Source organism: Tachypleus tridentatus, chromosome 4 (assembly GCF_004210375.1).
Source record: "Tachypleus tridentatus isolate NWPU-2018 chromosome 4, ASM421037v1, whole genome shotgun sequence".
In the NCBI taxonomy this organism is placed as follows: domain Eukaryota; kingdom Metazoa; phylum Arthropoda; class Merostomata; order Xiphosura; family Limulidae; genus Tachypleus; species Tachypleus tridentatus.
Genome location: NC_134828.1, coordinates 21150991 through 21214908, shown reverse-complemented (window position 1 = coordinate 21214908; position 63918 = coordinate 21150991). Strand labels below are relative to the sequence as shown.

Here is a 63918-nt window from a genome sequence, read left to right as displayed (position 1 = left end):
TTTGTATATCAATTACACTTTATACTAGCTCCGCCTGGACATGTGCATTTGAACTTTCTGCTGTCATGAAACCAGTAAATCCTTAATGGATTACTCATTCGAAGAAATATTCTAATAACAACTAAAAAAAATTGCTCCCTTCTAGACAAATCTTTGAATTCATCTACCAAAATGGAGAATAGCTTTGCATTTGCTACTTTTCCTTGTTTCATCCAAAATGATATTCTGATATAATTTCAAGTAACGAATTTTGTAATGTGTGATGATTATACTTCTGCATTAGCTTGTTCTTCTGCCAGCTTGGATCGTAGCATTTCTGAATATTTTTTTTGCCATAGATCTAATACTGTTATGAGATTGACTTCATTAACCTCATAATTTGTCTTCAATGTCTCCTTTGTTGCAGTGTTTCGGACCACTGTTAGTCTGACCGTATCCGCTACAGTTTTGATGTATTAACGATTTGTACTCATCGTTTCTTTTATGCTGTTTATGTATTAGATGTGATACTGTATTTTTCGCCGTTTTACTTTTTGTATGCAGCATATCTGCCTTTACAGTCAACGTGTCACTCTGATTTATTGTGGTTAAGTTTTAGGTTATTCTTATATGAATCACCTGTACACTTTTTCCAGCTCTTAAAGCTGTCTTATACAAAGGCACTCTCTTCAATTGTTTGTCGAAAATGTGTCGTTATCAGATCTCTAAAATTGAGATGGAAAAACAGCTGACAGTCTAACACTGCATTTTGGTTGGATGTGTACTTCATCTGATCTAAGTGGCTGTTCATAGTTCAAATATATTAAAGGAGCATCATTGAAGCATATGAGAAAATTAACTAGATTTTAATGTTTGCAGACCATTAAATTTTTAATAATATTTATTACGACATACACATCAAGAGAAATATATCTGAAGCAGTTTGACAAAACAGAACACCTGTTTTGCGTGTACTCTGTACAGATATCTGTACTCTGCTCTCCATAGATATCAAAACCCGGTTTTTCGTGTTGAAATTCCGCAGACTTAGCGTTCTGATACGGCAGGGCAGAGATAAATTATGTATAGCTGTATCATTTCTACATTATTTTTTGCGTTACTTTTGTTACTGCCATCCCTACGTTATTTTACATTTGTTTTTTTATCACTTGTTTTGAAACATTTTCCCACTGACTGAAAGTCAGTGTAGTCTTTAAAACGTGGAATAAAATTTAATATCATGCCTACTGATTTTGTTACTCCTTCACTTAATACATAGTATAGGGATTAGCCTCTAAAACGCCATGGCCAAGCGCGTAAGGCGTGCGACTCGTAATTCGCGGGTTCGCGCCCGCGTCGCGCTAAATATGCTCGCCCTCCCAGTTGTGGGGTGTGTGACGGTCAATCCCACTATTCGTTGGTAAAAAAGTAGCCCAAGAGTTGGCGGTGGGTGGTGATGACTAGCTGCCTTCCTCTAGTCTTACACTGCTAAATTAGGGACGGCTAGCACAGATAGCCCTCGAGTAGCTTTGTGCGAAATTCCAAAACAAACCCTAAAAAACGCAACAATTGCATAGTGTTCGAAGCATTGAGCATGTTGCAGTCATCTGATGTTCATTTGTTATTGACTGGTAATTCCTGTTTCACCCTGCACTTAAGTTTTTGAAGTAACACCAGATTTCCGTAAGAAAACTAATTTCAAGGCGTAATGAAAATATTTTACACTAAAATTAGCCCGGATAGCCAAGCGTGTTTAGGCCTTCGACTCGTAATCCGAGGGTCGCGGGTTCGGATCCCGGTCGCACCAAACATGCTCGCCCTTTCAGCCGTGGGGACGATATAATGTCTCGGTCAATCCCACTATTCTTTGGTAAAGGAGTAGCCGCTGGGTGGTGATGACTAGCCGCCTTCTACGTGTGTGTAGAGAGAGGGGGAGATAATCTTGATTTGGGGCCGACTGACTCACCCACCATGGAGTCTTACAAGCTGACATGCTACACTGTCATATTTAAAAAAATGCAGCAACACTGGGATATAATGATCTCTACACGCAAACTCAAATTCTAGACATAACGTCCTCAACATCCATCAAAGACAATTGACATCGACAGTCAGTAGACCAACCAACTGATTTTTAGGAAGTCACTTCATAACTTTCCGTCTGAACGAATTAAAGTTTTAAGTGGTGTGTTGCAGTGACCCAGTTATTCTACTATCAGGACCCTTTTAAGCTATATGTAACTAATAATTAACTCTAAATAATTTGCTTACTACGCTATTTGAGCTGTACAGGTAATAATTATGTGAAGAGTGAATAAAATTAAAATATTAGATATTTTTTCTAATGACACTGATATAAGTGTGAGTGTTACCTCTAGAACAGTACAATACGTATGGCCTCAGTCGATGTTTTGTTGTCCCAAACCCACTGCTTAGATGGAATCACCAAACGAAAACGCTAGAAGGCTTGAGGAGATTGTCCTTACAAATGCACCCAAATTCAAATCATTTAACAAAAGTTTGTGACAGCTTCTTTAGTCGTGAATAGGAAGTGGTATCAATATATAACATGTTCAGTGAAGTAAGTACTACACATCTCAGCCAGTGATGTTACATAGCATCCTGACAGATAACAAGTACAACATAATCTTGTTCATCGTCTCAGCTTTCAAAGACGAGACCTGTTGGACAGAGTTTCATAATCCAGACAAACTAAGATCCCAGACATGCAGAATGTGAGGGAATAAGAAATAGGAGGAAAATCACTCTCAATCATGTCTCGACCAGCTAGATGTCCAGATACAAACATTTTAAGAGGCTGTATAGGCTAATATGAAACTGGAAAGTTCAAGCAGCAACCTGGGAATTTAGCTGATTTATGTGGTATAACAGTTTGAAGTAACAATTAACAAAGATACATTAATGGACTTATGTTATCGTAAGAACAAAATGTACTGATAGGTTTAAAACAAATATAAAATTACTACATTATAGAACGTATCTACTTTTATTTGTATTTATTGTAAGAGTGACAAGCTGGACATTTAAATGCAACTATTCATTCTTTTACTCATCAGTGTGAATCACCTGCACATTTCCAAATTATTTCCACTGTTGTATGTCCCACAAGCAGTATAACAGTATACATAGTTATAAAATTTATTATTATCACTTCATGGATAGGTTTTTAGCACATTTTTTCTCAACATCATTAATATGGAATCTGCAATTCAAATGCAAAAAAGGAAAAAAACGTTCTCACTACACAAAACTACTTTAAAACATGAATTGCAATATATTTCTTAATATCTCTCTTTTTTTCTTTGTTACAATCCACAGCCAAGAATTGACAAATCGTGAGATATATTTCAAATATGTATGATGTCTTTTTGGCTTCTGCTGGCTTTCATTGAGTCTCAGTTGCCAGCTTGTTAGCATAACGAAGGAAATTGTAAAGAAGTTTATGCCAAAGTCCAGGGCTAGTTAGATAAGCCGGATGGTTTCCTCTGGGGATCTCAACTCCTTGACTTATGGCTAACAAGCATAACAGAGCGGAATTTTTCCCACGATCATACTCTCCAAACACCACCAACGTAGTGGAGTCTAAAATATGATAAAAAAACTATTGATAATTTTCTAGAAGACTAACAAAGAACACTAGATGTGTGTATAGAGAGAGGGGGAGATAATCTTTATTTCCAGAAGACTAACAATAAACACTAGACGTGTGTGCAAAGAGAGGGGGGATAATCTTTATTTCCAGAAGACTAACAATAAAAACTAGACGTGTGTGTAGAGAGAGGGGGAGATAATCTTGATTTCCATATCTTCTTTTACATGTTTATTAGATGCTACATTCTACTTTCAGATAGACATGGTTTACATGAAGAAGAAATAGTAACATTTTGATGACAGATCTAAAAGTTTATTATTTTTATTTATTACTCGCTACAAAATATATTAAATAATTAGATACCCTCCTCTCATGGCTAAGCTGGAAGTCTCACAACTTGAAAAAATAAAATTCGGGTTTTGATACTTGCGATGAATGATACTTTGAACACAATAACATACAAAAAATATTAAAATATATAGGAGAATAGCTTTACTTTATCACAACTGACAAAAACTGAAATATTCAATGTTTTACCAGGTACGGAACAGCAAAAGCTCCACTCATACTAGAACTGACCACCACAGGACGTATCAAGTTCAAGGCTTTAACTACATCGTTAATGAACTCGCCGGGGTCAGAGATGCGTGCCCTCTCGCTGTTACCGAAACCTCTTACAAAAATATTCAAACATAAATGTGAGGTAAATAATATACATACAAACAAAGATCGCGCTGCGTAGACTGCAGGTTAAAGGTTACCAGGATTAAACTTTTGCATAACACATTTATGTCGAAAATAAGAAATACAATTGTAGATTTACACAATTGATAGATTGAAAAACGTTCAATTCCTAAGAAAGAACATGCTAATTAATTACATACTTAACATGATAGCATATTTCACTACACAAGAGATACACGACTGTGTTTGAAACTCTATTCACAACTGGTCAGGGTCCAAAATGGCCAGGTGGTTGTGGCGCTTGACTTGCATCTGAAGGTCGCCAGTTTAAATCCCCGTCACACCTATCATGCTCGCCCATTCAGCCGTAAATCCAATATTTATTGGTAAAGGAGTAGACCAAGAGATGGCGGTGGGTGATGTTAACTATCTACATTTCTCTAGTCTTACACTGCTAAATTAGGGACGGCTAGCGTAGATAGCCCTCGTGTAGCATTGTGTGAAATTTAAAAAACAAACAAAGAATTTAATTTATGATAAAGGTCTTGCCTACCTATCTCTTCATTCAGTGACGAACTGACACCTATATCAAAATATTGTAATCTTAAGCTGGCAATGAACTGGAGTCTATATCAAAATATTGTAATGTTAAGTTAGCAATAAACTGGAGTCTATATCAAAATATTGTAATGTTAAGTTAGTAATGAACTGACACCTACCTCTAAATGTTGTAATGTCAAGTTAGTAATGAACTGAAAGCCCACCAGGTACATCCATTGCCACAGTCTGGTAGCCCATTGAAGCCAGCACTTGTATTGTGCCCAGGTCCAGCCAGGTTTTGGAAGAAAACGCTGCTCCGTTCAGTAGAAGGATGGAGATGTGGAAATTGGAAGTGTCCTTAGGTAAAGCTTCACGGTAGAAAACTTTGACATTCTGGTTACAGTTATGAAAAAAACATGATTACAAAAAAATAAAACAATAACGGAATATAAATCACAAACACGTTTTGTTTTTTTTTCAGAAAATCGTAACAAAACGTCAAATTGATACGATTACCAACAACTGTTTTGTTTTAAATATAAATATATATATATAAATTACACACTATGTATATATTATATAGGTGGTTTATAATTTCTAACAATATTTTAGTGGTTCTAACAAATGTGAAACTTGAGGCAAAATGTTACTTCTAAAAAACATTTTCAGGTTCATTTTCAAGTAAAGTTGAAATTTCTAAGCAACAAAAGAAATTCATATTTCACGAAATGTATTACACGTACCTATCCACGCAGTAATGAATGATGAGTCGACATAATATATTCATACACAAAATACAATAATCACTTAGACGATCAGGTTTAATTCAGTTTTCAATTCACACAATAAAAATAAATGAATGTTATATTTCAAATTATTTTATTAAAGAGTTTATTGGTTTGAAGTGAAGACCAAAGGTTTGTGACGTTGTGAGTCCGCAGAGGTACCGCTGTGTCACCGAGTCATAAAACAGAACAAAATGTAAAGATCTATAATTTATTTTGACTTGACAATGAGCGTATGTTACCGAGCACAAGCTATAACATCATATAGTATCAGGATCTACATCCACTTACCACAGATATTGCATTTGCGGAAACATCATCTACATTCCATCTACCAGAAAAATTCCGTTTGGGGCAACAGCATCTACATTCCATTTACTGGAAACATTTCATTAGGAACAACAGGCTATACAACCACTTACTTCAAATATTTAATATGGAACAACAGAATCTACATCTACTTACTACTTGGTGGATTTGGAATATGAATATAATATAATTCTTCCTAATAATTCAAACATGTTGTAAAGTTATAAATAAATATAGAAGTTGATGGTTATTCAGATTTAAGATAAAACCATTGTAATATATTGTGTGTGTATTGGTACTCTTGTTTTAAAACAAGTCCAAATGGTTACCTCTCGATGTGGATTCCTTTACATGACGAGAGGAACTTGTAGGACCTTGAAGGAAGAAGAGGATTCTATTGGTTGAGAGGCGTCGGAGGCACTGAAACACACCACTTTGGTTGTAAAGTCCTGTAGCTGGGTGAACTTGTGATGCTTTCCCTAAAGTCAGTCATGTGATCCTTTGGGCAGAGGTAAACTGAGTACTGGTGTTGAACGTTCTCAACAGGTATTATGGGCAGTAAGTCTGATGCTAATGTTTGGGTATAACACTCACAAAACTATGGCATAGCGACACTGTCCTAGTTGGGTAGTGTCCATGGAGGGTGGGGTCAATGGGTAATGAATCATTCTGTATTCCTTGTGGATAATTAAAATAATGAACATCAAAATAAAATAAAATTCATGAGTAAACGATCAATTATAAGGACAAATGGCTCCCTTTTCATTCAGAAGTAACCAAAGAGGCTGATTAGCTCTTCTGAGTTTGTCAAAAGCTACAATATGAGGAGACCTCAGTTGAAATACCTTAAACACAAGATAGCACAGTCCTCATGAAATCAAAGTCCATTGGTGAGCGACTAATCACCAGGTCGTGATAAGTCTTAGTTGTAGATGAGTCTTAATCCAGTAACTAATATATCATTGGAAGTTGCAAGTGGATAATAATCCAGTAACTCATGAAATATAGACTATAGCTTATGAATTATTACTTTATAACAAGAATCAACAATATATTCAAATGAATAACATCCCAGTAACAGGTTACTAATAGACCAGTAATAGATGATTGGTTTGAATTTTGCTCAAAGCTACACAACGGCTATCTACGTTTCCATACCTAACTTAGCAGTGTGAGACTAGAGAGAAGGCAGCTTGTCATCACCACCCACCGCCAATTCTTGGGTTACTCTTTACGTGGAATTTTAAGTGGGATTGACCGTAACATTATAACGCCCCTACGGCTGAAAATGCGAACACGTTTGGTGCGACGGCGATTCAAACCCGCGACCTTTAGATTACGATTTAGAGTACCTTAACCACCTAACCATGCCGGTAACAGCTTAAACATGTATAGAGTAACTGATGAATCATCATTCAGGGACAACTGAAACATATAGGGTAACGGATGAATCATCACTTAGCGACAGCTGAAATATACAGTGTAACTGATAAATCATCAATCATTATCATTTGAAACATACAGAGTAACGGATGAATCATCACTTAGTAACAGCTGAAATATATAGAATAATGGATGAATCATCATTCAGTGGCAACTGAAACATACAGGGTAACGGATAAATCATCTCTTAGTAACAGCTGAAACATACAGAGTACCAGATGAATCATCAGTCAGTAACGGTTGAAACATATAGAGTATCAGATGAATGATAAAATAATAAATCACAAATCGTTTTGAAAATAATGAGCCAATATTTGTCTCGAGAATACTAAAATTTTATAAAATGCAAGCTTATTTGCATTATAGATAACGAATAATTGTTTTGTTTATATTTAATACAAGTTTATTTCTATCGTTTCAAAAATATACTGTTTATCTTTAGTTTGACTGATCAAGAAATGACGAGAAACAACACATACCTAGAGGAATGCGAATATAGGTTAATAGTAATGTGAAATAAAGTAAGTCTGAAGTGATGTGTGGCTATTGATGTGGGGCTTGATTGTGACTGAGGGCGAAAATAAATTTTGCCCGAAAATATCAAATAAACTTTTAAATTATATACATAAGATTTATAGTCGTTTGGAAAAACTGATGCCGGTAACTTTCACGCGGAATCTACTGCACTAATAGGTTAAAAGGTGCAACTGAAAATGTCATGTGGGGTAATATATTGTTTTGAAAGGCATAATAAATTTCCAAATATAAGAGCTATAGATATGTACGGAGCTTTTGCAGAATATTATGAGATTTTTGCTCGAAAACTGTTGGGGCGAGAATTTTGGGGCAATTTTCTCCATACCCCTCGCCTCCTACGTTTATGTGTGTAACAAATAAGATTTGCATCGAAAATATATATGCGACTCAAAACAGTGTATGTGTTTTCTTATAGCAAAGCCACATCAGGCTATCTGCTGTGTTCCCCGAGAGGAACCAAACCCCTGATTCTAACGTTGTAAATTTGAAGAATTACCGCTGTCCCAGAGAGGGACGACTCAAAACTAGCTACTCTAGAACACCATACAAAAAACAATCGAGAACTTGTCTTATGAGGATGTGGAACACTTCTCGAAATACTTTATGGAGATAAATGTTTGGAATGGCTTGTCTCATAAATAGGTAGTGCAATCATATCTCTAGGCTGGACTTCAGCCTTTGATTCTATGAGACACATGAGTGAGATGCAACTCTGAGGTAATGATACGGTCATAACAATTTGTATCAATTGTTCAACTTAGTAGAAAAAGGAGCTATCCATCAGAGTTGATAGAGGATAATTTAAATGGGTAGTGTGTACCATTTGTACACTAAAATATACCATCACATGGCTCTGGCAGATCTTCATTGACAAGTTCATTTAAGGACTATCTGGAGAACCAATGAAGGATTACTTGAGTGTGAGAGATTTACTTACTCTAATAAAGTTAGTTTCTGCTTTGATAAGGTTTAAAGTAACAACTATGAACAGAAATCAAGAGATCAAACTTACAACAGCAGCTAGTGTGGTGGTACCTTAGACAAAATGTCCTACTGATTGAGTGTGAGCTAGGCCAAAGGTTAACTAACTACCCAAACGCCTGGTGTTGCAACACAACCCATCAGTTTCCAGTGAGTAGGTGTAACTTTCATCGTTCTACTATGTTATGGTCTGTGTGGAATGAATGCTGGGTCACTTTAAAGTGAACTGTATGTGCCTTATCCTACAGAAAGGTAGACGAGACTATCAGTTTTGATCAACAACACAGCAAATACATTAGAATCAACATGAAGCAGTAGTTACTACTTTTTCAACTTCAGAAAGCTAGTTAAATCTAAGACCACTACATACTTGGGCGAAATTCATAAGACGGCTTGCACCTAAAGGTTTGTTGGCCAACTTAGCTTTTAAAGGGCTTGGTGATGATTAGTATGTTCCTGTGAGAATACAAGAGAGAGTGAGAACTGAACTGATGTTTCATGAGAAAGCCATCCATTGCTGACAAGGTCATGGATGTATAGAATGCATTAGTGTATGATATGGATGGAATCACAATACCCACGTTTATACAAGTAGTGTTTCATGACTTACTACAAATGAGGTCCAATGCATTGGTACCAAGTAATGAATTGATACAGTCATCAACATATGAAGTGTACTGTTTACTGTCCAGAAATCAAGCAACACTAGCACATACAGTAATCTGTACAAGGAATGCTGAAGTCCCAATGTAGTTCTGAAAGTATGGTTAGTTTGTTAATTCACTTTCCACTCACATATTGCACGGTGAATGAATTCGAGGTGATTGAAGCTAACAGTATTTCTCTTGTTGCCTCCATCATGTCTTATGATTATTTATATATTTGAATTTGCTGATTAAGAATTGTGCAAAAACTCTAGTTTTAACACTGTAACAGAAGCTCTGTGATTTGTTGGATAAATGTGCTAACGTATTTGAGAGATCAGATAACAACTGAGGTTAAATAAGGTAACTCAGTGTCAGGTAGATACAATTGACACGTGTCTGACTGAAAACAGATAAATAGACTTCCTTGAATATTTGGATAAACCGGTGCTGATATATAGTCAATGTTAAAGTATGGAGCACGCAGTCTTGGGCATTTACAGTTGTGATTATTAGAAAGAAAGGGTCTGTGCCAGGTTTTGTTGTAAATGTAGTGTAATTGTAAATGGGAGAAAATTGTAACTTATGTTGACAGCCTTCAACTATCATAGATATTTCAATATCTGGACAAATTATAAGGAGCATGTTGGTTCAATAGTTTAAACTTTGAATTCAGATACTATATGACAAGAACAGACCTAAAACTTCTTTATCACTCAAAATATTTTGTATAAAATTTGCATCATGCCATGCTTTTGAACTGAACTGGTGCACTTTGGAACTTGCAACTTCTGAAGTTTGGTTGCAATGGGAGACAGTTGGTACACATACATGAGATTTAAAGATATTGATTGGTCTTTAGCTGAGAAATTAAAGAAGAGTTGATGATGACATATCTGACGTATACTATGAAACTGTATACTTATTTGTATACTAACAAACACTTGTTATGGAGAAAATGTGCACGTTAATGCCAACCAAGAGATGCATTGTTGAGTTTGCAGAGTTATATCTGGTAAGATATTGTGGTACATGTGCATTTAGGAGCAGTATTATTGCAACATATTGATTCACTGTAGTACTAGTATAGTAAAATGTATGAAAACCTGATCACGTAATTCAGAGAGTAAGAGTGGCAGGTTTTAAGTTGAAACTAGTTAATGACGTACTTGTGTACATGGTGGTAGAATCGTTTGATTATATTATGAGTATAGAAGGAGTGGTCACTGACACTACAAAGACCACAGCTGTACAAGACTTATCTCAACTTATAAACAAGCAAGATACCCACAGTTTCTTTGGTCTTACGTTATACTAATGATGATTCGTGGGCAACTTTTCATAGATCACTGCAACATTATTAGTTCTCACTGAAGTTGAAATGTATTTTAGATAAAATGAGGAGAGCGAGCAAACATTCATGTTACTGAAACGTGCAGTGAAGGAGTTGTGATCTCTCAGAATGGTATATGAATCAGGTTGTTATGAAATTTAGTCGAACAGTCCTTGTTTTTTCTTTACTTATTTTTCTGTAATGCCAACTGAAGGAAGTGGTTTGTCTTTTGAGGAGTGGTGCAATTTTGTTAGTTTGGCTACAAGAGTTACATCTGGTAAGATATTTATCATAGGTTGGTTTGAATGTGCGTTGATATATGTGGTGTGGTGACAAATATTGATTAGAGAATATTAATCACTTTGATTAGAGAAACCTTACTTTATTTGAATTATGCCAGTGATTATTTATTTTGTGATATCAAAATGTACTGAATTTAACAGTTTATAGTTGGCAGTACAATAGAGTACAGTAATTATCAAACATAGCTAGAACATAGCCAATGTTGCACAAGCCAGAGGCAGGCTGTCTTAAGTTTGCGACAATGTGTAATAATTACACGTGCATATGGCAATATATAAGTATATCTGTGGTCTTTTACACATGTGTGGATATTGTACAAAGTTACCTATAACTGTTGTATAACACGAACGAATCAATACATAAAGAGGGTCTCAGTGGATAACACTAATCTTGTAACAACAAAATAACTATTCAAGTTTCCATGCTGTGACTTTTAATGCTTTATATGTATTTTCACGAAATTTAGCACACTTTTAGTAGAAATTACAACTTATGCTATTGAATAACATCACACATAACAATGGTACTACTACGTCATGTATCGTTTATTTATTTAAATTGTGTATCTAAGAATACAGAATGTAACATTCAGAAAACAGCGTCCTATAACTATTGTAATTTAACTGACTTTCTAGCTAAAGCATTCAAAGGTAAACATTCAAACTGAAGCAGAAATTAAAAGTACTTTGTACTGAGAACAATGTAACATTATACGTCATTTAATGGATTAAGATTTTGTCTTTATGTCGGTTGTTGGCAATTTGTGAAAGAGACGATGAAATAGGTGGGCGTGGCAGGTGTATCTGACTTTCTTGTTTGTGTCTCAGTAAATTAAGAAGATTGAAAGATATAAAATTAGAATTTGTTTTAGTAATATTTCTATTATGATAAGTAATTCACGTTAAATTCCATACTTCAGTGAGAGTTGATAAGTAAATTGGAGAAGTTAAAGACCCAGAGAACAAATTTCATGCAACAGTTCGCCGGTAGGACAGCAGTAATTATTCGGATTTACAACGCTAAAATCAGGGTTTGATTCACCTTGAGGGACACAGACGATAGCCAGATGTGGCTTTGCTATAAGAAAATACATATATACTTATACAAGGGAAGCTTGAGAATTTATTTATTTTAAAATTAAGAAAGTAAAATTTATATGATATTACATTTTAATTTCTTAACTACATTTCGACACCAAGTTTATTCATATGCATTGAATATAAAGTAGTGTAATTAAATTTTTGAACGTAACTCTGTAAAAGTTCATGGCATATGTACTTTTACCTATTCAGAGCAAGAATGTTAACAATTTCATCTGAATGTTAAGAATTTGAAAAATATATTTGTCATTACTTACCAGTAGAGAATTATTTGAAGATATTGTGAGAGTGTTATTTTAACTGACGCGAATGATAAAATATTTTAATATTGACATTGAAATATTCGGCAGGGACTGAATTTTGATACAAAAGATGACAGTAAAGGAAATACTCAGACTATATCAGGGGAGGTGGGAACACATTTTATGTTTTGAGTGACAATAACGGGAGATAGTTTGATTGGATCAAATCAAAATATTTATGAGTAGGTGAATCAAAATACATTTGACCTCACATTTTAATCCTGATTCTTAAAATTTAAAATCAAGCAATTAACCCTTCTGACTCTCTTGTTTTCTGAATTAGTCAATTATGTTTGTCTTTCATTCTGTTTGTACTGAATATTTTCGTTTCTATGCTTTTAAAGAAGAAACTTATAAAATAATATACTCTTTAATAAGATAAACTACCTGAAACCCTTCACAACCATTCTAAGACATCAGGTTTGACCTGGCAGACCCCGTTGATGAGGACCCAACTACTATTGAATTACCATCAATCTTTACCATGCTAATTGAGTCTACCTGTGGCTGTACCTCACAATTTAATTTCTGAAGTTTCGCAAATGTCCATAGGTATATCAAAAGACATTTACATTGGCAGTGATGAAGTTACCTCACACAAGTAGTTTTTTATCAATCATAGTGGCAACTAAGATTGAAACTCCTGACAACCCTACCAGTCATTATCACTATATTTACCTACCTGAAACTACAATGTTAGGATGAGACTGAGACATGTTTAAAAGCATGGGCCCTATACATCAGGAAAGAAGGCTAGTTGCACAAATTGTTAGAACAACTGCCCTAGCTATAGGAAGATACCTAGTTGCAGTCCTGTGAAATCAGTGTATCTGATAATATCACAATGTAAGAGCCTGCAACTTTTAATCATACGATTTGTAAACTCACACAGTCAGCATCAACTTCATCCAAAGATCCAGTAGGTGTACGTTTCATAAAAAACAGCTAAGAAAATTATAAAATATTTATGTTTGAATGTTAACCTATATTTAGACAGTAAACTGACAGAGAATACAAGTAATGCGTATAATCACACGATCTGTTCCTCGTAACACTAAATTATTGAGGGTCGTAAACTTTAAAAAGGACTCTGTACTAAAAATTGTGTATTTAATATTTTGTTTTAAATGTTTGTTTACTTGAGGAAGCTTTTCATTACATCATGATGATGCAATATCTAGAAGTTTGGTGTAGTAAGCAAAAAAGATTAATGATATAACAAGGTCAGAGAAAATTAGTTAGTCAATCAGTAAATTATTCAATTTATCACTGAGGGCAAAAGAAATAGTACACAATTCGGCAGTGAACATAAAACCTGCAGAGGGGATTCTGTGTGCAACCACCAAACCACATGGTAGAGCCCACAGAGTCACTTGATTTCAAACCATCAGTATAAATAGTAATGGAAGGATGGTTTGAAAGATATTTGGCAAATAGAAGACGGTATTTCCAATCAAGACTTCTTCAGATGACCAAAAGAAAAGCCACATTTGGAGATGGTAATAAGCCATGGTGGGATGGACTGACCAGTGGAGACAGCAACGTCATCTAAGGACAAACCAAATTCTGCCAACTGTACCTGGATATAAAGGCCAAAAGAAACAATGGCATACCATCTATTATGAACAAAACATGGACTACTGAGGAAGAAAACACAGTCGCAAGTGGAATGCTGTTGTATGAATCGAAGATTTGAAGTATACAGTAAAGATATTTGCAAACGGCAGAGGTGTAGAGAAGATTCATGAGACTCAGCGTACATACTCTGGACTGGAGAAGAACAGAAGCGTCTTGATGGTAAGCTACTCCAGGGCTTTGCGCGAAATTCAAAACAAACAAATAACCAGTTAAAACTCATAAATTTCCACAACAGTTTAACAATGACTGCAACGGGATGTTGTTGCTTTTTTTTTCGTCAAAATATAAATAAATAAACAAATAAAAACCTTTTCCTGTCTCGTGATGTTCGTTTTAAAATCAATAGCTTCTAAACTTACAACAGAGTCAAGGAGAGCGTTAAAGTTAATTTATTCTTAACTACACTGTTATATCACACGAACGTAAGAATCATTTCAACAATGATCGAAAATTATAATAATACAAATTACAGCTTTTACGGTAAGGAAGAACATATTTATAAAACAAGCACAAGGTTTAAATCACTGGTGAAATGGTTGGTCGATCTCCTACCGGGAGAGCGAAAAGTTTTCGAATTTACAACGCTAAACACAGGAATTCGATTCCTCTCGGTTGACAGAGCATCTAGCCCATTGTGATTTTGCTATAAGAAAAACACATGTACTGGTGAAATGATTCTCAAGTTTTCAAAAATGATCACACCAGTGATCGAAACGTTGTGCTTGTTTCAAGAATATTCTTCCTTACTGTAAAGGCTGTAAGGTTCAATAAGATAATATTCGTAATCAGTAAATAAGCTCAAAACAAAAGTATTAATGATCTACAACTTACTACAATAGCATGAAAGTCTTTAATAAAAACTTGTTATGAGTTACGATACAAACCACAGTAGTTACTTATAATTTTAAAATAAACAGTTTGTCGGCCTGGCATGGCCAAGCGCGTAAGGCGTGCGACTCGTAATCCGAGGGTCGCGGGTTCGTGGCCGCGTCGCGCTAAACATGCTCGCCCTCTCAGCCGTAGTGGCGTTATAATGTGACGGTCAATCCCACTATTCGTTGGTAAAAGAGTAGTTCAAGAGTTGGCGGTGGGTGGTGATGACTAGCTGCCTTCCCTCTAGTCTTACACTGCTAAATTAGGGACGGCTAGCACAGATAGCCCTCGAGTAGCTTTGTGCGAAATTCCAAAACAAAACCAGTGTACAGCACTCTAATGACATGCTGGCAAATTAAGAGTAAATAATTCCATATATTGAACTTCAAATTTTACAAACACAATTTACACTAAAACGTCAAGTTGGACTGAAATACAACTAAACCATTCTTAGCATTGATGAAATCTTTGATGCTTGAAAAAGGAAAAAGTTTAAGTTTTATAAGTCTGTAAATCCAACGAAAACTATACAAGAATCAATAAGAATTTATTTTCAACCGTTCCACTGTAAGCACGTCTTCAGATTTGAATTCTACTGATAGAAAATGTTGCACATACTTTATCATAAAGAGCATTAAAAAATTAGAAAAATAAAAGTTACAACACATCAGCAGCCCTACAAGTATTTCTATATCTTCTTGAACAATTCCCAATTGTATAACAATATATGACATGCTATAGAACTTTCCTTACTTTGGCATGAGAGTTCAACTCTGAGCAGCAATAAAGAAGAAAACAAAATCAACAAGGTTCTTCTAATTCCTTTCCTCAAACCATTAAAGAAATGAATTTTTACATGAATTACTTAAACAAATATTTACACTACTTATAAACATTTTCAAAAATAAATATTTGTTTTCCAATGGGAGTTTAATGTACATGCATTTTTAGTAGATTTGTTTAGTTTTCTCTCACTCATGCATCAAAGAAAGTATTCAAAAATATGGAATGATCTTATATTCTTTATCACGTTAAGATATGCACAGATATGTATAAATGGTCTTTTTTTAAAAGAATTTACATAACCCACTAACGCAGTTATTATTATTTCTATTTACAATGCATAATACTGCAGTGAGTCATTTATTTATTTTTGAATTTAAAACATTTGCTATTGCAAAAATTTATAGAAATACAACAAACGGGTAAATAACTCTTACTACTATACAACAAATTGTATCTTATTAAACTCATACACATAAATATAAAACAGTTATTAATATCCTTCTTCACTGGAATAGTATTTTTGTATTTATATAAGTTGTTTATGCATGTACACCATGTGTATGTATGAATGATGGCAAGGAAAAATGTTAACACTCAACAACTTTTTGTCATGACTAATATGTATAGAGAACTACCTATTAGATGAACTGTACAAAATAAAGTAAAAATCAAGTGTTTTCTATCAATGGTTAATGCATTAAAATTTAAAGTATCTGAAAATGAACTTCAACAAAACCGAGTTGTGTAATGTTAAAACTTTTATCATAGAAACATTACTATTCAGTTCAAACACTTCTCCCAGTTACAAATCAATTAAAATAAATTGGAATGGCTGGATTTAAATGCAGTTAAAAAATTTTATGGGTGAAAATATTTACATTCATCAGGGATGTAAAAATTATTCCATTTTTTCACCAGTAAAAGATGATATTGTATGGAATTTACGAATATTACAAAATAAACATTATTTAATTATGAGGTGGTATCTTAAATTGAAGCTCCCATTCTGTTAGATGAACAGCCAAGCATAACAGTGAACTTTACATTTACTGATATTGTTTGTTATTGTGTACATTAGGATGTTAGGTTCAAAGTAGAACAAAATATCCTAGTAAAATAACAGTAATTTATACCATACCTTTAAAAGTTCAGAAGCAGTGCATCTCTTACTTGCATCAACTTCTAAACATTTGTTCAGAAAATTCTTAAAAACTGGAGACAAATCTTTTTTTTGTATGATCAATGGTGTTCCAATTTTGGTAATGAGATGATATACCTGAAAAAGAGTGTGTGGCTTGATGAATAACTTAACTGTTTAAAATAATTCTGATACCAAAAAAAATTATGTATATATATCTATTAAACATTTTAACCAATACTGTTAGTGACACTGGCATTAAATAGTTTGGACAATCCTCCTTAGCTATGTCTAAATGGCTCCAAAAGTATAACTATAAGGTAGATGAACATTACTGATTGAACATGTTACTGTTTAATTATTGAGAGTTATCAGTATGGTGGTGATAGTATTACAAAACGTTGAAGAATTAAATGTTCGTTACTGTATAAACATTTGTCAAATGTTCATACTTGTTGCCATTGTTGTGCTGTTCATCATTATGTTTAATACATCTGTATGTATAAATATTATACAAAGCCTTATTTATGCCTTTATTATAGCTGTTCCCTATAGTTGCTGGAAGACATTGTGGCCAAAGTATACAATTGTGTTTTCAAGTGAAAAGAATGTGTTTTAAGAATCCTAGTATTGTGAAACAATGGTAGTTTATATGAGGAACATTAATGTAGGAACATTTGTGTTTACTAAAATAAGTTATTAATGCACCCAAATTCTTAAAATATCTTGAAATTGCTGATGAAAGACTAATTGTATCCACAGGAAGACTCAATTAGATGTATCAAACAAATTTTGTTCAAATGCTTTAACTTTCTTTGTCCAATTCAGTGGTTTTATAACATTTAAAACCTAAACAACCTGTAAAAAAAAAGAGAAACAGGAGAAATTCAAATAAAATGAAAAATGAAATTCAATCTTTTCTTACTCCTTGGCTGTAAGTATTGACTAGCAACACTTACCATGAACTCTTTCTGACCATAGTAAGGTGGTTCACCTTGAACCATCTCTATGGCTGTAATTCCCAGTGACCAAATATCTGCTTTTGGCCCATATCTGTTTCTCTTTACTACTTCTGGGGCCATCCAATTGGGAGTACCACATCTACTTCTCCTGTTATTTCGGTCTCGGGTGAGTTTGGCAGATATCCCAAAGTCGGCTGCATAGTGGAAAGAAATTTATCATTTGAGAGAAATGACTTGTAAAGAATTTCTAGGCAACCTCAAAAATTAACTTAAAGCATATTAAAACTTGTTACACTTTTATAGTCAGTTCAATATGACCAACTTAGCTAACAAAAGATTAAGGTTTTAAAAAGTCATTTAACTTTATCTAGCCAAGTATATAATATCCCTTTTATGAGAACACATGACAAGATTAACTTTGCATTATTTTTGTTCAATCTTCCCCTATCAAATCACCTACATAACAAAACCATCTTTATAATGTTCAGACATAATTTATAACAAAATAAAATTACTATCATTCATTATAAATAAATTAATAAAATAAATATTCAGTGGTTAACTCTAATCTATTCTGCTCCTATTGTAAAATAGAAATATTTAATCATTGAAATGCACAATTAAATTTTGCAAACATACAAAACATTGCTACAAATCTGTCCTTTTTGTATACATTTATTACTTGTTCCATAATAAATAGTATGTAATAAAATGTTATTTTAAGTTGCTGGTGTTAAAAAAAAAGCAAAATCCAACTGGATAAACAATTTTCAAACTAGTAATTATTTTATATATAATTCTAAAAAAAGCCTGGAAATTAAATATGTTTGGCCTGGCATGGTCAGGTGGTTGAGGCACTCCACTTGTAATCTGAAGGTCGTAGGTTCACATCTCCGTCACACTAAACATTATAACGCCCAACCCCACTATTCGTTTGTGAGAGAGTAACCCAAGAGTTGGCAGTGTGTGGTTGTGACTAGCTGCCTTCCCTGTAGTCTTACACTGCTAGATTAAGGGCGGATAGCGCAAATAGCCCTCGTGTAGCTTTGCGAGAAATTCAAAAACAAACCAAATATGTGTATGTAATGGATGTTTAAAAAGAAAATTTAAATTATGAAATAAGGATGATAGAAATGTTGTTCTTTAATATGAATTGGTCATCTGGTAATTGTATAATTAAGGGTTATTTTGCAAAACAAATGTTACACTTTGAGGATGACACATTGATATATGTCAGAATACGTTAAGTGTAAGAGACAAGTTTTAAAGTCTCATTGGGGTTTTACTGACTTTAATCATGTATATTAAGTTATTTGTACTTTTGATATTGGCATATGGTTGTATTTTTGCAAATAAGCATATGTAAAAGCCTGTTATACTGATTAACGGCACAATACATAGCTATGTCATGTAGTTGGTTTTATTTCGTTTTATATTGACGTTTACCAAAAAATAATTTAATCAAGAGTAAACAATATTCAATGCTTTACATAGCTAGAAAATATATTCCAATAATATTTAAGGATTTGATATTGAAAAAAAATATGAAGAAATAAACAACCACAACTTAATATAAAAATATCAAATATTACAACTATTTAAGAAAAATAAGAGGAAAACGCGGATATAATAATTTAAAAATTAATTAGGAAGATACATAAGATTATAACTGTAAGTATATTGTAATGAACATAGGAATATGGAACAATTATACGATTGGAGCCCAATAAACAGTTTATTCAGTAACAGAACTCATTATTTTGACTGGATTTCAAGAGACATAAGTTTACATCAAACACTATCTACACATGTAATAAAATAATTTAAATTTTGCAATCTAAATATTGTAAGCCACTAAAATGTTGTATAAGTTAAACATTATTATAAAAAATTTCACTATAGATGTTGTGTCTTCTATTTATTTCTTAATTTGTTAACTGTGGCTGAAAACCAGAGGTGTGTAAAACATACACCCAAAATGTATATTTTTTACATTCTGATCTTCAGTAAACAAAAGAGGAATGTGAAAGAGAAAAAAAACCCATCCACAATTAGCTTGTTTTTCTAACAGCAAAAGCTTGAAAAATTAAAGTTTAGACAGACAGACTTTAAAAACAATTTCTATATTTGTTCTGTGTTTGCTATGTTTATATAACTGGCTTATAATACCTTGAAAGAAATATTACCTTTATTAATATATATAAATACATAAGTATATATACATGTACACACATAAATATTTTGCTTTTTTCAAAATAAAACATCACTTTAACTAGATTGTTTTCAACTGGCAAACACTAGCAAAACCTTCTGTTTTAATGAAACTACAAGGCTGATGCATTGTCAACTAATCTATGCTTAAAGGAAATTTTGTTACAAACAAGCTACAATATTTGGAACTGCATTTTCACAAAGGCATATGTCTAAAAACTTACCTAATTTTACCTCACCACCTGTTCCAAGTAAGATATTGTCACTTTTGACATCTCTGTGTATAACATGATTAAGGTGAAGGTACTCTAATCCCTGAAGAACCTAAATGAAATATGAATTTATTTCAACTATTAATATTTTAATAAATAAATATCAGATATTTGAAACTTTATATGGAGACAAGAGTACAAATTCTGAGTGAAAGAAGAAAATATTAAAGCTATTTATTTTGATAACTAGGAAAAGTATTTGGCTTCACACAAGTTATTATGTTGATATATTAGTTGGTTTCTCACGCCCTGACATTAAAAAAACATGGGCTTTATAGATTGAGACCAACAACCTTGAGGGATTGCCTCTGTGCAGTTTTAATCTTAAATTGTTTCTGAATTAAGGTATTTTCTGTTATATCATGAATACTTTTAATAGAAAACACATATCTTTAATGAATGGAGACGATAAATTAAGAAATAAACAAATATTTTCCCAATTCTGTCATTTATACATGTCATGTTATATTTCCTATACACAGGCTAACAACAATATCAGACTATACTTTTTTAGCCAAGTAACATGACATAAAGCCATTGCTGGAAAGCATTGTTATCAAAGTGCACTAGCTTCCCTATATATTACATGTTCTTATACAAACTAAGGTACCCAGCTTTGCACAAGTTATTACGTTTATATATTCTACACTACAGATTGGCCATTGTTCCATGGCATGTGGGCTTCAACTCATAATGAAATGGTAAAGACTCAAGTCTGCCTATGCTACATTATTATGTCAGTGTGTATGTATTCTGAACCCATTTTAACACGAAAGTATACCCTATATATCTTTCTTGCTAAACAGCACAACATAAATACCACTGTTTGAGCCCATTGTTATCAAAATGTATTAACTTTTCTATAAATTAGAAGTTGTCATATAGGAAAATACTTTTTCTGTGTAGTTCCACTAGTTTACCTCATTAAAAATATACACAAGAATAATTAATAACCAGATGCACACCCTCAGGGTTCCATTAATATGGGTGCAAAGCTGAGTCTCTGTGCTCTTTCTTCTTGGAGATACAGAGTTACATACACAGAGACAAACCTTTTATTATTATATATAAACAAAGTTATCAGTAGAATATTACTTACATAACATAATGGTAGATTTTACGTTTCCACTCGCTCCTGAAAGACTAAACCATTGCCTTCAGTAGTATCTAAATTACGTGTTCTTCACAACCTTAACTAGTTTTTTTTTGTTACTTTGTGCAAAATTAATTCTAAGATTGTAATGTTTTAACCTATTTTCAGACTGAACCATTTTTTAAGTCTTTCTGGTATTTATTTCTTTGGAATATACTATGCACTTAATATCAAAGGTTTACGTTTTAACGTGGTTGAGACTGATATTTAGTACAGTTAAAACTTGCCAATGGTAAATTTAGAAAAACAATTGCAGACTTGTTGAAGATGTGTTTCCATATAATGCACTGGAGGTGAAACTTCTTGTAAGTTCAAATAACTTCACGGAGTTTATACTATGATAACCTCATCAATTTTAGATGGAATTACACTATTACCAGCTGAAATATTATTTAAATTGTTCTTTATCACTGTAGAAATGAAAGTTTATGGAAGTATCAATTTTTTGCAACATAGTTCATTAGAGTTTTTGCAAGGAAATAGAATAATCATTCAACAGACTTAAGTAACACACAATTATCGGATCTCTTCTGTAGAACACATCAATTAACAACAATCAATCTCACATACTTTTCTACAAACTCTTGAAATTTTCTTTTCTTTCATGGAAGTTTTTGTTACAACATCTGTTAGTGATCCACCGGACAAATACTCCATTACAATCTATACAAAGGAATTTAAAATTTCACTTACATTTTGTTCTTTACCAAAATCATACATACCAGTAACACAAAATAATTTTTACTTCCTGATTTAGGATTCTGTCAGTAATGACATTTCTAACAAATACTCATACCAAAATTCTTCCAAAAATTTATTCATGAAGTTGGAAAAAAGTAACAATAGCTCTTTAGTATTCTTTAAAAGATAGATTTGTATTATATATTTGTTTGTTTGTTTTGAATTTCGCACAAAGCTACTCGAGGGCTATCTGTGCTAGCCGTCCCTAATTTTGCAGTGTAAGACTAGAGGGAAGGCAGCTAGTCATCACCACCCACCGCCAACTCTTGGGCTACTCTTTTACCAACGAATAGTGGGATTGACCGTACATTATACGCCCCCACGGCTGGGAGGGCGAGCATGTTTAGCGCGACGCGTGCGCGAACCCGCGACCCTCGGATTACGAGTCGCACGCCTTACGCGCTTGGTCATGCCAGGCCAGTATTATATATAAAGCTACGTGGTTCACAGAAGATAAATATATTAAATTCATGTTTAAGAGTGTTGAACTAGCAAAGAATACTTTTCTACCTCTTTGTTAACTTTTTCTATTTGTAATTTTCATTTTTCAATACATTCTTTTATATAATTGGTGACTAAATCTGTGATCTGGTTCCTAACAGTTATAAAAAATTAAGTAAGATCGCATTTTGTGTAAAAAATTGATTACTTAATGTTTATAGCTTTTCCTAATACACTGTATCATGTAAGCTGCTAATAATTCAACAAACTCAACTTTTCCTGTATTAAACAGTTTCAACAACCATACATAAAATTACGTTCACCTCACCTACAGGGAAGATGAACAAAGCAATGGTATAAACTAAAATGTTACAGATAAACCTTATGCTGGTGAGTTTTTTTGGTTTTTTTTTTGGAATTTCGCACAAAGCTACTCGAGGACTATCTGTGCTAGCCGTCCCTAATTTAGTAGTGTAAGACTAAAGGGAAGGCAGCTAGTCATCACCACCCACCGCCAACTCTTGGACTACTCTTTTACCAACGAATAGTGGGATTGACTGTCACATTATAACGCCCCCACGGCTGAGAGGGCGAGCATGTTTGGCGCGAACCCGCAACCCTCGGATTACGAAGCGCACGCCTTAACGCGCTAGGCCATGCCAGGCCCTATGCTGGTGAGAGATAATGTGGTAGGAACACATTATGCAAGTATAAAGTTATTCTAAATATATATACATATATGGAATGAATTAAAAATTATTGTAACTGAAGCAGATGTGTCTCCAACTCACAATCCTTCCTCTAAAACTATTTATAATCACAATTAAGAAAAAATCAGATCTGCGAAAGTGGCATACAAAACGTTTCTTAAATTTGTCATGTTGCTCAATATAAACAAATTAATTTAATAAAGACAGTATCTTAACCCATACATTATAACATGTCAAATTATAAATAAAATAAAGTAATATGTAACACTATGAACACTTACCCAGAGTTCTTCACCTACAAGATAGGTGTCAATGTAGTTTACTATATTTTGGTGTTTGTGTTCCCTTAATCTAAGAATTTCAATGATGTACAGTTCAATTTTACTTTCATGGGATAAGTTTATTTGCTTGATAGCAACTGTTCTACCAGTGCCAATTTCTGACGCTTTATAAATAATTCCTGAAGCGCTGAAACAATAAAAAACATTATAATCTGTGGTGTGCTGGTTACCTGATACAAAGACATCACTGTATTCTTGTAATAAAATTATTATGCCTTCACATGTTTCTAGCCTTATATTTTTGTAAGGTCGTAATACTGTATATTTACACTATTATACAGTATTTCTGTTCTCCTGTTACATTCAAGATACATCCATTATGTAATGTTAGTTTTGAATCTTTAATTTTGTAATTCAGATAAGCCTACCTGCATAAATTAATCCTTTTTTTCTTATGAATACATGCTTTTAAGCATAACAATGCTAATGACACATGGCTTACTTTGCTCAATATACGTTGTAACCCTTTCTATGGTGTAATTTTATTCTTCGTAATCTCCAAATTTCCCCTTTTACATCGAAATATCCAATAATTTATAACACTTTCTGAACTATGAGACTATGTTTGCTGGGACAAGTTATTTTTAATGCAAAGTTTTGTTGATGTAAAATATACTAGCTGTATTTGGATAAGATGAATCACACTGCCCACTTGTAACTAATTTTTTTCCTTGATAGATCATAATGTGGCAAGGTGTTTCTAATGTTGAACATTTGTATATTTTCTAAGTTAAATCATATTTTCAATACCAATGGGTTTACCAGCCTGTCCTTTGCATCACATATAGTGGTTTGTTTGTTTTTAAATTGAATTTCGCACAAAGTTATTCGAGGGCTATCTGTGCTAGCCGTCCCTAATTTAGCAGTGTAAGACAAGAGGGAAGGCAGCTAGTCATCACCACCCAACGCCACCTCTTGAGCTACTCTTTTACCAACGAATAGCGGCTAGCTCAGATAGCCCTGGAGTAGCTATGCGAGAAATTCAAAACAAACAAACTTAAAACTTTGTGGAAGGTTGGAAAAGAATGATATTGCAATTTGTTTTTGCGCCAGCCGTCTCTAATTTAGCATTTGTTTTGGAATTTCTCACAAAGCTACTCGAGGGCTATCTGTGCTAGCCGTCCCTAATTTAGCAGTGTAAGACAAGAGGGAAGGCAGCTAGTCATCACCACCCACCGCCAACTCTTGGGCTACTCTTTTACCAACGAAAAGTGGGATTGACCGTCACACTTTAACGCCCCACGGCTGAAAGAACGGGCATGTTTGATGCGACGGGGATTCGAACCTGCGACCCTGGGATTACGAGTGGAATGCCAAAGTTTTAAGCATTCGTACTTTGGACTCAGACTTCGGTCCAACTCCAATACAAAACGTCAAACCTGAATTCAAATATTAATAATTGTAATTACCCTATTCAATTACCATACTTTTCTTTAAGTTTATACGAATAAAAGCTGATGAGGAATATATTATTTTTTTAAACTTACCCATAACCAATTTTTTTAAAATTGGTATATTTCGTATACGGATCTTCCATTGACACTCGAGTTTTAAACTTTTGTAGAAAGTCTTCATACGTCATATTGTTACTGATTCTGAGATCTTTTGTTTCAAATCCAAAAGATGAGCAATTATTTAATGCTCCCTCTTTTTCAACAGGTTTTGCACACTGGTAATGAAATGCAATCATTAATATTACAACTATGAAGTAATAATTCCAACTCAATGATATACGTATATTTAGAAAGTAACTGAAAATTCAATGCTCTGACACAAGTGATGTAAACAAAGAGCAGCTTTTGAATTATGTAATCACAAGACTGAAAAATAAACAAAATCCTGTATATAATGCTCTAAGTTATACCATTAAAGTTATGAACCACCTTGAGGTTAAACAATTTAACTTGTAATATAATTCATTATAAAATATGTCATTTGTATTGCACAGGTGTAAAAGATAAAGCAAACATTAATGCTTGTGTAACAATACTGATATCAAAAGAAAACAGACTGGATATTTCTTACGGTGTTTCTAATTAAACGACTCCTGACGAAATGGATGAGAGTTTTTGAATTTGTATCATCCCTCTTAGTGGACACAACATTTTTCTCAATTTGTTCTTCCTATAAAAAAATACCCATGTTTGAATAAAAGTTGTTATCTTCCATAAACAATTTTTTACACATTGTTAAATGTAGAAAATACTGTAAAACACTACCCGTAAGTCTCAGAGTTATTTTAATCTTCTAATAAGGTACTTTCCTCCTCTCACAAAATTAGCGTTTCCTGTTTTGTTCTGCCCTCCATAGACGATTTTTTTATAACACATTCCACAAGCCTTTTGCACCCACCTATTGGAATCAGGGCCGTCGAGAGCCATTACGGGCCCCAGGACAGCAAGCATTAAGGCCCCCTTCCACAAACAGCTGGCAAAGCATTATATACAGGCTGTCCTCCTGGGCCTCTCGACACCCGGACCCAGGGGCACTGGCCCCCCTGACCCCCTCTCGTCGGGCCTGATTGAAATCATAGATTTCAACAAATCTCCCACGCAAATCATCATGCGTCATCTTTCCACCAATAGGAATACACAACCGTCACGTTACGCATGCATGTATCTCTCTCTTATGTGCCACTATCGAAACATAATTTTTTTTTGGTAATGATGAAGTTTAGACATTTTTCTTTTTGTTCAAGTTCTGCTTAGAGTGGTTGACGTTAGTGTAACTTACTATTTATTTCAAGAAATTTCCGCTTTGACTTTGAAAAAATTTATTTACTAGTGTTTTAATTTTTCACTTGTTTGTTCGATTTCAAGCCCGAATTCCAAAGTTAACGTTATGTATTACTTCGGATCTTTCTCATTTATGTGATGTCATACTTCGAGCCATAGGTGTAAGCAACCAAGAAAGCTATTTATTTGCATTCGTTCACAGGAAAATTGAGCATTATACGGGGCAACATTTGTCTGAAAGGGATTTTGATCATTTCTCTTCATCCCAACCGAGTTTGCCATGCCTTCTCACACGCTTCCCGAGGATTCTGATCAACTTTCATTTGTTTTGTTTTTCGACTTTATTTCTCACCAGATGTTTTGTTTCTACATTCTACTTCTTATCGTCCCAGTCTTTCCCTTTCACAAAGTTCTGCCTCTCTACCTCATTTACTTGATATTTGGGTTTGTGTTGAGCACTTTACCTCTTAGTTGGGTGGTAGCATCAGTATGCCTCGTCCCTTCGTGCCATGGATCATTTCCTTCTCTCTCTCTCTTAACATTGGATAGATTGTTCGTGTCTGGACAAAAAAAAATGGTAGGGTTCACTTCTGCCTGTTCGGGTGTTGGAGTGGTAGATCACAAATCTCCCATTCATCTATCGAGTATTCACTATTCCTGTCTTTGTCATACTGTGATGACTCTGTTGCAGTACCTCTCCTCGGTCCATCTCTTGTCTGAGATTTTTCACAGGAACATGAAGGAGTTTTCTGGGAAAGTCCTCTCACTCCTTATTTCCACATTGGCAATAACACTATGTAACACAAATTTTGTTCGTGGATAGTAAGTGTTATTTCTTAATTGCTTATGTTGTAAAAGTACAAGAAATAGCCATTATTCCCTTCAAACTTTGCTTTTGTGACATGGATAATGACATTTAGAAATTAACTTATTTTCTATGTAAAAACGTGCAAATTTTCACATTTTCGTTTGCATAAGATCTGAATAAAACAACATATGAATCGACATTTACATTTATTTATATTGAAGTTATTCAAAAATAAACAAAAATGTTTAAAAGTGAGTAGTTTTTCGAGATTTGCGACTGTAATGTAAATCACTTTCACGTATCTGGCGGAGTGGGTACAGGGAACTCAGGTCACAAAAGCAAAGTTTGAAGAGGAAAATATGTCTTTTCCATTTATTTTAGGCATAAGCAAGTGAAATAATAATACTTTCTGTCCAGGAAGAAAAAAAAGAAAAAAATTGTTACATATTATAATCCACCGTTTTTCACCTGGTGACCCATTAGTCTGAGCCAGAGCCGAGCACGGCACCGATTCCTGTCTTCCAACTATCCCCTTCCTAGCCTTGACCTGTTCCTCCTTCCCCTGGTGCCACTACTCATGGTTTTCCTGAAGTCACATGGTTCATCACAAACAGTTCTTATGCCTACCTGATGCGTTTAGGTCTAGTAGAAGTTTATCAAGGTATTATCAGAAGGTTTCATTACCCATTTCTTACTCCTCATCCCTTATTCATTGTACCTGTTTCCTTTTATCCTCCTCAGGATCCCATTCTGTGCCAGCATCTTTCAGAGGTGGTAAAATGACCTTTTTACACCAGAGGTTATCGAATCTTTCTCGCCATGTTTTCGAGGCCTTTCCTCCCGCTAGTTTGTGGCCCCAAAAATGACCAAGCAAGGAGTGTCATGAACTTGTCCAGTGTCAATAAACATGTTCATGCTTAATTATGGAATCCGAACTTAAATTTTAGTGAGATCTCTCTCTTCAGCTTTGGATGACTAAGCTGGGCATCTCCAATGCATATCTTTTACAATCCTGTATCAGAGTATTATCATCCATATCTTTAGTTCTCTATCATTGGGTAACATACAGTTTCATGCTCTACCCTTGGGGTTGGCTGTAGCACCATTGCATTTTAGAAGCCCTCTCTCTGTATCTTATTCTTTGGAATTGTGTTTTTACTTGTTTCTGGCAACTGGTGTTTTTGTACTCATTCCAAACAAGAGTTGGCTAATCATACTCATTAGCTGTTTCTCGAAGCTGCTTAATCAAATTGCTTTAGGGGATGATGTCTTCATTAACTCCTTTGACACACCTTGTATGGGGCTCATATGTGGTCCCTTCAATGGGTTCTTCACGATAAATGAAACCATGCTCAGGATGTTAAATTCTCCCATCCCCTTCTAAAGTTATGGACAAGCCTTATTGCGGTTGGGCAAAGTTAATGTCTCGGAGAACATCCCACTTCCTCCTACATGGCCAAATTTGCATGTCTTCATTGATGTATTCTCTTCAAGACTGTGTTGCAAAAGTTTTTGCCCTCTTCATATCAATGTTCTTGAACTCCTTGTTGTTTCAGATCTGAAAGATCAGTGGATAGTATACTTATGCCCCTTTGAATCATGCTCTCTGATGGCCAGAAAATTGCAGATACCCTAGGTGAAAGTTTTCTCGTGCATCTAGCACTTCTGCTTCATCCCTCAACTTCTTAGTCATCAACATACTAGCAGAGCAGTCACCTATTTTCTTTTGAGCTGATCGTCTCTATGACCATAATCACCCTTTATGCTGGTGGAACTTACGATTGCTCTTCATTGATCTTGTAGTACACTAGTTGGACCTGATGATATTCACTATAAAATGCTATGCCATCTCTCTCCTGCCTCTCTTGCTATTATTCTGGTTATTTTTAACTGAGTTTGGCAGGAGAATGTTTTTCCTGATGCTTGGCAAAATGCTACCGCCTCTCACTTTCAAGCCTGGGAAGGATTCCAAGATTCTTTGAAACAACCACTCAAATGCTTTGACGAGCGGTCTCTGTAAGATATTACAGAGGATTTTTCTTGCTCATTTTTTGGTTCCTTGAATTAAATAATTTTCTCTTGCCCATACAGTTTGGGCTCCAATGACAGTGCTCCATCATGGACCACATGATTTGACTTGAAACGTTAATCCGGGAATCATTCTCAAGCAACAACATATTGTTTCTGTATTTTTACATAGAGAAAGCTTATGACACTACGTGGAGGTTTGCCATCTTGCGAGACTTCCAATCAAATCCATTATTAAACATTTTTAATGGACTGGTGATTCAAAGTCCGTGTGGGTTTAACAATTTCCCATTCTTTCCCACAGGAACTTGGAGTTCCTTTGGGCTGTGTCTTGAGTGTCGCACATTTCATTATAAAGATTAATGCCATCAGCGGACAATTCATTCCTACAGTTGCAAGTAGTCTTTATCTCAGTGGCTTCTACTTCTCGTGACAGTCTTTGATTATGAGGTTCATTGAATGGTAGCAACAGATTGCCCTCACTCATTTATTGAAGTGGACCACAGCAAAGAGTTTTACCTTTTCTCGCTCTAAAAGCGTTTGTATGCATTCATGCTACAAATATTGTATTCATTCCCATCCTGAACTCTGTCTTGGGAGAAGCTGTGCTTCCTGTGATCCCTGAAGCAATGTTCCTGGGGCTTATCACTGACTGTAAGCTGACCTTTACTCTACGCATCAAATAGCTATGTGTCAAGTGTACAAAGGCACTGAGCGTCCTCCTTGTCCTCTCTTCCACCTCCTTGGGAGCAAGTTGATGTTTTATGCTAGAAATCTATTGTGTCTTCATTCATCAAAACTGGACTACAAGTCACTGTGGCCTAGAGCTCTGCCAGCAACTCCTCCTTGAAGTTTACCATCATGGGATTCAGCTCTTCACAACGGCCTTTCGCACTTCTCCAGTCCAGGGTTTGTACACTGAGAATCATGAAACTCCTCTACATCTCTAATGTTTGCAACAGTCTTTACTGTATGCTTCAAAACTTCGATCTCTACCACAGCATCCCACCTTGGGTTGTGTTTTCTTTCTTCAGTGGCTCATGCTTTTTTAGAATAGATGGTTTGCCATTGTTCCTTTTGGCCTTCGTATCCAGGTGCAGTTCACTAAATTAGGTCTGTCCTTCGACAAAACTGCTTTATCCACTGGTCAGCCTATCTGAATAAGGCAGATACTCACAATTGGAAGTACCTTCTTATATTTGCCGAATATATCCAAATAAATGGGAATGAAAGGTGACTGTGGGCTCTACCATGGTTTGGTGGTTTCACACAGAATCCCCTCATGTTATTTAATATATTTAATAAAATGTTTCTTTTATGCACTACCGAAATTAAATAATATTAAGTACTATAGAAGAATAATTAATATACCACACAAATATAAATAAGCGTTTGCCAACAAAGATTAATTATAATATTTGTTTTTGAGTGCAAGACTAGAGGGAAGGAAACTAGTCATCATCACTCATCGTTCCACTCCTTTACCAAAGAATAATGGAATTGACCGTCACATTATAACGCACCTGTGGCTGAAAGGAAAACAATGTTTGATGTGACGGGGATTCAAACCCGCTACTGTCATCATTTTACGAGACGAGCGCAGTAACCATTTGGCTATGCTGGGCCTGATTATAATGTCTCGAGTGCTATATAGAACGTTCTAAATTTGACCTTAAAGACATGAATGATGTTAAATCTCCTATTTAGATAAAAAATCGATCTTTCGTGTCTTTATTGTTTTTATCATAAAATAATAATTCCTGTATTGTTCTGTGCTGTTGGTTTGTTGCAACATTTTCAGATATAAAAGATAGTGTAAGCAGTATTGACTGATTTATTTTGTGAGATTATATTTCACAACTTTTTTTTAATAAGAGTTAAAAGCAGACGATCGTTGGAAGTTGTGTTTGTAAGTCGCTGATCTAGATGTTAAGGCCTCAATAAAGTATATAAAAATGCAACAACTGAGCGAGCTGGCTGGAAGAGAGCGAAAATCGAACTTAATCAACTGAAAGGTAGTTTCGGTCAAACAAAGGTTAGGTAACGTAAAGTTAAACTTCGTGGGAACGAATGGCCTAACGGTTAACATGTTAAAGGGAGATTAGCAATTTTCTGACATTTTGAGAGAATAAGTTGTCTTGTCAAAACGTTTTCTAAGACCACTGAACTTGCCTTTCACAAAAACAGCAGATGTGTATCAAAAGTGAGGATACTGTTATGATAAAAGAAACAACAAAGGTGAAAGAAATAAGAGAGTTATACACTGTTATTGATCAGATTAAAAATAAAGATAGTTTAGTTTTTCATCTAGATTCTAAAGCAGTTTATTGACAACAAAGAGAGAACTCTATTGTATACTATTTGAAATGCAACTATGATGTACATACATGTAGTGTAAATTCTTTTTGTGCGTATAACTTGTTTTAAATATACACTATTTTAAAATAAGCGAAGTGTGTACTGTTTATTTATTGCCAAATTTATCGCCACCAACAAGTTACATACTTTGTCCAACACACCCATATATTTCACTTGCATTACTGTATACTTTTAGGCAAAAAAATGCTTGACAAACATAAATTAATTTAATCACTTTAAAAAAATAAACTTTAAACAGGTAACCCTGGCATTTAATTTATGCGATAAACACCAATAAAAAATCATGTAATCGTGTTTAAATCAAAGTTTTTTTATAATGGGCTAAAGAATTGTCAGTAAATATCCTACATTAGGCGGTTTGAAATAAAATCTCACCTTCAGTTCCTGAAGAAGTAGAAAAAAACGTTTTAAGAGATATGAATATTGAAAATACTCCACACAAGATTATTATAAGGTTTATTAAGTATTGAACACTCGTATCTCCGACTGGGCAACTATGGTGATTGCAGCATTTCGGATGCTCAGGATAACTGACAAAATACAGCAGGTTCAAAGATGTCAGATTTGTAAAATGTTCGTAACAAGTTAATTAACTTATTATTTTCGTATACGCACCGACAGTATAGATAAACATCTTTACAAACATCCGTAGGACCAACAACTGCAATTACATTAGTGTAAGTGTACAATAAGTGAGTAATTGCGAGTTATGCAAATTAACACAAAAGGTATGCCTCAATAATTATTTATTCCACAACAAATTTAAGGATATTAGAACAGAATTACGGATTCAATTCAAATAAAGAGACAATATAATCATCTTTGTTGCTTTAATTCCATGTTTTCACAATCAAATACTTTTCACGTGAAGTAATCAAACTAATTTTTTAAATACAACTCTTGACTTACCCAAATTCGTCAATGTAGAAAATATTGTAACAAATAAGAGTGATAACACTTTCTATGACAACTACTAAGCACAGGTTGGTCTTAATAAATATGTTGTCAGAAGGTATTTTGAAAAATGAAACCATTTTGATAAGATATTACTTTATAAACTATCAAATACGCCGTTTGTACATCAGATTGATTAGCATTATTGTTTCTTGTTTCCAAGGCTTTACCCTTAGTTACGTGACGTGTCTACAATATCAGACGAATAATTGTTGTTAGAAGAGAGAGTTGCTGTATTTTTGTATTTTAATGGCCGTAACAATAATATGTAGATCTGCACTGAACTTGCAAAAATATGTTACAATTTACAAATTCGAGAAAAAAAACTCGAAAATTCAACTCAAATCGAAACTATTACGAAAGAACAATTGAAAGACAAGTATAGTGAAAGCCGAACAAAATATATATAATAAAAGATCGAACAATCGCCGACATTCCAAATACTATATACGTAGTTCTTGGAATTCTACGCATGCGTCATTGTTGAAAAGTATATTATCTAACGAAGATCGCGAGCTCGAAATGTCATCTTTCTTTTAAAATAAAAATGTATAAAATTTAGCAATTGTTTAACCTTTTAGTTTCAGTCAGTGTGCTATTGTCTAATCAGCAAATAAATCTGCAAGTAAGTTTATTCGTAAGTTAAGGTGTATTAAATTTAGAATTTCTGTTGAAATACTGTTTGAAAGTTAAGCCAACCAGTGAATAATTTGTGTAAATGGCCCGGCATAGCCAAGTGGGTTAAGGCGTGCGAATCGTAATCTGAGGGTCATAGGTTCGCATCCCCGTTGCACCAAACATGTTCGCACTTTCAGCCGTGGGGGCGTTATAATGAGACGACCTATACCACTATTCGTTGGTAAAAGAGTAGCCCAAGAGTTGGCGGTGGGTTGTGATAACTAGCCGCCTTCCCTCTTGTCTTATACTGCTAAATTAGGGACGGCTAGCACAGATCACCCTCGAGTAGCTTTGTGCGAAATTCAAAAAAACATACAAACAAAGAGTTAATTTGTGACACATTTGTCTTTAATCTATCAACATCTTGAAAACTGTTCACAACACCTTACTTATAGAAACCTACATGGAAACTTCGAAGTATCGTGGCAACAAGATAACTCTGTGTCTGCATGTTTACAGCTTTCAGGTTCACGTTATCAGAGATTAGCAATTTGCAAATTGAACAGTTCACATAAGTGGTTGCAAAAATCACTCCCCCCACTTCATCGGGTGTAAAAAGTCTACGCCCCTGGTTGCGATGGCTACCTTTTATAATTGTTAGGCGAGGTTCTTGAAATTTCAGTCGGCAGCAATACTCATATATAAATACATATATACATTTTGATTCCTATGCTCAAGAATATTCTATAAATTTAGAGACTAGGCGGGAGTTTTGCAACACACATTTAGCAGTATAAATTACATACATTTATAAATATATATTTAACTAAAATTAAAATAAATATATAATAGTAAATATGTTTCGAATTCGAATGTCGTCGGTGTTTGGGTAGTAAAAGTTCATACCCTGGAGGGTCAGGTTCTGTATGACCTCTTCCTCCTCCCCGTACTTGGTTTTTGGAATTTCGCACAAAGCTACTCGAGGGCTATCTGTACTAGCCGTCCCTAATTTTGCAGTGTAAGACAAGAGGGAAGGCAGCTAGTCTTCACCCCCCAAGAAGCCAACTCTTGGGCTACTTTTTTACCAACGAAAAGTGGGATTGACCGTCACATTATGACGCCCCCACGGCTGGGAGGGCGAGCATGTTTGGCGCGAATCGGGCGCGAATCAGCGACCCTCAGATTACGAAGCGCACGCCTTAACGCGCTACCCCATGCCGGGCCCCTACCCCGTACTTATATTCTTGGCTGATTGATATTTATGACTGTGAACTGAATTTCATTTGGTCCTTTTCAGGACAATGTCCATGTATCTTGGCTCGTATACAGTTTTTATTCTATTAGCAGAATGTCAAGTTTGCTTGTAGCATTTTTTAATACATAAATAAACTATAAATATGTAAATTTTTAATTATTATTTAAACTTTATATTTTTTATTATTATTTAAAATTTATATTTTTTATTATTATTTAAAGTTTATATATATTTTTTACTATTTATTTTTATATTTGAAATATAAGTTAACTGGGGAGAGATGTTTAGGACTAGCTTCATCATGTATGAGGTACCGGTCTAGTTCGCATAGTAATTCGTTTTTCATCCAATTCTTATTAAAGTACATAATTGTAATATGTGGGAGTCTATCTGGTATGGTTGGTATGTTCTAGTATTTGTGAATGAATTGAGATGATATTGTTCTTGGAACTCTGTATGCAGTTGTGAGGAGTGTGTTTTGGATTGTTTGTAGTTTAGTTTTAATTATTTTATTGCTTACAGTTATCCATGCTGGAGCTGGATAGTCTATTACAGGTCTAATATATGTTTTATAGATTTTTAGTATGTTATCTGTAGATGCTTCACTGTTTTTACCAGTCAGACTCCTAGCATAGTTAGTTCTTCGTCAGACTTTATTTTTAATTTCGTCCACATGATTGATCCAAGTTAGTTTTGAATCATAGGTCAGACCTAAAAATTTTGCCGATGGGGCAATCTGGAGTAGAGTGCCATTCATATATAGTTCTGGCTGTTGTTTTTTTGTGTTTTGTGGATTTCGTAAAGACCACGAGTTGTGTTTTTGCTGTGTTTATTTTTATTCTATATTTTTGACAGTATTCACTTATTCTATTTAGTTGTGGTTGTATGTTCGTGGCTGCTATCGTGGGTGTTTCGGCACTTTTCCAGACTGCCACATCATCTGCGAACTGTGAAGAGAATCCATGATTTGGATCCCTCAGTGGAATATTGTTTACATACATGATGAAAAGTATAGGGCTAACCACCCCTCCCTGAGGGACACCAGCTTGTGGAGTAAAATATTCAGAAAAAGTTCCTTCAACATTTACTCTACATTTTCTATTTTTCAAAAAGTTAGATAACCAGCGAATAATTCCTCGCGGTAGTTCCATTTCATTCATTCGGAACCTTAGACCATCGTGCCAAACAGTGTCAAATGCTTTCTCGATATCAAGGAAGCAAGCGACAGTACATTCTTTTTTGTTGAAACTATCTATTATGGTTTCGGTTAATCTGATTAGGTGGTCTGTCGTTTGTCTAAGTTTCCTGAATCCATTTTGTTCTTTTGGTAATTTTGATGTTATCTCCAAGAATGTGGAGAGTCTAGTACTGATTATTCTTTCAAGAATTTTGCCTACACAGCTGGTCAGGCTGATTGGTCGGTAGCTATTAGGTTTATTCGCTGGCTTTCCTTCCTTATAGAACATTAATATATTTGCAAGCTTCCAAGAAACTTGGATGTATCCTGAGGATAGTGATAAGTTAAAAAGTGAATTTAAGTGGTCAAACAATTTCGGAGTACCCTTTTTTAGGAGGATAGCTTGTATTTCGTCTTCATCTGGTGCTTTGTTTTTTGTGTTTTTTATTGCTTCTAGTAATTCTTGAAGGGATATTTCATTTGTTATTAATGTGCTTGCATAATCTGTATCGGAACTTGTATTTGTATCAGTTATGTTTACTGGAAAAATTGGCTCAAATTGATGTTTATTGTTTACAATGTGATTAGTGACTATTGTAGAAATATGTATTCATATTTGGATCAGTGTGAGTTTCAAATATATTTTGGAGTTGATCTTTGAAAGCTTCGGCTATTTCTTTATTTGTGTGTGCTATAGTGTTATTATGTTCGAGTGGAGGATATTTCTTTGTGTTTGTGTTTTCATTTGTGAGTCTTTTAAGATGTGACCAGAATTTTTTCGAGTCAGTCTTATCATTTGGTTTATTGCAGTAATTGTCCCATTTATTTTGTTTTTGTTGTTTTATTTGTGTTCTGATGTGATTTCTAATGTTGTTTATTTGCGTTTTGGTTTCTCTGTTTCTTGTAATCATGTACTGGCTTCTTAATTGTCTTCGTTTTTTGATTAGATTGATCATTTCTGTGGTGGGTTTACATGTGTTGTTTGTTGTTTTATGGTGTTGTTTTGGTATTGTTAACTTGGCTGCTTTCTGAAGGCATTCCGTAATTGTTTGACAGTAGTTATCCATTTCGACATGTTTTAACTTCTTTTATAACTTTATTAGGTAACAGGTTATCTAATTCCTGTTTATAATATTGCCAATCTGCTTTTCTGTAACTAAATTTTTCTTTCCTATATGTTATATTTTTATGGGGGCGAGATCAAAGACACAATATATTGGGAGGTGATCACTGTCAACATCCTTTCCCACTTGAAATTTTATTAATTTCTGGCTTAGGTTATATGTGCACATACACAGGTCTAGTATGTCACTGGAGTTAGTGGCATACGCTGTATGTGTGGGGGTGGTATCATTTACTAAAGCTATATTATTATCGTCTATGAATTTTATTAGATTTCTACCATTGGAATTTGAGCTTCGGCATCCAAAGGTAACATTTTTACTATTTAAGTCCTCCATAACTATGGAGTTTTGGTTGTGGGAAAGGATGTTGCTAAGTAATGTTATATCTATTTGTTTGTTAGGTGAGCAGTAAATTCCTGCTACTGTTACTTCAGTTTTATTCCTTTGCAGGATATCTACAGTATCATGTTCATTGCTACTGCTAAATTTAATTTCTATTACTGAAAGCTCCACTTTGTAGAAAAGCATTATGCCTCTGTTTTCATCATTTTTATTTGTTCTGTCTTTTCTTATGGTTGAATAATTTGCTATTTTAAATCTATTGTTATTGTGTATTAGAGTTTCGCTTACTATTATAATATGGGGGTTAGTTTCTTGTATTAGGTCTTCGATCTCATGTTTCTTGGAAGCTATTGCACCTTGGATGTTGATATATACTACTGTGAACATTGTGCTGTTAGCATGTATCCAGTAAGTGTTGATATTATGTCGGGTGTGATGTGTTTTTTGGAGATATTGATCAGTAGTTCAAAACGGTTAGTTTTCTGGTTTGGTTTGGTGTTTTCTGTTACGAATTCTGTAATTATGATTTTGATTATTGTTGTGAATAGGCTTGTTTTATCTGATGTGTTAATATTTGTTTCTTGTATGGTGGTGCTGTTTTCTTCTGGTTTTTTGTGTTTGTGTTAAAGTGTTCTTGTCCTGGGTTTTAATGTTCTGCTCTTGCTGTTTGTGGGGTTGTTTTACTTTCAGCATTTACGTGGTTTTTGTTGTTTTGTTGAATTCTGTTGATATGTCTGTTTTAGGTAAGCTGTTTGTATTAGGTTGGTTTTGTTCTGTTGGTGTTCTGATCTGATAAATACGTTGCTTTATTTGTTTGTATTTATCACATTCTTTGTAATTTGCTGTATGGGTTTGACCACAGTTACAACATTTAGGCGTTTCCTTATCTTTTTTGCATTGGTTGATATGGTGTTCCCCGCCACATCCGCAGCATCTCGGTGTTGCTAAGCAGGCTGCTGAGACATGCCCATATCTTTGGCAATTGTAGCATTGTGTTACAACAACTACTGGAGTTTTCAGTTGCTCTACTTGGTATTTTTTATACCAAAGCGTTATTCCATTATTTATTAATTTTTGTATGTTGTAACTGTCGTCAATATCAATGCGTATGAGATTCGTGGGTGCCTGTGTTTTCTTTGAGATTATACGTTCTATTTTATTGTGTGGAATGCCTTGTTCATCTAAAGCTTGTGTGACTGATTCTAAGTTAATGGTCTGGTGAACCCCTCTTACCACAACGGCTTTAGGCTGCTGCTCACTTCCTGGAAGGTGAATTTTAATTTTTCCTGGTTTTAAGGTATCTGCTGGCCCCTCCTCTACTAATCTGTTAAGGTCAGCTACGTCATGCCCTTGAACAAAGACACCGCTTCTGGGCAGACGCTTAATATTAACTATGGTTAATTAAGTTACTTTTATTATCGTGGTAAGTAAACTTGGCAACAAAACTTAGCTTGTAATACAAATTTGGAAATTATATAGTTTTAATTTCCTAGTTTTATAGGACAACATTTAAAAATGTCTTCAATTTTCCATTGTTTCAGAATTGTGATATTTGCATTTTAAGTATTTCCTCTTTTCTCATTTATTGACCACTTGTCCAAGAAGTACAAAATTTAACATAAGTCGCTCATTATAATGTTGTTATTACTCAGATAAAGTATAATTTTTTACAGCCTTCAATCTCATTTGGTTACAGAGCCATAAACTAGAAAATCAAGTCCATTTAGCCACACCCATAATTAAGTTTTCTCTTTCACAGGTTTCCAATATTTAGTTCTCTTTGATATTTAAAACTATATACTTTTAACCAAAAGAAATCCAAATATTATATTACATAATTTTCTGTACAGGAGTTTGTTTATTTTGCTTCCAGTGCAAATTTTATTCCCACAGGAAACACATTTGCAAGTTTAGCTAAATTTGTATTGGGTCTTATTAAATAGTAAGAAAGCCAGAAAATTTTGATATTCCTGGGACAATGTGTGCTTTCAGCATGTTATTTTGTATTCTTTGTTGCATTTTTGATGAACTAACAATCATTTAATGCAGTGATACCATTATAATAATAGTTTTAATGAAGAGTTGATAAAAAAAAAGACCCAGGTAAGTACTATATTTCTAGTTTTTCATAAAGGTAATTAAGATATAAGTTTTAGATTAGGTTAAATAAATAGAAAAAACAAAACATTTTCCTGTGATATGCTGATTAGTGACCAGTGCATTGCATGATTGCTGAGGGTAAAGTAAACTACATGTTTGGAAAGTGTTTTACAACTTGCCTGGTGATATCATTAGTCAGACAGAGTTCAAAGAGCAATAAAATTTAAGCATCAATATAGATATACTGTAAAGAACTGAAAGCTATTTAGGATAAAAAATGTGTCATTAAGTCGTTCTAGAAAATGAAAAGAGCAGTGTTTTCTTTTCATGGTATACAAGGTGTAAAAAATGGAAAAAATAATATATGTAAAGTTTTACGGAAAAAACAAATTGAAATTCCAGTGTAATTATCTACTCTTTCTCACAGTTATAACTATTTTTCATACAATTTCCATCTAATGCACAGACTATCACTCACTCCTAGCTTTGAATTACTATCTTATTACACATGTATGCCACATGGCTCAATTGTGTTTAAGCGTGCAAATTAGCATTCAACAACCCTCACCAGTATGAGTGTAACACATCCTCCTATTGCAGCTTATTCGCTCTATGCAGTAAACTCAATTTTCATTTTTTGATTTAACATGACAATGTCAGTCATTTTTATTTTATGGTGTGGTATTTGGTGGGCAGACACCTTGGAGTCCCATGTTGTATCAGGTAGATTGCACAGTTCCCTTACTTTTCATTGTCTCAGCTTTCTCTTTCATCTCCTTTACCAGTTCCTTCTTTCTTGACTGTGTGAACATGTTAGGCTATTATTCACTGATACCTTGTGTGATATCTCAAATGGTAACTACTAATTGGATTCAAATCCTGCTGGAGCCAGGTTTGCTTATTTTTAAGAAGTGTGGGAAACTTTTACCACTAACTCATGGATTATTTGAATTTTGTGAGAAAAATAGACTCGTTTTTCTCACATTTCTCACCTAATCCCCCTATTGTAATTTGTTCCCCCTATTAAGATCCCATTTTCTACTAACATCGCACAGAAGCAGTTCAAGACCTTCTCATAAAAGGTGTGTCATCAAATAGTTTTGTCATGTGGTTTTGGGATTCTATTTCTGAATATGTCACCCCTAAAAAGACTGGGTATTGGTGTCCTGTTTTCAGTCTCTTCCATCTGAATTTCTTCCTTGATGTTTCTTGACCTCCCATGTTATTCTCTCTTGCAGATTGACCTTCTTTTCCAGGGCTTTGGATGACAAGATTAGACTTTTCTCATGTTTATGTTTACATCCTATTACCCAAGTGTCACATCCTTTTTGGTGTGTGTTTCATCCACAAAGATTGTGTTTATCGATTTCAAGCTCTTCCTTCTGGACAGGCATCAGCACTCTATGGTTTAGTCAGGTGGTCTGGTTGTTTGCCCGATTCATTTATTTTCATCAACTCAATCTTCATCATTTTATGTAGGACCAGCCTTTTCTATTTCCAGAGTCTCCTTCCACATCCAGTTCCTCTTCAGAGAAGTTCCTCTGGTGTGGGTGGGTTTATCAAGGTGGAGAAATCATCTGCTATCCATCCCACTCAGTTTCCTTTTTATCTAGGGGTGTTTGATTCATAATTTACATAATAGTTGAGCTCAACCTCCTCCTTTTTGTCTGCAATCAATGGAGGTTTTAGTTCAGAAGGTACTATCAGCATCTTTTCTCCTTGCACTGGAGGCTTTGTTTCTTCCAGTGACTTGGGCATCACTGAAGGCTCTTATCTGTCTGGGTCATACCCACATGTTTTTCCTTCCAGTGGGTACTACAAGTTTATTGCACCTCATCACCTACCCTTTGGATTTTCAGATATTCCTTTCTCTTTCCCTCAGTCCAACTTTCTTTGGTGGTTAGAAAGGAAATACATAACAGTGAAGGTACCTATTTGTTGTACCAGTTTGGATGGCCATGTCTTTACAGATGCATCATTATCAGGGTGGAGTGCATACTGTATTAAACAGGAGTTCTTGGGCCATTTGTCTTGAGAGGAGTTAAATCTTCATATTGACTTCTTGATACTTCTTGCTGTTTATCAGGCAGTGGTTCATTTTTTGTAATCTCTGGGACATTACAGTTATGAAGCATTCCATCAACTCAGTTGTTGTGTCTTACACCACCCCCTCGATGTGGATTTCTGTACGTGGTGAGGGGACCTCCAAGAGGAGGTAAACTGAAAGAACAGAACCTTCTCTGGGAGGTCCCTAACATGCCAATTTTGCCATGAATTCCCATAGACAGACAGCCTTGGGATGGCCCCCCTTAAGTCAGTCGGCTGGTGCACTTGGGTTAGAGTCAACCAAGTACCAGTGTTGGATGTACTCAACAGGTGCTGTGGACATTGTATCTGATGCTGGTGTTTGGGTTTAGCGCTCACAAAACCCTGGCATTGCCACAGTGACCTTGTTTGATATTGTAGTGTGGCCCCTTTAGTGTTGGTCACAAAGAAAAGGGTTCTCCACCCAAGTTGCCTTCACGTAAATAAAAATGGCCACCTTGATATAATGGATGACATCAAACAACTGATTGCTTCCTACCATCCTGGATGTCTCCTTGCAAGAAACATTTCTGAAACCTGCCGGAAAAGTGATGGAATGTAGAAATAAACATAATATATTGAATAGTTAGATAGTTGATTCTCTGTAAGTACTGACCTCCACTAGTGCAAACAATAACTAATTTCATAAACCAATCACACTAATATAAAAATAAGTCTTGCTGGTACCATGCCATTGTTTTTTAAATTTTAACATTGTGCCCTCTTATCATAATGGGGTATAAACATAATGTTTAATAAAATTTAGTCAACTTATTGTAAATTTGGAAGTGAGGAAAGCTGAAGAATACTAGTAAATAAAAGGTTGTTACTGATGGAATTTTGGCAAGCTATAGTTTTAACTGTTGTATACATTGTAAAATGTTGAGAAAAAAAGGTAAAATTCCTACATTACGTGAACATGCATATCATATCAGTCTTATCATTTATTGGAAAAGAACTGTTATTTTGGATCAATTGAATGAAATAACAGCTGGAAATATCGGATAATTTATGAAAGAAATGAAAGTGAAAGTAATTATAAATAAAGATAAAGGTTTGGCAAGTCAACCAGTATGTGAATGACATGTTTTTCTGAAAGTTCAGTGTATTAACTAAGTACTCGCATGATCAGTGGCTTTTAACATATTTATGGTTTCCATGTAGAGTACCTGGTTTGAGACTATTTAAACTTTCCAAAAACATTGATCACTTGAGTACCTCAATTAAACTGTACCCTTGTTATTTATGGAGTACCTGAGGGTCAGTGCTTGGGCTTTTATTCTTTCATATTTACATTAATCATATTGCTAGAGGCATGTCATGAGAATTTACTGAGTTATATTCAAAATTTAATTAAATTACTTTTATTATCATGATGAGTAAACTTGGCAACAAAACTTCGGCTGTAAAATAAATTTGGAAATTATAGTTTTAATTTCTTAGTTTTATTAGACAACATTTAAAAATGTCTTCAATTTTTCATTGTTTCAGTATTGTGATATTTGCCCTCTAAGTATTTCCTCTTCTCTTATTCATTGACCACTTCTCGAAGAACTACAAAATTTGACATAATTTGCTCATTATAATATTGTTATTACTCAGATAAAGTATAATTTTTTTATAGCCTTCAATCTTATTTGGTTACAGAGCTATAAACTAGAAAATCAAGCCACTTAAACCACACCCATAATTAAGTTTTCTCTTTCACAAGTTTCCAATATTTGGTTCTCTTTGATATTTAAAATTATATTACTTTTAACCAACAGAAATCCAAATATTATATTACATAATTTTCTGTACAGGAGTTTGTTTATTTTGCTTCCAGTGCAAATTTTATTCACACAGGAAACACATTGGAAAGTTTAGCTAAATTTTTATTGGGTCTTATTAAATGGTAAGAAAGCCAGAAAATTTTGATAGTCCTGGGACAATATGTGCTTTTAGCATGTTATTTTGTGTTTTTTGTTGCAATTTTGATTAACTAAAAATCATTTAGTGCAGTAATACCATTATAATAATAGTTTTAATTGGGAGTTGATAAAAAAAAGACCCAGGTAAGTACTATATTTCTAGTTTTTCATGTGTATTATTTATTATTATAAAGGTAAATAAAATATAAGTTTTAGATTAGGTTAAATAAATAAAAAAAAAAAAACATTTTCCTGTGATATGCTGATTAGTGACCAGTGCATTGCATGATTGCTGAGGGTAAAGTAAACTACATGTTTACAAAGTGGTTCACAACTTGTGTGGTGATATCATTAGTTAGACACAGTTCAAAGAGCAATAAAATTTAAGCATAAATATACATATATTGTAAAGGGCTTAAAGCTATTTAAGATAGCCAAATGTGTCGTGAAGTCATTCTTGAAAATAAAAAGGGCAATATGTTTTCTTTTCACGGTATATGAGGTGTAGAGTTAAAATGAGGAAAATAACATAACATGTAAAGTTTTACTGAAAAAACACACATTGAAATTCCAGTGCAATTACCCACCCTTATTCACAGTTATAGCTATTTTTCATATGATTTCCATCTCGTGCACAGATTGTCACTCACTACTTGCTTTGAATTACTATCTAATTACGCATGTGTGCCACATGTGCAAATTAGCATTCAACAACTCTCCACCAGTATGAGTGTAACACATCCTTTTTCTGATATTTATATTACCACATCAACCTGCCACAATCAAGGCAGGTTATCTTAATTGCAGGGTATAGCCATACATTACAAACCCTCTCAGATATTTCCAGTGTCAGTGTTTCAGTTGCTCAAAGACGTCATGTTGTGGTTCATTGAACTGTGCTCATTCTTGTCCAGAATAGTTAGAAGAAAAAGAGATGCAGCATTTGAAAACGATTTATAATATTACTTATCCTGAGGCTTGAAAATTGCTGTCCAGCACTTCATCTCAGATGTATGGCTGCTGCATGTCATCCCACAACTACAGTGTGAGTGCAGACAGATATCTCTGTGTCTCCAAAAGAATCATTCTCAAACCAAATGAGAAACCTTCTGAATCAACTTTACATCCATCTCTGTCCCTAACATACATTCCAACAAATCCCAAGATCCACTTCCTCTGGTTCTGGGTACAGGCATTTCTTTAGGTGCATCATCTTCTCCCACCACAAGATTCAAAAGGATCATTTGTTCTTGTCCCCAGTCACTGGAATCCTCTTTAAACAGCATAGACCTACCCAATCGAACCAGGGCAGGATCCATGGAGGATGACAGACCTCCCTCAAATAAAGACAGTAAAGAACAAAAGACATGGACGAAAACAGAAGGCTTTTCCACCCAACTTACCTGCACATAAGTAATAATGTCCAACTTGATACAATGGAACTGTCAAGGTTTACGTTGTAATCTGGATAACATCAAAACACAGATTGCTTCCTACCATTTTGCATGTCTTTCCTTACAGGAAATATACCAGTAACCTGCCAATACAGTTACCTTTCAGTATTTTTTTTTTGTACAGAAATGACAGGCTGTGTGATGGATGAGCACATGTAGGGGTGGCATTGTTGGTTGATTAGCATGTGTCCACCCTGTCTTTGCCACTGGATGCACTCTTGGAGTCTATTCCTATCTTGCAAGGTGTTGCTGTACACTAATGCTAGTGATAACTTATTGTTTATGCATGACACCTTGTTAAGAGGATAAAATTGGTCTTACCTGAAATCTAGTGTGTCTTTTTAAAATCCTAAACTTGTATATTCTTATCCTTTGGTTTTTAGATATATCTCAAGAAATCACAACACATTCATCCTTCCTGAATATTTTATATATTTAAATAAAGTCTATTTTCTCTCTTCTTTTTTTTAATGCTCTTAACATGCTTTTCATAAGTTGCCAGGTAAGTCAATCACGTATTTCAGTTGAAAACAGAGAATCTACCTAATTCTATCTAGTTTCTTTGGTTTTGTACATTTCTTGTCAACAAGCTTTTTTATTTTGTAAAATTTCAGTCATCAACATTATTTTAACTGAACTTTTCATGTTCTTAATTATAGGAATATGTTTTAAAGTCATTTTAAATACTTTATTGTGAGAGAGAAAAATGTAATGTAGATTGTATGGTCAGTAGTATGTACTTAATGGACATTCTCTACTCAATCATACGAAATTAAATGTAGTCATGTTGTTTCGTATTCAGTCAGTAAATCAAACCACCCCACCCACTCCCCCACAAAAATTATATTTACCAAAGAGTTTTGCCTACTTCAAAGGCATCTTCACATTACAAAAGGAGAAAAGTTATAACATTTATGAAAAGTTGTTTTACACCTAATGCAGAAAATGCTAAATCACATGTTCATTGCAAATTAAATCACTTTTTATACCCTAATTTTAAAAGAGACCAGAAAATAGAGAGAATGGTGTTTCTAATTTTAAATATTTCTGGGAGAGCATGCCTCTGGATCTTCCTAAGATATTGTGCATAAAATATGGTGTAGAGTCACAAGCAAGCACTACATAGTACACTGACAGGATTATCTCCCTGATTCATTAGTATCACCCACTTAAACATACTGAAAACCTTGTCTGTTGATCTTTACTAAAGAGATCTTAATATAACCTTTCAATCCCTGGAGTAATTTTAGTAGCTGTGGTGTGAACAATTCACAACAAATCAGTGTCATTACTCAGACAAAGCTCACACAATATTGCAAGTGAAGACTATCGAGGACCAACTAGTGACTAGAATAGAAAGATAACTTCCTCGTTTTTACTTGATAATCAGTTTAAGTTGCATCACTCTGAACAGTCCTTTATACATCACTATTTCTTGTCTATGAAGACCAAAGTTGTACACCACTTCATAAGTATTTGGTGGATCAGAGCAAGATGTATTGATTATCTTTCTTATGAAGTAGTTTGATCCTAGAGACACTTGTCACCTTGTAATTCAGAAGTTACTTTTTGTTTCATGAATGTTTAACAGAATTTAAATAAATAACTTTTTCTTTAATTATGTTTTTTATGTAAACCATTAAGATTTTCTGTACTTAATCTTTACTCATAGAAAACGATTTTAAAATAATAAAATCTATTTATTTTATTATAATTTCTTCAATAAAGAAATATGATTTGATATAAAATTGTAGAAAGACTTGCCAACATTATGGTTAACAATGTGTCTAAGGTAATTAACCACCTTAATACAAAAGTATCCAATACCAAATAATTAGTAATAAACTGTCAGTGATGTCGAGAAACCCACTTGTTGAGAAATTTATATGCAAAAACGGCTCGTTTGGGTTGAGAAAATATTTTACATAGAAGAGCGAACAACGTTTCGACCTTCTTCGGTCATCGTCAGGTTCACAAAGAAAGAGGTAACTGACCGGAAGCTGACCACATGTTTGAAAGGGGTTGTGTAATTGTGTGTCGAAATGTAGAGGGCGGTATTAGATGTTTGAATATATAATTTTATTTATTTTATTATATTAATATAGGTATAAAGGTGTTCCTTTATATTGGTTTATTTTGGGTTTAAGTTGTTGTATAAGTAAGGCTTCTTTAATTTTGCGTTTATTTATGTTTGTTTCTTTATTTAGTATTTGAGTGTTTTCTATGGTTATGTTGTGTTTATTTGACTTGCAGTGTTCGAAAACGTGTGAAGGTGACTTTTTTATGTTCTTTGAATCTGGTTTCCATTTTTCTACTTGTTTCGCCAATATAGAAGTCGTGGCAGTTATCACATTGTATTTTATAAATAATGTTGGTGTGGTGTTTGTCAGTGTAGTTTTTACATAGAATAGACCTCAGTTTTGTGCCTGGTTTTTGAATAAATTTGGTATTAACTGGAATGTCATATTTTGTTACTAATTTTTTGCCAAATGTTGGTTATTTGTTTGCTGATGTCAGGAATATATGGTATACAGCAGTATATGGTTTCGTTGTTTTTTGATTCGTGAGCTGTATTTGGTGGTCGATTTTGCTTTTTGTCTAGGTGTGTGCGTATAATGTTTTCTACGATTTGTGGAGGAAACTTATTGATGTTGATGAAGTATTGTTTTATTTTGTCTAATTCATCGTTAATTTTATCTGGTGAGCATAGTTTTATGGCTGTGTTTATTTGGTTTCTTAGTATGTTGAGTTTTTGTTTTGTTTCATGTGCTGAGTCCCAAGGAATGTATAGTCCAGTATGGGTGATTTTTCGGTGGATTTCTGTTTTGAATTGTGTGTCGGTTCTTGTAATTTTGAGGTTAAGAAATGATATTTGATTGCTTTCTTCCTGTTCACATGTGAAGTTAATGTTGGGATGTATAGAGTTAATGTGATTGAAAAAAATTAAGTATGTGTTCTGTAGATTTGAATCCCGCAACCGTGTCATCTATATATCTGTACCAGTATAGTGGTGGATGTAATGCTGTGTTAATTGCTTGTGTTTCAACTTGTGTCATAAAAATATTGGCTAGAACTGGTGATACTGGGTTGCCCATGCTTAGGCCATTTGTTTGTATATAGTTTTGGTTGTTGAACATGAAGTTTGTCTTTATCGTGGTGAATTCTATGAGGGTTGCTATCTGGTTACTGGGAATTTTATGTAAAATATTTTCTCAACCCAAACGAGCCGTTTTGCATATAAATTTCTCAACAAGTGGGTTTCTCGACATCACTGATTATTATTTCATCACGGCGATTGTACGAGAAGTGTAAGTTTTTTGTGTTTTTCTCAGTGTATTTGTACTTACCTGTTACCATTATGTCTGAACTAGCATACCGTACACCACTATTAACAGTACACGCTCACACGATCGTTAAGAAACTAAGAAATTTAAACCAACGAATTATTAATAGAAGAAATGACATTTATTTTATTCAACAATGTAGAAAAGAACAACTAACCCCTAATTTTGTAAAGGTAAAACTTTCAAAAAATTTTAATACATGCACAAACATTATCCAAAATTTACAGAAAAAACTACTTAAAGCCATGTTAAACACAAAATACAAAGAACTACATGACTTACAAAAACAAAAAATGAACCTAGACCATCAACTGGCATGCTGCATTAAACCAGAGCTTTACGGACTTATACAACGAAACATAAACCAAATCAATACAATTAAACGATTCATATGTGGACATTATTGGTCGTAATGGACAATCTGGTTTATGAGGTTTGGGGATGCCGTATATTTGCGGTGTGCGTGAGTCGGTTTTACGTAGGTAGGAATAAAGTGTTTGTGAAATTGTGTTGGCTTTTTTCATTTGTAGTAGTAATTTGTTCAGTTGCGTCTCGTGTGTCTTTGTTGGATTTGTGTGTATTGGTTTAAATTTGTTCGTGTCTGATAAGATGTTATCCATTTTTTGGATGTATTCATTCATGTTCATTATGACTATAGCGTTACCTTTATCTGCTTTTAGAATTTTTATGTTTTTGTCTTGTTTTAGGTTTTTAATGGAATTAATGTCTCTTTTGTAAGGTTGTTTTTAGTTTTCTGTTTTGTGAAATTATGTTGATGGTTTTGTGAGAAAATTCTTTGAAAAATCGTTTAAGATGTTGTTTTAGGTGTTTCTGGAAAATATAAATTTGTAATTTTACCTGGGAAGTTTGGCTGTTGGATGTCAATAAAATTATCTAAGTTGTCTTCTTTCTGTTGGTTGTGTTTGGTTGTTTCCTTGTTTTTCTTCTCTGTAGAAAGTATCACAAGTCTCCTGGCTAGGTCTTCTAAACATGTTTTGATTCTATGGTTGGAATGTACCTAGGTGCTATTGCGAAGTTGTGTCCTTTGTTAAGTAGATGTATCTCGTCTGTGTTTAATTGTCGGTCGGATCTGTTAATTATGAGGTTAGTCAACGGTTTGTTGTTTTGGTGTCTTTTCTGTTTGCATCTTAGTTTTCTAGTTTTTGTTGTGGCAGATCTTTTGTCTCTGTCGTTCTTAGTATTGATTTGGTTTATGTTTCGTTGTATAAGTCCGTAAAGCTCTGGTTTAATGCAGCATGCCAGTTGATGGTCTAGGTTCATTTTTTGTTTTTGTAAGTCATGTAGTTCTTTGTATTTTGTGTTTAACATGGCTTTAAGTAGTTTTTTCTGTAAATTTTGGATAATGTTTGTGCATGTATTAAAATTTTTTGAAAGTTTTACCTTTACAAAATTAGGGGTTAGTTGTTCTTTTCTACATTGTTGAATAAAATAAATGTCATTTCTTCTATTAATAATTCGTTGGTTTAAATTTCTTAGTTTCTTAACGATCGTGTGAGCGTGTACTGTTAATAGTGGTGTACGGTATGCTAGTTCAGACATAATGGTAACAGGTAAGTACAAATACACTGAGAAAAACACAAAAAACTTACACTTCTCGTACAATCGCCGTGATGAAATAATAATCAGTGATGTCGAGAAACCCACTTGTTGAGAAATTTATATGCAAAAACGGCTCGTTTGGGTTGAGAAAATATTTTACATAAAATTCCCAGTAACCAGTTAGCAACCCTCATAGAATTCACCACGATAAAGACAAACTTCATGTTCAACAACCAAAACTATATACAAACAAATGGCCTAAGCATGGGCAACCCAGTATCACCAGTTCTAGCCAATATTTTTATGACACAAGTTGAAACACAAGCAATTAACACAGCATTACATCCACCACTATACTGGTACAGATATGTAGATGACACGGTTGCGGGATTCAAATCTACAGAACACATACTTAATTTTTTCAATCACATTAACTCTATACATCCCAACATTAACTTCACATGTGAACAGGAAGAAAGCAATCAAATATCATTTCTTAACCTCAAAATTACAAGAACCGACACACAATTGAAAACAGAAATCCACCGAAAAATCACCCATACTGGACTATACATTCCTTGGGACTCAGCACATGAAACAAAACAAAAACTCAGCATACTAAGAAACCAAATAAACACAGCCATAAAACTATGCTCACCAGATAAAATTAACGATGAATTAGACAAAATAAAACAATACTTCATCAACATCAATAAGTTTCCTCCACAAACCGTAGAAAACATTATACGCACACACCTAGACAAAAAGCAAAATCGACCACCAAATACAGCTCACGAATCAAAAAACCACGAAACCATATACTGCTGTATACCATATATTCCTGACATCAGCAAACAAATAACCAACATTTGGCAAAAATTAGTAACAAAATATGACATTCCAGTTAATACCAAATTTATTCAAAACCAGGCACAAAACTGAGGTCTATACTATGTAAAACTACACTGACAAACACCACACCAACATTATTTATAAAATACAATGTGATAACTGCCACGACTTCTATATTGGCGAAACAAGTAGAAAAATGGAAACCAGATTCAAAGAACATAAAAAGTCACCTTCACACGTTTTCGAACACTGCAAGTCAAATAAACACAACATAACCATAGAAAACACTCAAATACTAAATAAAGAAACAAACATAAATAAACGCAAAATTAAAGAAGCCTTACTTATACAACAACTTAAACCCAAAATAAACCAATATAAAGGAACACCTTTATACCTATATTAATATAATAAAATAAATAAAATTATATATTCAAACATCTAATACCGCCCTCTACATTTCGACACACAGTTACACAACCCCTTTCAAACATGTGGTCAGCTTCCGGTCAGTTACCTCTTTCTTTGTGAACCTGACGATGACCGAAGAAGGTCGAAACGTTGTTCGCTCTTCCATGTAAAATATTTTCTCAACTCAAACGAGCCGTTTTTGCATATAAATTTCTCAACAAGTGGGTTTCTCGACATCACTGACAGTTTATTACTAATTATTTGGTATTGGATACTTTTGTATTAAGGTGGTTAATTACCTTAGACACATTTCAGACACATTGTTAACCATAATGTTGGCAAGTCTTTCTACAATTTTATATCAAATCATATTTCTTTATTGAAGAAATTATAATAAAATAAATAGATTTTATTATTTTAAAATCGTTTTCTATGAGTAAAGATTAAGTACAGAAAATCTTAATGGTTTACATAAAAAACATAATTAAAGAAAAAGTTATTTATTTAAATTCTGTTAAACATTCATGAAACAAAAAGTAACTTCTGAATTACAAGGTGACAAGTGTCTCTAGGATCAAACTACTTCATAAGAAAGATAATCAATACATCTTGCTCTGATCCACCAAATACTTATGAAGTGGTGTACAACTTTGGTCTTCATAGACAAGAAATAGTGATGTATAAAGGACTGTTCAGAGTGATGCAACTTAAACTGATTATCAAGTAAAAACGAGGAAGTTATCTTTCTATTCTAGTCACTAGTTGGTCCTCGATAGTCTTCACTTGCAATATTGTGTGAGCTTTGTCTGAGTAATGACACTGATTTGTTGTGAATTGTTCACACCACAGCTACTAAAATTACTCCAGGGATTGAAAGGTTATATTAAGATCTCTTTAGTAAAGATCAACAGACAAGGTTTTCAGTATGTTTAAGTGGGTGATACTAATGAATCAGGGAGATAATCCTGTCAGTGTACTATGTAGTGCTTGCTTGTGACTCTACACCATATTTTATGCACAATATCTTAAGGAAGATCCAGAGGCATGCTCTCCCAGAAATATTTAAAATTAGAAACACCATTCTCTCTATTTTCTGGTCTCTTTTAAAATTAGGGTATAAAAAAGTGATTTAATTTGCAATGAACATGTGATTTAGCATTTTCTGCATTAGGTGTAAAACAACTTTTCATAAATGTTATAACTTTTCTCCTTTTGTAATGTGAAGATGCCTTTGAAGTAGGCAAAACTCTTTGGTAAATATAATTTTTGTGGGGGAGTGGGTGGGGTGGTTTGATTTACTGACTGAATACGAAACAACATGACTACATTTAATTTCATATGATTGAGTAGAGAATGCCCATTAAGTTCATACTACTGACCATACAATCTACATTACATTTTTCTCTCTCACAATAAAGTATTTAAAATGACTTTAAAACATATTCCTATAATTAAGAACATGAAAAGTTTAGTTAAAATAATGTTGATGACTGAAATTTTACAAAATAAAAAAGCTTGTTGACAAGAAATGTACAAAACCAAAGAAACTAGATAGAATTAGGTAGATTCTCTGTTTTCAACTGAAATACGTGATTGACTTACCTGGCAACTTATGAAAAGCATGTTAAGAGCATTAAAAAAAAGAAGAGAGAAAATAGACTTTATTTAAATATATAAAATATTCAGGAAGGATGAATGTGTTGTGATTTCTTGAGATATATCTAAAAAACCAAAGGATAAGAATATACAAGTTTAGGATTTTAAAAAGACACACTAGATTTCAGGTAAGACCAATTTTATCCTCTTAACAAGGTGTCATGCATAAACAATAAGTTATCACTAGCATTAGTGTACAGCAACACCTTGCAAGATAGGAATAGACTCCAAGAGTGCATCCAGTGGCAAAGACAGGGTGGACACATGCTAATCAACCAACAATGCCACCCCTACATGTGCTCATCCATCACACAGCCTGTCATTTCTGTACAAAAAAAAAATACTGAAAGGTAACTGTATTGGCAGGTTACTGGTATATTTCCTGTAAGGAAAGACATGCAAAATGGTAGGAAGCAATCTGTATGCTTAAATTTGTATGTAGTACATATCCAAAATATATATTCATCAGAGGTTAGTAAAGTTTGGTCTTATTAAAGAAAGTAAATATTACATATTTATTTGATGTATGTGTTTTTTGTAAGCTTTCTATCTATCAAACTGCAAACAAGAATGGAAATTTTATGAAGATAAATTTCAATTGTGAATCTTTTTCTTTTGATAATGTCTAATATGAACTGTTTGTTTCTTTCTGTAATGTGAGCAGATTTGATGCCACCTATTTGATTTCAAAAGGTATGAAACCAAACCTGATACAGATCCCTTACAAGGAAATAGTAGAACAATGTGAGAATAAAAGATGTATGTAGAACTGTAGAAAGATGTTTAGGATGATGAAATGTGGGTTGTGTTGATGTGTGTTTTACTTGTAATAACTTATTTATTATAATTGAATTTTTTATTATTAATAACTTTATATTAACAATATTGTAGTCCTCCAATGGTAAGTTTCTTGAAGTCTATAACGTAATGTTCTCTACAGTAGTTATTTTATAAATTGTAAAGGGATGTTTTAATTAGCACTTGAACATTGGAAATAAAATAAAACACCTTCAAGTAAATATTTATCTTATTATGAAATGGAAAGAAGAGGTCTCACCCTGTGTTCAAAACATCAAATAATTGGAAAAACATTACACTAGTAAAAAAATCATCATTCATTAATATTCAGATTTTGTAAAGAACAAAAACATTTAAGTTATGTAGCTAACAATGGTTTTCAAGTAATATTAACACCTTTTGTGTTAATTGAAAGGAGAGTTGAAAAAAGAATCTATATATATATATCATTGTAAAAGAAATAATGGTGTGTGTAACTACTTCTTATTGACAAGTTAGTATTCTTATGTTAGCTTCTCTTGAACTATGTTGAGTCTAACATGTTTCTGACAATTCAACAGGAACTGATATAGAAATACGTTACGTTTAATCCTGTTAACAGGTGGTTAACGTCTATTGATGTGTTAAACAGTTTTTACTAAGTTTAAATATTTTTTCATGTTGCACAATCTTAAAAAGATAAACAGCCACTACCAAGTTAAGCATCAGTTTTTTTAATAAATATGAGACATACTAAACAGCTAGTACAAAATGTAAACATCAGTTCTTGTTTAACAAACTTTACACATAAAATTAATTGGTACTACTTCTGAGCAACAGTTCCTGTTGAACAAAAATGACACATGCTAATCAGCTGTTATCAAACTTGAATAGCAGTTATTGTTGAACAAAATTTATGCATATTAAACAGCTGTTTCTATAAAACAATTTTGGGACTTGTTAATGAACAGTGTCTAATCACCTGTTAAATTTGTATTGGCTTAGCTGAGTTTAAATTAATTATTACAGATACCATTCTCAGATCCTTTTACACAGTCAAGATGCATGTACTCAGAGAATATAATATGGCTATAATTGCTTGGTATGAAAAATTTATGTTTTCTTAAAGTTTTAACATTGTGAATATGGATTATTAAAATAAGTATAAGATTGAGTCATCATGAGTACCTTACCATAATTGTCTCACATCTAATGTAAGATATACATACTTTGCCAAGTGACAAAATTAAAACCATGTCACTTGTATAATAAAGTTACAAGAAAGAGGCTACATCAACACTGTGAGATAATAAATTATGTTTTTATATTTGGTTACGGTTTTGTTAGCATTCGTTTATTATTCCTTCTATTGTTTAGCTTATCTCTGAATTTTTAATTGCATTAAAATAATAGCTTACCTTTTTAATGATCATGTTTAATTTGAGTACACATGCATGTAATATGAAACTGGCATCAGTTTTCCCTGGTGGTGATGTACAGATATCATAAACGTTGTACATTATGAAAATTACAGTTTCATGGTTTGTAATCTTGTGATCTAACAAGTGAATGTCAATCTTATATTGAGCTTTCACAAGATATTGATGAAGAATGTTATTACTGATTATTACTAATTGTTGTTAGTGATTAAGTCTGATGCTTTTTACTCCTGATTCATTTATTCATTGAAATATTTATTATTCTGAATTTATATATTGTATTGTTCATTAACATTAATTTCAAGTCCTAGCCTCACACATATTCATTTACTGTGTGGTAAGTTATCAACTTTGTATTTCAATAATTTAAAAATCACCCTTTGGATTTCTGTGATTGTCAAAGTATTATTTTTTTTGTTCTATTCTGGTTGTGGTGGCAAATTACTCTATACCATTGCAACATCTTTTTCTACTGATGTCTTTTTCCAAAACAACATTACTTCCTCTCACCCAAAGCTATCTCAGTCCTGGTTTGCCCTTTAAGCATTGCTATAAAAATGTTTGCTATCAGTACACCAGTCTTTTCTACTCCTATATTTTCTCAGCACATGTTATTTAAAAAATACTGCATTTCTCCAAATGTGACACTTTTTCTAGACATCTTTTCTCATCTGTTTTATCCATCACACATTCATAAAGTACAAAATTGAAGTTATTCACTGTAAAATCTTGATTGCTCAGACAAAATATAATTTTTCATAATTTTCAATTTTATTTGGATAGAAAGCTGTCATAGATATCAGACCCCTCTTACTGCACCCACCAGTCACATCCTCTTTTTGTTAATAGTTGTCTTTTACATTTAATAATATTTTACCTTCAACTAATAGAATATCAAGGTTTGATCTATCCTATGACATTTTGTATTAAGTTACATCTGAACAGACAAGTGTCAATTTCTCTTACAATACAGCATTTGTTACCATGGGAATCACACCAGGTAACTTGGATGAATTTGTAACAGCTTTTGTTCAATAGTTAAAAAGCCAGAAATATTGTAATTGTTTGAGAAACTTATCTTTTGCATGTCATTAGTCTATGTTCTTTGGTGTATTAGTTAATTAACAAAATATTTAATGCATTGCTATCATTACTACAAAAATATGCTTAAGTGTTCTCAACATTTGACACCAAGAAAAAAGAGAAATTGCATAAGTACTTTATTTCTTGTTTTTCCTGTTTATTCTTTATTCAATACTCCAAAGGTAATTAAAATGTAAAAATAGGGATTTTGTAAGGTTAGTTAAGATTAGATTAGGTGAAATAAATAATAATAATAACACTGGTTTACAAAAAAATATTTTTTGTCTGAGGCAAGAATGTGCCTCATTCTTTTTTCCGATTCCTGAAACTGGTGATCCTTACATCTTCCTGGACTAGGTTCCACTGTTTAAGCCGAGAAGCCAAGAGCTTTGACTGCTGTTTTGACAGATACAAATCACGAGCAAGGTCATTCAGGTCTTCTTGCGTGATCCAGTGTGGCTCGTTGCCACTTGTTCCTGAATAAGAAGAGTCAATATCTTCGGAAGAGATTGACTTGGCAGAATCTTCCCTTGGAGGCATTTCTTCATCTGATGAGAAAAGAAGATCCTTATTTACTGGAGGTGTTGGGACAGGAAGATCATCTGAATGGGGAATGGTTCTCATAGCAGATGGAAGGTTGGGATATTTGATCTTTTTTCTAAAAGATGCATTGAAACCAGTTATATTTGTTAGACAAAAATAACAATCGTCTGCATGGCTTCGTGGCTCTCTCCAAACCATCGGGACTGCAAAGTTGAAAGCTGCTTTCTTGCCATTAAACCAAGCAGTTAGTCCATTGTAGCAGGGTTTACAACAGATGTGTAGAGCCCAAGATTTGTCCTGATCACCAATTTTACAGTCAAAATAATGAAAGTAGGCAGTTCTGAGGAGGGAAGTGATGGTTCGACGCTGTGCAACTGTCGTGAAGTCCCCACACACGTAGCAGAAAAAATTGGCCTTGTTGAGGCATCCTCGGTGTTTTGACGAGCTTGAAGCCATTGGAGAATCTGAAAAAAACAAAGTAAAATTAAATCATATGTAAGGCAATAATAATTATGTGCGTCATTGGAAATTGTAATACAAATATATACCCAAAAGACTGTGTAACACAATTGTCGAGGGACACCAACCTCCTGCGCTGACTGCCAGTGTACTACTGGCTGTTGATTGAGACGTGTTGGCTACGCATAACTGCCAAAATCTGTCTTGATATATAGCTATATATATATATATATATATGTAATGCTATCACTTACATTTATTGCATAATAACTAAAAAAGAAGACATAAGTCACACAATATTAGAAATTAACCCTGAATGCATATACGCCTTTATGTACAGTATGTGTACAAAATGTACAGTATGCATATCTAAAAAACTAGAGATGATGAGTAAAAACGGATTTCAAATCTGAATTCAGCACCCCCAAATTAGGTTAAAACAGCTATTTTTGTGCTTGCCTCAATTTCTTTGTAAACCAGTGTAATGTAATAAAAATGTTTTACAAGACAAGAATGCAAGCAACTAGGTAGTAGTTCATGGGTAGTGTAATTCAATAGCATAATGAGAGCTACGTGCATATTGAGTGATGCAACTTATAATGGCACAAATAGTAGTTACAGTTCAAAGGGTAGTCAAATGGGGATAAAAGTAAAGTTTAATTGTAAATGGATGTATACTGTTATGAGTATAGTTTCATGTTACAATTTGAAATCATTCTAGAAAGAAAAGAAGAGCAATTTTGATTTATTTTATATTTTTTGGACAAAGTCTCCCACTCTCACCTCTAGAAGCAGAGACAGAACCTTCTGCAACTGTAATTAATGAGAACAGAGGCATCTATTTTACTCCAACATCATGAAAAGATCCCATGTGAGATGGACCTGTTTCAAGCAATTAGTTTATTATTTTATCTATCAATACCCATCTGGGAAAAGCTGATGATTTTGATATTATGGGTATCACTAAGACTTGGTTAAGTTTGAACAATTTTGATGAAGGAAATTTGTTTGAAATACCAATCTACAGATTATTTACTAGATATAGAATATTGAAAAAAAAAAGTGGGAGTAGTAGCTTTATGTGTGAAGAGTGAACTACATTCTGTTGAGTTAGAATATATTAAATATTAAACAGCAATAAGGTTGAGTCAGCTTGGGTTAGTGTTAATGGATATCAATGAAAAGATGTTATTATGGGATATTTTAATTTTAGGGGTATCGATTGGGATAATTTTGCATCTGACAATGAGAGGGATAGGTTTTTGGAAATTGTTCAGAATTCTTTTGTACACCAATTGGTGACAGAACTTAAAATAAAGGAATGTATATCAGATTTAATATTAATTTCTAAAGTCAATAGGATAGAGTTGTGGTTGGTGAGCTTTTAAGTACATGCAGATATGGAACTATTAGGTTGGGTATTTTATTTCATGTAAAATTGAAGACGAATTATACCCTAATTCCAAATTTTGGTAAAGATAATTTTGATGGAATGAAACATGATCTAGTTCTGTAGATTTGGTTAAAGAGCTGGCAGGTGATCTTGAACAGATGTGGTAAAAACTTAAGGTAAATAATTGATATGTATACATGACATGCGTATTCTATACATAAAATACAGGACAGTTCCAGTATGATTTAGTAAAGTTTAAGCAATCATATTTGGGATAAACACAATAAATTTAAACTTAATGGACAAACCAAAGCACTTAATGTGTGAGAAAGATATTGATGTAAAATATATCATTTGAAGTTCTGAAACTGTAAGACTAAAATTGGTAAACATGAATCCCTGGACCAGACAACTTTTATCCTAGAGTTTTAAAGAAACTTAAAGATTATATTTATAAACCACTAGCTAATACTTTTTATAAGTCATTGAGTAGTGGAAGAGTATTAGAAAACTGGAAGTTGGATGTTAGTCTAATATTTAAAGAAAGTGATAAACATTTCCCAGGCAATCATAGGCCAGTTATTCTTGATGATGAGAAACCCACTTAAAGTAAAAATCTATCACAGGACAGCTGGTATGATTAACCTGAAAATGACCTAAGAAGGTTGTAACATTCTTCTCTGCTTTATTAGTAAAAGTGTTAATATCCATAACAGCCATCCTGAGTTATATAGGCCAGTTAATCTTAGATCAGTAGTTGGAAAGTGATTGGAGTGTGTAATTAAAGATGCACTACAAATTCACTTAAAGCAGATTAACATAATATGAAAGAGCCAGCATGCTTTCAGCAAGGGAAAGTCTTGGTTAACAAATATTGTGACACTCTTTGTGGATGTCACTGAAAGAGTTAATTAAGGAAATACCATGGATTTGGTTTACCTTGATTTTCAGGAAGCATCTGGTGATAAGATGCCTTACAAAACACATGCTACAAAAATTAAATATGTGGTTCTGGGAGGAATGTTGTTAAATTGGATAGAAAACAGTAATAAATGGAATTAGATCTGACTGGGTTATACTAACAAGTAGTGTGTCTCAGGGCTCTTTACTGAGTTATCTGCTAGTTGAGACTTGTATTAATGATATTTATTCTGGAATGAGTAATGAAATTTTTTAGTTTGAAAATGACATTAAGGTTTTTGGGGTTGCTAACTGCATCAGAGATGCTACAGACTTACTTGGAGATTTAGATCATTTAATGTATTGGGCCAATACATGACAGATGTTTACATGTCCAATATGTGATGTGTGTGGGTTTTCTCAATTCAAATTATTCTTAAAATTTAAATACAAATATATTAAATACTGCATGACGTTGTGATAGTATTTATCATTCAAACTTTTTCATGTCTAGCAGTGACAACAGTCGAACAAGGGAGCATAAATTGAAACTTTGGTAGAGTTGGAATTATTTAGATAAGATTACTTTTTAAACTGAGTTTAAGAAAAGATTGAATGAATACATGAGTATTAAGGGGTGACCATATTTGGGAGTTGGAAGGGACATCCTTGATGAAATAATAAGCTCCTTTTGTCCATTTAAAATTTTATAAAATGTATAGCTTACCAGCTGACACCCAATGGAGAATAGAATTCTTGTAGTATTGGTGAAGATTAGGAATGCTGGAAGGAAAACGAAAAACGTGAGAAGACTTATCCAGTCAAAGGCAACAGAATGTGTGTAGTTGAAAAGGTAGGAAGATCATGTGTGAGATCATGAAGATGATGAATGACAAAAGTACAAGGAGTAGTCTACATCCCAGCCTTAACAATCTCCTTTAAAGGACAGTGAAGGCATGCAGCAACAGACTTAGTAATGGCATGAATGTGATGGGATATAGTGGGTATGGCAACCTATCAGAGATAAGTTCAAACAGAAGTTGATGAACCAAACCAGTAAGCATAAAAGGAAAAGGCCATTGGAAATGGAATGGTTCCAGGAAATAAAAGGTTGGGATTGTGAACCCAAAAGGAGACAGTACATGTCATATATCAGACAAAGAAGTTGATCAGGACTGGAATGGAAATTCAGGTTAAAAATGGAAGGTTAAGAAAAGGTGAGAGAGTGAAAAACAATTAAAATTTTGGCATAAGTCTTAGAGAAGAAGGACCAGTTTGGATAAAGAATGGCATAAGGGGGATGATGTAATGAGTGGGTAACATTAATGACATAAGTAGATAGAACGTGAAGACAAAAATTTATATGGAGGAAAGAGCATTAAGGACCACATTTAGATCACAATAAACAATTAAAAGAATATAAGAGGAGGGAAAAGAAAAGAAAAAAATGAAGCCACAGGAAATGTTGGGTAATCAGTAAGGTTGCCCAATAGCTAGACAAAATCAAAGTGGAGAAGTCTTTATTTAACAACTGGATGAATAATAGGGAAAGGTGGGAAATGCAGAAGCAATGAGAAAGAGACAAAATTTGAAAGATATGTTATCTGTGGTAATAGACATGGACAGAGGCTTAATGAATCAGGAAAGGAAAAACGTAACACAATTAAACCAGAGACTGGGCTGAGACAATGGAACTGACTAAAGCCATACATGTAGGTAGGAAGTGTTGACACCCACGATGTGAGGGGCCATTCCATGAGAAGAAACATGGGAGAATATAATCAATTTAACACCAAATTTAGGGAGCCGGGAAAATGGAAAGTTACAATCATAATGTGGTGACCATGAGCACAGAGACCTGGAATTGGTACCACTGGCTCTATGATATAAGTGACCACTTTGAAGATGTTGTAATGCACCATAACAACCACCATCCCAGCAGAAGTAGAGGAAAGTGGGACAAAGCTTAAGAACCTCAGTAAAGGTGGTATGGAGTGAACACTCCATGGTAGACCAGAGATTGGAAGGTGATGGATGTGTGAATTATTCATTCCAAATGTGAAGATGAAGGAGGAAGCTAAACTTTACTGAGGTTGAAAAGAAGAACTCATGAATGAGGTATTGAGAAGGGTAAGAAGAGACTTCTCTCCATTATTAGGAATCCTATTCAACAGTGCATCTTGTTAGAGCAGAGTAGTGTGGTCTCTGGACTTCAAATGGATGGAAGCAAGCAGGAGCCAATAATCCACAGAGTGAAGTGTGCAAAGATTCAGAGTCAAAAAAAAAGTTTGTACCTCCACACAACTTAGAGCCAAGGTTAGTCTAAATTATAGGGTCTTGAATTTGAGAATTGGACTAAAAGTTGCAAACAGCTATCAATAAAGTGTAGATTACTGGAATTAAATTAGGTTTCTAGTATCACAAACGTTGAAGTAGCCAAAATCAAGTTTAGCCATGGGAAATAAATGAATACATTACAAGTCAAAAGATTTTAAGTCCCACTGATGAAAATTAGGATAAGATATACAGTTAACAATGATGAAAAACAATCGGACAGAATAAATAAAATATTACAAGTAGTAGAGCTGTGTGATGTAGAAACTATTAAAGCATTGAGTTAAAATATTGATAAATATCTTATGGACAAACAATCTAATTGCATCTAGTCCACAAAGTATGGCATAATAAAGAATGTGCAAATTGACCAAAATTACCTAAAAAAACATTAATAATTAATGTTTAACTTAACAGATATCTAAATTAACAAGGACAATGAAGGACACATAATTAAGTCCTGCACTTCTAAGATGTTAATCAAACAACGGATTTTGTCTGCAATGAACAGAATCAAAAAGGATTGAGATCATGGAAATTGGTGGTTAAGGAGATGTCAAAAGTTTCTTCAAATCTTAGGTATGACGTATGGAAGTATTGTCGTCTTCGGAGTAGCTGCATACAGTTAATCACAAATCATACTGAGATATTCATTCTAAAAACACGAAAAGTTCATCGTATGTCAGGAAAATATGCCTCAAATCTTGAATCCACCACCACAGACTTGAATATTTGGGACACATAAGAGGGGCGATTTATTCTCGTGGATATTTCTTAATCTGTCTTCTTTACCTATGTAAATAAACAAAAAAAAATGTGGTCTACACTTTTGGATCACGGGTGTGTTATAAGAGTAAGGTCAAATTTCATTCTTTAGTCAAACAATAGTAAACTACAATTGACAGTGGATTAATGACTGTCAATTATAGTATTTCCGTTCAAAGTTAAGGAATTCACAGAGCAAACATCTCTTGAATCGTTTTGTTAGACTATTCAAAAGAAAGGAAATCATCAATAAATCAGATTAGGTCAACATGTTTCCTTGAGTGTTTGCTTGCTTTTGGCTTGATCTGACGAAAAGATATTGAAGTATGTATTGGCATTAAGAACTTGATTCAACTGTCCGAATGGTTTTTAGAACAATATTATTGTAACTTTATTTCTGACAAAAGTTGTTTCGTGTAACTTCCTGAGAATTGGTATGCCAGAAGATTCATATACACATGCAGTATGAAGGAATATTAATTGTAGTTTGTTTATAATTAGAAAACAACAGACCAGATAATGGTTTCAGAGGAAGGGTAAGATTATAATATGAAAAATCCAGTGCTTTTACATTGCAGCAATAAGATAATTTTACCACATGAATCACATTCTAAATACTATTATTTCGAAATTTTTTTATATAATGTAAGAAACTGTTAAACCTAGTTACAACATAAATTAACGTGTTCTTTCATTTTGATAATGCATTAGAACCCTTGTATAAGACACCAACATTGCAAATGAAACTTAAATCGGTTGCAGGAATTATTCGACGCTGAAGAGAATTACATACCTCACCGTCAAAAGCGGATTGAAAACGTTTGATTTACAAAATTCATATTAACCTGTTACTTTGTTGTATAAAAAAGCGTACAGAATCATATGTATAAAACTATTTCACATTGCTTATTAATATACTGCAGACAATAAATTATTATTTGTTTTCTTAAAATCAGATACACGCTAATCTATGTTACGTAGCAGGAGAAAAACTCCATTCAAAAACAATCGAAAAATCAGAATATCTTGTTGCAAAATCAGCAGTTACTAAAACATGTAGCAAATTAATCCTTGTATATCTATATCTGTTGAATGAAAGAAAAAATCACTGTCCCTACTCCAATCATCCACACGTGAAAATACTAAAGAAAACAAAATCTGAAACACGCATGCGCGCACATGTACCAAAATCAGCACTTACGCGTGCATATACCAATTTACGCACCTGCACGCTCATGTGTAATAAAAGTACCTTCGCGCGCTTTTATGACAATCAACACTTGCGCGAGTATGTACCAATTTACCCAGTTGGGTTTAGACGTTCGACTCGTGAACTGTGGGTCGCGAGTTCGAATTCTCGTCACACCAAACATGCTCGTCCTTTCAGCCATTGAGCGTTATAATGTTACTATCAATCACTCTATTCTTTGGTAAAAGAGTAGTCCAAGAGTTGGCGGTGAGTAGTGATGACTAGTGCTTTCCCTCTAGTCTTACACTGCTGAATTAGGGACGGCTAGCGCAGATAGCCCTCGTGTAGCTTTGCGTGAAATTACAAAAACAATCAAACTAAAACAATAACAGGAAAGGAAGTAAAACTAACAATAAAATCTACAA

The 63918-nt window shown here is 33.9% G+C and overlaps 3 protein-coding genes across 9 annotated transcripts in view; all 3 read right to left on the bottom strand.

Moving 5' to 3' along the window:
* Positions 1–4082: 4082 nt before the first annotated feature.
* On the bottom strand, positions 4083–6578 carry LOC143248076 (putative protein-lysine deacylase ABHD14B). The gene is made up of 4 exons (XM_076496512.1): positions 6505–6578; positions 5893–5965; positions 5041–5209; positions 4083–4263 (listed from the first exon to the last, which is right to left on the bottom strand). The coding sequence occupies exons 1-4, from the start codon at positions 6576–6578 to the stop codon at positions 4118–4120; spliced, it is 462 nt and encodes a 153-aa protein (XP_076352627.1). The 3' UTR covers positions 4083–4117.
* A 66-nt stretch (positions 6579–6644) lies between these two features.
* On the bottom strand, positions 6645–26390 carry LOC143248075 (serine/threonine-protein kinase PAK 3-like). The gene is made up of 9 exons (XM_076496511.1): positions 26204–26390; positions 25307–25520; positions 23760–23946; positions 22157–22249; positions 20386–20485; positions 17948–18144; positions 16989–17126; positions 9902–9965; positions 6645–6724 (listed from the first exon to the last, which is right to left on the bottom strand). The coding sequence occupies exons 1-9, from the start codon at positions 26388–26390 to the stop codon at positions 6645–6647; spliced, it is 1260 nt and encodes a 419-aa protein (XP_076352626.1).
* A 27720-nt stretch (positions 26391–54110) lies between these two features.
* LOC143248646 (uncharacterized) overlaps positions 54111–63918 on the bottom strand; it is a 44048-nt gene continuing 34240 nt past the window's right edge. For all 7 annotated transcript variants that reach the window (XM_076497169.1, XM_076497166.1, XM_076497171.1 and 4 more), the window contains one exon: positions 54111–56917. In XM_076497169.1, coding sequence (XP_076353284.1) covers positions 56214–56917 — 704 coding nt within the window. In that variant the 3' untranslated portion in view covers positions 54111–56213. The remainder of the gene's footprint in view (positions 56918–63918) is intronic.

What these genes read in the sequence shown, in the direction of transcription:
- LOC143248075 (XM_076496511.1), bottom strand. Translation starts at nt 26,390, where the DNA reads ATGACGCATGATGATTTGCGTGGGAGATTTGTTGAAATCTATGATTTC. An exon ending in ATGGTCAGAAAGAGTTCATG is followed by an intron (nt 17,127 to 17,947) that starts GTAAGTGTTGCT and finishes ACTCTTTTTCAG; the next exon opens with GTATATCATCTCATTACCAA. An exon ending in CTGCTTCTGAACTTTTAAAG is followed by an intron (nt 9,966 to 16,988) that starts GTATGGTATAAA and finishes ACTATATATCAG; the next exon opens with CACCGGTTTATCCAAATATT.
- LOC143248076 (XM_076496512.1), bottom strand. Translation starts at nt 6,578, where the DNA reads ATGATTCATTACCCATTGACCCCACCCTCCATGGACACTACCCAACTA. An exon ending in TGTCGCTATGCCATAGTTTT is followed by an intron (nt 5,966 to 6,504) that starts GTGAGTGTTATA and finishes AATGGAATGTAG; the next exon opens with ATGCTGTTGCCCCAAACGGA. An exon ending in TGTGGCAATGGATGTACCTG is followed by an intron (nt 4,264 to 5,040) that starts GTGGGCTTTCAG and finishes TTTTTGTAAGAG; the next exon opens with GTTTCGGTAACAGCGAGAGG.